The sequence below is a fragment of the Nelumbo lutea genome, chromosome 7 (assembly GCF_056320005.1).
Source record: "Nelumbo lutea isolate HS-2025 chromosome 7, American lotus-T2T, whole genome shotgun sequence".
Taxonomy (NCBI): Eukaryota; Viridiplantae; Streptophyta; class Magnoliopsida; order Proteales; family Nelumbonaceae; genus Nelumbo; species Nelumbo lutea.
Window position 1 is genome coordinate 4,237,073 of NC_142690.1, and position 72,089 is coordinate 4,309,161.

A 72,089-nucleotide genomic window follows, 5' to 3' on the forward strand; every position below is an offset into this window, starting at 1 on the left:
GAATACAAATACAAATATATAAAATGCAAAACTTTACATTTTGTATGTATTTGTATTGTACACAATTCCAAATTGAGCCTAAAAGTTTCATTTGTTTGCAATATAATATACATTTTCAGTTGCACTAGTGCAAAATTAATGGGAGTATAAATGAATTGAGAGTGAATTCAAGTTTGTTTTTGTACGAGACTTTATATGTTATTTTCAGTGCAGATGAGGTAAAATAAAACAGGTGAAATCTGAAGCAAATTAAATTAGAATTTGCACTTTTATATAGATTTGTACCGGTAAAGATGAAATTACACTGCAAATAAATGTAAGGAGGCACTTTTAGTACAAAACAAGAAGGTCTGAGTCCCCCCATAAATCATAAATTTTAAAGAAGGAAAGTAGGGTTTTATTGGGAGTTGGTAAATATATTGACCAATTAATCATAATAAAATAAAAAGTTACGTATACTTCACTCTAGGTGGATGTATAGACTTTTTTTTTATTAATTTAATAAACAAGAGATTGTATTATGTACGATGGATTGTTATGTTTACTCAATTAATCAGATGACTCTTCTCCTCAGGCTGTCTTTGGGATGTTTCAAAAAGTCAAATCTATATCCAGAAAACTCTAATTGGAACAATAATAATTTACGACTTAGACTAACCTAGGAAGAGAAAACCACATCTTAACACATTCAATTCAACTCTTTAGGCTCCGTTTGAATAAACTTTTACTTTTTAGCTTTGGGCTGTGAGGAAAATGAGTAAAAAAAGTCTAAAGAGCGTTAACACTATTAAGGCTCAATGTACAATGCTTAAAATTGGGGGTCTTTGTTCTTTTGGGCTTTATAAAGACAGAAATCTTGAATTTTTTTTTTTTTTTATCTAAGCAGGGTGTAAACGACACTAAGCGCAATTAATTAAAACAATAGATACGATTAGTGTAGCTTTCCTAGCAGCTTCTATTCAACCCTAACCCAACTTTAGTTGAACCCGACCAGCTTCTACGGAATCAATTGTAAATTGAAACCAATCGAACCTACGAGAAGTAAATCACATATGAAATGTAAGGCTATGATTGAACTGAGAGTTTGTTAAATTTTCAATGGATCCAAACCCTAATCGGAGTCCGATGAAACTTTAGCCAATCAAAAGCCCCTTAAATTTTAATTAATACCACCTGATTGTTGATTGATTATAAACTTTTCTCAGGTATCATGTTTTTCGAGTATCATAATCTTAATCCTTTTTTTTAAATGATTTTTTTCTTGGAAAAACGAATATCTTGATCTCGATGGACCTTTGATTAAAAAAAAAATGTAGGCCCACTATATAACTTAAAAGTGGGGCACATAACATGTCTGTCGGACAAATACTAGTGGTTCGGGTCAACCCGATAGACCCAACATTACTTATTACGTATAGGTTCTGGGTTTCTATTTTGAGTCCTGATTATAATAGGGTTGTGATTAGTTTTATTCACTTTGATTAACCTCGATTCTATAAACATATGCACATATGTACTTTAAACTTTTTTATGGTCGTATTATTTATTTATTTCCTTCTTTTGATGTACAGTCTTGGAATTCATCAAATCCTACCACCCTTGTTCTCGTGTCTGTGGGCCTGTAGTTTCTTGCATATATCTCAACTTGTACTTCAATCATGGTGGTTTTCTGCCGGTTCGGCCGGTTCCCTACAAAAGTATAAGTAGGGCTGTAATTGAGTCGAATTTGGATCAAAATTTTATTGAAACTTTAAATCTAAAACTTATTGGATTGGATTGAAGTCAGATTTAATTTAAATTCATTTTTGTTATTTTCAAAATAAAAAATTTAAAAGTTAAATTATAAATTTAATTTTAATAATTATAAAATGTATGTAATTATATAATATTCATACATATACAAAATTATGTTATATATTTATAAAATAAATTTTAATCAGATTTGATTCTTAACTTCGCCAAGCTATCTGATTAAATGGATGCAGATTTTAAGATCCAAATATCAGGTTTGGGATTTTGGAGTACATTAACAGTCCCAAATACAACACTAAACATCATCATAATAACGTGGACATGCAGACCAGGTGTACCGTGTAGTATTGTATCAGTGACCTCTCAAAATAGTTTTAAAGGTATTTTAAGAAAATATTTTTTAAAGGTTAAATAATATTGAAAAGATCTATTCTGAATTTAAAAAAAATTAAAAATATGATGTATTAGATGCAAAGTACTGATACGCCCCTTTTGGGGGGTGTATTAATGACAATTCGTACTCTGATAGGATCCATTTGATAATAACTGAAGAAGCTTATTGTTTTATATTTCAGTGAATAAGTTTTTAAATAGGTTGTGGATTCAAATGATGAAGTTGAAGTTCCATATCCCTGATTATTTTATTATTTTATTATTTTATACATTAAAAGATAAAGTAACAACCATTCGGACCCAAATAGTCCCTTAGATAAAAATAGAAAAAGGCAAAGACCATGACGTGGGAAAATAAAAGAGAATCACGAGTGAATGATTTCAGCCACTAATGGAATATGTATCAACCTCACTATTTCGAACCCAAAAAACAACAGGAAAAAAAATCAATATCAAATGTATTCACCAAATTCCAGTTGGATGGCGACTATTTAGATATCTTAGATAAAAAATGAAGGCATGGTTACTTGGTTAGGGTTCTAATGGAGCCATTTAGAGAGCTCCAAGCATGCTCAAATATCCAATATTGGGGGCCCAGAAGCCTCAATATAGTTTTTAGAGAAGAATTTTCAACTCAAAGATTCAAACAGGAAAGAGTTTGAACAGTTCACGCTTCACAGTTCATATAGTTTTTATAGGAGAATTTTCAACTCAAAGACTCAAACAGGAAATATGATGGGTTGAACATTTACTTGGTTAGGGTTCTAACGGAGCCATTTAGAGAGCTCCAAACATGCTCAAATATCCAATACTGGGGGCCCAGAAGCCTCAATATAGTTTTTAGGGAAGAATTTTCAACTCAAAGACTCAAACAGGAAAGAGTTTGAGCAGTTCACGCTTCACAGTTCATATAGCTTTTATAGGAGAATTTTCAACTCAAAGACTCGAACAGGAAAGAGTTTGAGCAGTTCACGCTTCACAGTTCACATAGATATGATAGGGTTGAACATTTGAACCAATATTCGGTCCATTGACACCCCTACCTTTCTTAGCTGGTGTTTGGCATCGATGCCATTGTTTCAGAGTCGTCTTTTGAGAAAATGGTGCTGTATGGATGAGGGTCTGTTGTACCATTTTTTGACAAAATAAATCCTTTTTTGTTTGGCATCAATGCTGTCACATAGGATGTTTTCTGAGGAAATGACACTTGCTTTGTTTGATATTGATGTTGTATAATCGTTTTTGCCATTGGTCTACATTATCCAATGCTTGCTCAGATAACGCCTTCCCCATTTCCAAGGCATGGTCTGAGGCAACATTTTTTTCTGAAAAACAGAACCAAACATCTCATTGTTTTCTGGGGCAACATTTTTTCTGATGTGGCGCTGATGTGGTGCCATTTTCTGGGTCAATGGCATCAATGACAAACAGCTCCTTAATTAGTCTCTCAAACCAAAATCTTATTTACTCACTGGCTATCAAACTATCAAGTACTTTACGAATGATACAAATTCGCAATTTACACATTCTTTCGTGTTGTTAATTGCAAATCTGAACTGAATGCAACTTCTGCACTTGGTTCATGTTTGATCAAGTTTGTTTTTACCTATTATATGCAATTTCACTTGGTGCAGGTTTTACATTTTCTTTATCTTATTTGCAGGCAATGCAAATTGTGCTCCCCAAAAAAATAATGCTCAATTTGGAAGGAATATAAATACAAATATGTACAATGCAAATACATACAAAATACAAGTTTTGTACTCTACAAATTTGTATTTGTACTCCTTCATAACTAAGTCTAATGTAAAATTTGCACCACATTCTGGTTACATTAATTTACTGTCATACAAGGTGGGGATAACTAGGGATGCAATTTGGCAGGCTCAGTTTGGGTTTTTGTCAAAAATTTGAAGTGTAAAATGCTAACTCGGGCCAACACAAGTTTCACCCCTAGAGATAACACCATTTTACTTATTATATTTTGCTCCTCCAAGCAAATAAACTTTCTCTGTTTTTCTTTTATTTGAAGTGGTGACTTCATCATTTTACCTTCCATTTTTACTTCTTGCAAACAAGGCTGCATTTGGTTGCAGTGCAATTTTATTTGTACTAATACAAATGCAAAGGAGTGCAAATGAAAAAAAAAAAAAACTTAAATTCTTGTTTAATTTTGTTTTGGGTTTTACTTTATTTTGCTTCATGTCCTAATTTACTCCACTTGTAGTGCAAGCAGACAAAATAAGCTAAAATTTGAAACAAGAATATGCCAGAATTTACACTGAAATCATTTGCACTGCCACAGTTTCGCATCAGTGCAAATTTATTTGCATTGCAACCAAACACAGCCTTTAAGACTCATTTTGGTAGGAGTACAAACACAAATGTATAGAGTGCAAAACCTTATATTTTGAATGTATTTGCTCTGTACATATTTGTATTTGTGCTCTTACCAAACTAAGCCTAAACAAAAATAAAATCAAAACTAAACCAATGTTTACATTTAACCCATTTGTGTCCTCATGCATTCATATACCAGTGTAAATTTCATTTGCATTGCAAACGGCTGGAGCTTAACCAACAATCTTTGATCATAAGTGTAAATAAAAGGAGTTCATTCAACCTTTGATGGAGAAGATGGTGAATGAGTACTGGCCAAACTGTATGAAAGGGAGGAAAAGGACATATTTACATCTTTGAATTGCAAACTGGGTTTTGCTTTGAAGTTTGCCAAGAAATGAAAACTTTCACAGTGTTAGTTTTAACTTTCAAACCAATATATACATACATACTTATATAGTAGAGGAGAGGGAAATACAGTCTCATAAAAATTCAAAACTGATGGAACATTATAACAATCTAAAAGTATATAGGACATTAAAAACAATACAAATATGAAAGAAAGATGTGCTCTTATTTTATGGCAGATTTGGAAGAATAAAAATAATAAAATCTTTGCTGGTACTTCGGCGCCCCCCAAATGATTATTGATGAAGGGTGATTTGGCCCAACCTCGTAGTCCAGGGACACGTGTGTGTGACTCAGCCCAATGAACAGCTCAGCCTGACAACACGATTGCGATTCGACGGGAGAGACACGCCAAATCCAACGCTGGCCACTCGACGAGTTAAGCAACTCACTGGGGACTGACACCTGGCCAATTTTGACTCCCACAAAGTGTGGAAGGTCCCGAGCTCTCCCTTCCCAAGGAGAGAGCACCTCGATTTTTGGCTAAGTGTCCCGAGGGAGGAGCACCTCGGGGCAGCACCGCCCCCAGCGCAAGCACTTTGGCACCTCGGTATCGGGACAAACCTATCCCAGGAAGTCCGACGCACGGTAACTCGATAGGCTGTGGGGAGGCCTATCTGGCATCCGTACCCACCAAACCCGGTGGCAGGGCTCTGATCCCTTGCCAGGTGGCGTTCTGTTCATCGTCTCTGGAAAGCATGACACGTTTGTCGAGTCCGTACCTGGCAATGGTAGTCTGTAGCAGCAACCTACGCCTGCCACACCTGCCCTGGCAGTAACGGCTTGGGTGGTGGCAGTTATGCCAAGTATGACCGAGCTCCAACATAAAAGAGCTCTAACTCTCACAAGGAAAATGATTTGAAGCTTAAGCATTTTCAACACTCTTACTCTCTACTCTCTCTTTGAAATTTTCTCCAGTTCTAACTTAGCCACCGGGAGTGTTCCCACCGGGATAATTCCCCGAGAACCCTTCACCTTCTCCTTCCTCTCAGGTGTCGTTCATTCTAGTCAAAAGCCAGGTCATAGCCAGTTAGGAATGCCTATATCGTGCAGCATCAATTATTGATAGAGCAATTTTGACTTTCAAAGAATTTAGAGAGTTGAGAAATGACCAAATTTCAATAATTAGAAAAAAGAATTGGAAGAACATTAAGTGGACCCCTCCTGAAGTTGGGCCGATTAAAATTAACTTTGATGCTTCCCGCTGTACCAATGGTGTATGTACTATTTAGTGCGATGGCTAAGAACCATGGGGATGAGATTCTGGATTTCAAAGGCTACTCTCTTGGTGTTTCTACAATCAACAATTCTAAAGCTTGGTCTGAGTGGGAGGCTCATAATATAGCGACAAACTGTAGAGATGTGGTGGTGGTGGTGATTATTGAAGGGGACTGAAAGCTGATTATCTCTTGTTTCAAGAATCAGACCCATCCTCCTTGAAACCTAAGGAATATCATCCAAGACTGCTTAAAGTTGAAGGATCAGTTGGAGGGTCGAATAAGTTACAGACACGTGTTCAGAGAGGCGAGTCAAACAGCTGATTGGATTGCTAATGAAGCTCATTCTAGGTTTGGTTCCTTGCATCCTGATCCTTGTAATCTTCTGAGTGATTTAGTAGCTATTTGTAAGGGAGACTTTTGGGGACGTACTACCCCAGGCTTGTGTAGCACATCTTGATTTCTATAAAAAATTAATAAACAAAAATATAGAGTAGCTCTCTGTCACTAGTGGAAGTGTAGGGACTTGATTGCCACTACCTCCAAAGTACAAGTTAGTTTTCTGTATTTTAATTCACATTCACAAACACCCCTTTATATCATTAAGGAATAGACCAAGCTTTGCAACAATGTTATTAATTTATCCTTGTCACTGTTGGCTATTAAAGATAATCCATGTCATTAGCATGGAATAAGAGAAGTCATTTCAGACCTAGGAAAAGATAATCCAGGATTCCAGATCATGAGCATCGAATAAGAATAAATTAATAATAGTCATGAAGCGAAAAATAATAATAATAAAAAGCATGGGTTAAGAAAAGATTGTCATCTGATTTCACAATTTTCACTAGTCTAAATAGGTATTCACTCACAATCTCAAAAAAAAAAAAAAAACGCAACATTAACCACCACCACTAATGAACAAGTCTTCCTTTAAACCCTTTTTATCATGTTGGTATAGTGACCTAATTACTAATTAAATTAGCAAAGGAGCCCACCTACGTCCCTTAGTTCCTTTAATTACTTAGATTCATTTTAAATTTTAATGACTCAATTCTCCTTGTTTATTATTTTGTCAGATGGATATCAATGGATCAGTTCTTTGGAAGATTTTGAGTTGGATTGAACCAATAGCTTCGCTTGATTGGTAGATGATGTTAACAAATTTCAACCTTTTGATGGAAAAATCTGGTGTAGACACCATTAAAAATTTGGAAAAGAGAAGGTGTATTATGAAGTCAGCTTCGCACTTATCCAATATTACCATCATTAGAGATGAGGCCCGCACTTATTCCGGATTCCCTGCAAGCAAAAACTCTATATACACTCTGAAATCATGAGAATTTAGTCACACATTGAGAATATCTTTATGTACCACTCGATGCTGTCCAAAGATTTTGCTTTGAGGAGATCTGGGCTCATTTTTAAATATACTAATATAAGATCAAAAAAAAAATAAGGCCAACTTTGTAGGTAGGTATATGTACATCCTAACGACTCAAGATCTCTTATACTTGAAACTAAAATGATTTATGCTAAGTTGTACACTAACCAATGAGAATTCATCAAAAAAAAATCTCAATTGTGATTATGTGGGAGAGGGTGGGTATGATATGGAAAGATCTTGCATTTTAGAGTTTCACCAATCAAAACCACCCCATGAATAATGACTTATGGTTTAAACCTATTAAAGTAATTTTTATTTAAATTTTGCTTCAAAAAATCACCGGTTGAAAAATGCCTTTTTCAGACCAAAAATATTTCTTTCCTTCAAGTTGGATATTTTTTTACTCCAAACAATCAATTTTTATAGTGGGTTTTAAGCCCAAAAAGAAAACTAGTTAGAATCATTTTCATACATTTAAACTTAAAAATGATTCCTAAAATCACAAAATTAATCAGAATTAATTAATTCATTGAAAGACAGCCCAACCAAACCAATAAGCTTTTAGTAAGACTCTTAAACAACAGTGGAGCAAGAAGGCCAGAAGGTCTATACAATTATTTAATAGCTAATGTATTTTTTGTGTTAAAAGTTGATAAGTACATATTAATCCCGGTCAAGGTCAACTAGGTAATTAGCTAGGCAACAACTCACCTTGGCAGGGCAAAACACTTTTGTACTTATGCCTTTATTATAATATAGTTTAAGAAATAGAGACATGAGCACAAAAATAATATGTTAATTACTTTTCTAAAACCAGAAGAGCTTTAATGAAAGTTCGTACATTTATATACATCATAATTTAACAGCTCAATGTGTTTATTGTTCATAACTAAATTAAATAATGTATTATAATCCTGGACAAGGAACAAGGACAACTAAGCCATGATCACTTAGGCAACAACCAGAAAAGCACATTTCTCCTAATGATTGTATTATCAACTAACATCTCTCTCTAGCAATTTGATTAAGGGGGTGGTAGAAATATATGAAAAATATCAAATTTGACTTTCAGGTAGAAATAGTAGTTTATATTGATTACTTCAAAATGTTTTGAAGGCATTTCAAGTAGAAAAATCTCTCTCATATAAATTTATATTTATCAACCTAAAACATAATAACAACACAATATCATAGTAAGATGATTGAACTGAGCCACTTCTGGAGAACAGAAGGATTGCTTATGTATATTACGAAAAGAGGGGATTTTAATTTGTGCGGAATAAAACCTATCACAGTTTTGGTTTTGAAATGACAAAGGGAAATTAATCAATGTTGATTTTAAGCGTTTGTTTTGTTTTGTGGATGTTTTGTAATAATTGTTTATTAAAATGCCATCATGTTATTGTTAAATTATCATTTTTTTTTCATTATGTTCGTTTGTATGTATTGATATTCATAAAAGTGGGTTTTGATTTATGTGTATACCAACCGTAGGTGAAGCTTCATTTTAATGCCTCCCTCAATAGTTGAGCGTTTATTCACTCAACTGTTGATATGGCTCTCAATGGCGCTTTAGTTTAATGGTTTATCAAATACTTTTTTCGGTTTTGAAGACAAATCAAGTACAAACTTTTATTTAATAAACTGAATCTATACCTGATGAAGGAAGTTTTGGCCCGACCTCTTTATTATGAGACACGTGGCAGAAACGACAGCTCGGCAAAAGGGGCCAAGCCTAGGCGGGAACAAGGGGACACACTTCGCCGAACTAACCCACCTTGTAACAGCTCGGGATAGACTTCGCCGAACTGCCTTGTAACAGCTCGGGATAGACTTCGCCGAACTACCTTGTAACAGCTCGGGATACACTTCGCCGAACTGACCCACCTTGTAACAGCTCGGGATAGACTTCGCCGAACTGCCACCTTGTAACAGCTCGGGATAGACTTTGCCGAACTGACCCACCTTGTAACAGTTCGGGATACCTCCGAGCTCAAGGCCGCCTCGCTCAGCACTTCGCATAATCTTCTGGGCACCAAAGCCAAACAAGTCGTACCATGCCTGACACCAGGGAAGTCCGTGCCCGAGGGCGCCACGCCTGACTGACTTGGGATCTGACGTTTGGCAGCAACACTCTAAATGGCCACCTGCCACCGCCACTGACGCCGCCATCTCCAGTTAGACGGTTAGGCAGTGACGGTTCTATCTCAGCAAAAGGGACGACGGCCGAGTTGACAAGCGCAAGGGTAATCATACCCGATCTGACAAGGGCCTCGGGACGAGTACACGAAGTGACTATAAGAGCCCCCTGCCCCCCGACAACGGAGGTATGCAAACTTTGCGCTATCTGGTATTACCTTGCTTTTGAAGGATTCTAACTTGAGCTTTGAAGCCTCTACACCGGGTTCCCCCCGGAGCTTTCCCATCTCTTCCGTTTCAGGATCCCTGCTACCCCGTTCGGAAGCAAGGCAGCGGACAGCTAAGACCAGCCGGATCGCGCTCCATCAATTGGCGTCGTCTGTGGGAAAACGCTTCAAAAAGCCTCCCTCCAAACTTCGATACCCCCTTTCTTCTTCAAAAAACCCAACACTCATGGCCTCCTCCAACAACACTGGACGCGGCACGGAGACAAACGCCACCGGGGAGCAACTTCAGGTCCCCGTAGTGTGCGTTGGACAGTTCACCATCCCCCTTTCGGCGGATGGGATCCCCATCCTGAACACGCCACAAGCAGTGGCACCCGTAAACCCTCCTACCACAAACGTCCCCTTTCCACTCCCCATTGAGACAACTTTCACTGAACCAACTGCCGTCCCCCTGGATGCTAGCCAAGACTGATTGGAGGAATTGATGCAGTGCATGCGGGCAATGCAAGCACAAATGCAACAGTTCCAGCAACACCAGCTTCACCAGCACCAAGTGTTGCACAACATCTCCTAGTATCACTATCAATAGCAGTTCCCCCAACTGCCACTGAACCAACCACTACTTCCACCTCGCCACCCCGCTCCGAGGCCTGTCAAGGCCTCCCCGCAGGATGGGCGCCCCCGCCAGGCGAAGGCCTCCCGGCCCCAAAACCACCCCAACAGCCAGGCCTCGTCCCCAGGCCGAAGAGAGAAAAATGTCATCCCCGCCTCGAAACCCGCGGGTGGGTCGGGAACCTCGCCCGCGAGGTCGGCACCCCGACGCTCCAAGCCCGAGCTCCCGCTCACCGAAAATCGATTCAGCGCCCTGGCGGCGGACTACCAGCATTCCGGGCCCATCGAGCTCGGTAACACGGAGGCCAGCAGCACCAGCACAAGGCCCGCTCAACGGCGAAGGCGTCGGCGAAGTCGCCGAACCGCCACCCGCGCCTTGTCGGAATTCAGAGGCAAAGCCACGAGCTCGGACGAGGTAGGGGCTACCCCGGCTCTCTCCGTTCCTTCCCCCCTCGCATCGGAACTCCTGGCGGTCCCCTTACCCAGAGACTTCAAACTCCCACCTCTGGACAAGTACGACGGGTCCTTCGACCCCAACGACCACGTTGACGCCTTTCAGTCGCAAATGCACCTTGCTAGGGCTAGCGAATCGTGCATGTGCGTGGCCTTTACCACCACCCTCAGGGGGGTAACCCGCACTTGGTACAGGAACTTGGCCCCCAGGTCGATAAAGTGCTGGGCCCAGTTCGTGCAAGTCTTCACCACACACTTCGTCACCAGCCGACGGTGCCCCAGAACAGAGGAAAGCATCTTCGGAGTGGTCCAAAGAGAAGGAGAATCTATTCGGGGCTACATCAAGTGGTTCAACGAGGCATGCTTGCAAATACCGCGGTTGGACCCCGCAGTGCAGCTTGCGGCGGCCAAAAGAGGGGTGACGCACAAAGAGTTCAAATGGCACATGGTGGCCAACCAGCCCGCGACCGTGGCCGAATTCCTCAAACTCGCGGATAAGTTCATGAGGACAGAGGAAGAGATCAACCAACGAACCGAAGGCGGGAACGAGAAAAGAAAGAGAGAAAACGAGCTCTCCAACCCGGTGAGTAGAAAAAACCCGACCCGGGAGCCGAAGCCGAACCAATCCTTCCGTGCCCCCCTAGCAGTTTGGACGGACTACACGCCGTTGAACACGAGGCGGACAGAGATCTTAATGACGATCAAAGACGCTCCGTACGTTAAGTGGCCACCTCGCCTGAAGGGAAATCCGAACGATAGAAACAAGAATTTGTATTGTAGTTTCCATAGAGACCATGGTCATAGCACCGAACAGTGTAATAACCTCCGAGACGAGATAGAGGGACTCATCCATCGCGGATACTTGAGAAACTTTATACAGCACAACATAAATAAAGCAGGTCGGCAAGGGGAGCACGAAAGGTATGCACCCGAGTCTAGCAACAGACCTGCCGAACCGTTGCAGAAGTAGCCTCTGGAAGAGAGGCCAGTTCGGGGAACCATCCATGTAATAGTGGGAGGATCGGTGGTAGCGGAGTGTACCTCGGCAGCAGCCCGGACTTCAGTTCGCGAAGCGGCCCTCGAAGAAAGGAACCCCCCATAGAGACCAAAGACCGAAGAGCCAATCTTTTTCACGGAGGACGATGCACGAGGAGTCCACTACCCCCATGATGACGCGCTTGTCATTAAGCTAAGGATCAGCGATTTCGAGGTCAGGCGCGTACTCGTAGATTCGAGCAACTCAGCGGACATCCTCTTCAAATCGGCATTTGACCAGCTGCAGTTAAAGAGGAGCGAGCTGAAGCCCACGAACACTCCCCTGGTAGGATTTAGCGGAGAGGAAGTTAGGCCCCTCGGGAAAATAACTATCCCTGTGGAAGTCGGCACATGGCCTTGTGCGGTCAGACTCAACCATGATTTCCTGGTAGTCGCGACCCCCTCCCCATACAATGCCATAATAGGGCGGCCGATCACGCATGTCCTACGGGTGGCGGTCTCCACCTACTATTTGGCCATGAAGTTCCCCAAGGCGGCAGACGACCTCGAGCTGGAGCGGACGGCGGAGCAAGGTGAGGAGCGAGCTTCGCCCACGGAGGAAACAGTCACAATCCAAACTTCAGCTACGGACCCAGCTCGCATACTAAGCATCGGAGCTTCCATCGAAGACCCCCTACGAGCCGAACTGGTGAGTTTTTTACTTCAAAATTTAGATATTTTTGCCTGGTCCGCGGCCGACATGCCTGGCATTAGCCCCAGACTGATAACTCACAAACTTAATACTGACCCTGTAGTCAGACCCGTTAGACAGAAGAAACGCAACTTAGCCCCAGAATGCTGGAGAGCGATCGACGAGGAGGTCGAGAAGCTCCTCGCAGCAAACTTCATAAGGGAAGTCCATTACCCGAGCTGGGTGGCCAACCCGGTGTTGGTAAAAAAGGCAAGCGGCCGACATGCCCGGCATTAGCCCCGTACTGATAACTCACAAACTTAATACTGACCCTGTAGTTAGACCCGTTAGACAGAAGAAACGCAACTTAGCCCCAAAACGCTGGAGAGCGGTCGACGAGGAGGTTGAGAAGCTCCTCGCAGCAAATTTCATAAGGGAAGTCCACTACCCGAGCTGGGTGGCCAACCCGGTGTTGGTAAAAAAGGCAAGCGGCAAGTGGCGCATTTGCGTCGACTATACCGACCTGAATCGAGCCTGCCCGAAAGATTGCTTCCCCCTCCCCAGAATTGACCGCCTAGTGGACGCGACCACGGGAAACGAGTTGCTAAGCTTCCTGGACGCCTACTCGGGCTACAACCAAGTTAGGATGGACCCATCCGATGAGGAAAAACCAGCTTCATAACCGAGTTCGGCCTGTATTGCTACAAAGTCAGGCCCTTCGGACTAAAAAACGCCGGGGCAACTTTCCAAAGACTTGTAAATAAGCTATTTCGGCCCCTGATTGGTATGAAGATAGAATGCTATGTAGACGACATGGTCGTCAAGACTCAGTTTTCACAAGAGTTAATACAAGACTTAGATTCTGTTTTCCAAATCCTGCATCACTTTAGCAAGAAGTTGAATCCCAACAAGTGTGTCTTCGGCGTCACCTCGGGCAAGTTCCTAGGCTACATTGTCAATCGGCGCGGTATTGAGGCCAACCCGGACAAAATAAAAGCCTTTCTAGAGATGAAACCACCTCGGAAAGTAAAAGAGGTTCAGAGGCTAAACGGCCGCATAGCCGCTCTAAGCCGCTTCTTGTCCAAATCAGCAGACCGCTGCCTACCCTTCTTCAAGGCAGTCAAAGGCAAAGGGTTCGAATGGACCCAGGACTGCCAGTTCACGTTCGACGAACTAAAAGGTTACCTCGCTAGTATACCAACCTTAGCCTAGCCCGAGGTGGGCGAGGTCTTACAACTGTACCTCTCGGCGAGCGACGAGGCGGTCAGTTCGGTACTAATAAAGGAAACAGACCGGGTCCAACGACCCATATATTATGTTAGTAAAAATTTTGCAGGAAGCAGAGGCAAGGTACCCGGAGATAGAAAAACTAGCATACGCCCTAGTAATAGCAGCTCGGAAACTCCGCCCGTACTTCTAGGCTCACACCGTCATCGTCCTAACCGACAAACCTCTTAGACAAGTTTTACTCAAACCCGAAGTCTCCGGTCGACTGACGAAATGGGCCATCGAACTCAGCGAGTACGACCTCCAGTACAAACCGAGAACCGCTATCAAGGCCCAAGCTTTGGCAGATTTTATCGCCGAGTGCACTTTCAGTCACGAAGCTCCACAGGTCGAGACCGAGGTCCCCATTTGCGGCGAACCCGGAGCTCCTGAGCCCATAGAGTTCGAACCCCGTGAAGTAGCACCCAGTGTGGCATCTCTCCTGATCAGGCGAAGAGCGAATTGGGATGAGAAGCCCTGGATCCTTCACGTGGATGGTTCCTCAAACCGGCAAGGCAGCGGAGCTGGAATAGTCTTGTGCGGCCCGAGTGACACAAAAGTAGAGTACGCGCTACGCTTTGAGTTCACGGCATCCAACAACGAGGCAGAGTACGAAGCACTAATCGCCGGGCTGGACCTAGCGCGAAAGGTTAAGGCAAAACACTTGGTCATCTGCAGCGATTCTCAGCTCGTGGTAAACCAAGTTACTGGCGAATACGAAGCACGCGATCTCTCCATGATCGCATATTTGGCCAAAGTAAAAGAAGCCCTGCTCAACTTTCAGTCACACATCATCAGGCAAATCCCGAGGTCCGAAAACACTGAGGCCGACACCCTGTCCCGGTTAGCCAGCACGAGCCACAACAATATGAGAACTGTGTACATAGAGGACTTACCTCGGCCTAATATTCTCGGGGGGACAGAGGAGGTCGCTCCCATCTTAGAAGCAGAGCCGAGTTGGATCGATCCACTCGCGAGCTTCCTGATAGACGGAACCCTCCCTGCAGAACGCAGTGCGGCCAAGAGGGTACAGCGCCAGGCGGCCAAATATGTCATAATAGATGAACGGTTATACCGACGGTCGTACACGCTCCCCTATTTGCGGTGCCTGCGACCTATCGAAGCCGAGTTTGTACTCCGTGACACTCATGAAGGCCTGTGCGGCGGACACTTGGGGGGCAGAGCACTCTTCCAAAAGGCACTTCGACAAGGATACTACTGGCCAACGATGAAGGCAGAAGCTGTCGAGCTCGTCAGAAAATGCGACAAGTGTCAGAAGCACGCTAACATCCACCATCAACCTGCCTCCGACCTCAAATACCTCGCCAGCCCGTGGCCCTTTGCACAATGGGGCATCGACCTCCTAGGGCCATTCCCACCAGCAACAGGCGGAAGAAAATTCTTAGTTGTTGCGGTGGATTACTTTACGAAGTGGATAGAAGCCGAACCTCTGGCAACTGTCACGGCTCGAAACATACAGAACTTCTTTTGGAAGAACATAGTATGTCGGTTCGGGTTACCTCGGGTTCTAATCTCCGACAACGGCAAACAGTTCGAGGATATCAAGTTCCAAGAGTGGTGCCAGAACATGGGGATTCGGCAAAATTTCACATCAGTCGCACACCCACAGGCAAAAGGTCAGACGAAAGTAATGAACAGAGCCATCCTGTACGGACTGAAAGCACGTCTGGATCGAGCTAAGGGATTGTGGGCCAAAGAGCTACCAAGTGTCTTGTGGGCTCACCGAACGACCGAAAAAGCAGCCACGGGAGAAACCCCCTTCAACCTCACCTACGGCACTGAAGCGGTGATCCCGGCGGAAATCGAAATACCAACGTTGCGATTAGAAACATACGACGATCAGACAAACGGAGACGAATTACGCACCAACCTCGACCTACTGGACGAGGTAAGGGACCTCGCGCACATCCGAACAGCGGCATACCAGCAGCAGGTAGCTCGCTACTACAATAGCAGAGTAAAGCGACGAAGCTTCCGAGTTGGCGACCTGGTCCTCCGAAAGATTATGGTGCCCGAACCCGGCGTCGGCAAGCTTGGACCTAATTGGGAAGGGCCCTATAAAATAAAAACAGCGCTCGGGGGCGCATACGAACTCGAAACCTTGGAAGGCAAACGAGTACCCCGAACGTGGAACATCGTGAACTTGAGGCGATACTACCTATAAACCACCTAGCGAAGTGGACGAAATCAGGCCATGTGCCACAAGGCAAGCTGAGGAACCTCAGCACATTATCAGCTCGGCAAAAATCAGTTCGCGGCATAAAAGGCCACGGAAATTTAAAAACCCGGCAAAGAAATACCTCGAGGAAGATGAGCAAGGGGAAAAAGACTCCATTGCAAGAAACAGTACACTGGCAAAAAAAAAATAAAAAAATAAAAAAAAATAAAAAATAAAATAAAATAATAAAAATAAAAAAATTTACATGCCCGGAGCCACTTCTTCGCCATTGAAGGCACTTCAACAACACCCGAAGGCCCTGCCTCTCCTTCAGAGTCCGGCTTGCCATCAGCAGCATTGGCCATCTCCTGAGTTATGCGCGAAGTGGTTATGGCACTTACATCGAGGTCGGGGTATGTATTCCGGATCATCCACCGGTTCAACTTGAACCCCCTCCTGTAAGAGTCCACCATCAGATCGTCAAAACGCGGGGAGGCAATGTAGTCTTCAACTGCCTTCTTCTTGGCGTCTTCAATGCCTTGGGAAAAAATCTGTGTTCTCTCCCTAATGTCCTCCTGAAGATACTCGACTTGATGCTGCAAATTCAACTTCAAGTCTGCCATATGCTTGACAACTACCCCCATGGCCTCGGTGTCACGCTGAGACCTCGTCTGTCTGGCCATCGCGACGCGAGAAGCCTTTTCAGTGGCATAAGCAGCCGCCTCAGCAGCCCGGGTATTTGCCTCTGCAGCACGGAAGGCTTCTTCAGCAGCATGAGCAGCAGCCTCAGTAGCTCGCGCCAGTCGCGAGCTCCTCTCCACTTGGGCCGTCAAGGCATGAATCGAAGAATTCACCTACCAAAAGAAACAAGTGAGCAAAAAGACAACAGAAGCAACGGAATTAAATAAGACAGAATCTTACCACCATGGCATGTGTTACGGCGCAACAAGCGACCTGATTCAAGGGAAGATCGGTCCACGCCGCGACCTCCTCGGGGAAAGTAGCGTCCCTACTCTTCTGAAGAGCGTAGTTCGGCGTCAACACGCTCCTAAACTCCCCTTGAGCTCCCGAGCCTGAGGGCCCAGCCCGCGTATGAGCAGACCCGGAGTTCGCCGGAGCACTTGAGTTCGCAGGAGCGCCCGTATGAGTGGTTTCAGCGTAAGGCGCCCCAACAGTCTCGTGCACCGGTGGAGTCACTTCGCGCTCCCTGGGCAAATCCTCTGGCGTATGGTCTGGGGCTTGGGGCTCCTCATCCAGGGGCAGCTCGTTACGAGTTCACTTGGCGACCCGCTTCCTCCTCTTCATACCTTGGAACAAACGCCCGCCATGAGTTCTCTCCGCATCCATCACACCTACAGAAATGAGTTCGACATCAAAAAAAAAAAAGCCGCATAGCCAGAGACCTACCCGAACTCAGGCCGGCTGCAAAATCTCTAAGTCCAAGGGGAAGTTCTGCTCGCAAAAAAGGGATATTGTCCCCACCAGGTTCCGAATAGAGTTCGGATGAAGCTGGCCAATGGTAACACCGAAGTGGTTTATGACTTCGACGAGAAGGGGATAGAAAGGAAGTCGCAACCCTGCAGCGAGCTGCTCTCGAAAAATCACGATCTCGTCGGGACTGTGTTCCCAAGGAAAGCTACCCGAAGGAATGAAATATGTGTACCCCCCAGGAAGATTGTAGGACAAAAGTATGGATTGAAGCCCCTCAGGCGTCATGGTCGAAGGACCAAACCTGTCTAGCATCCGACCTCGGCGGGAGGTAGACGCCAAACTGCCCGAAGCGACTCGGCCCACTGGTTCATAGTCTTCAAGCTCCACCTTAGGATCACTGAGGCAGTCTGGGGACACAGCTTGGTTGGTGGAACCTACGTCGGCCCTACTCGAAGAATCGTCTGAGCTATCAAAGCTAGACATTGGGGAAAAGATAGATTCAAGAAAGTACTCACCGGAAAGTTTGAAGAACAAACCAAAGAACCGTGAAGACTGTATAACCAGCCTTGACGCAAGTTGGAAAAGACTTAGACGCGAGTTGAAAGGTTGGACGCGAACTCAATAGACAAACCACAGAAGTGACAAACCAACCGGGGTCCCCCACTATTTATAGCTACAGTAACCAAGAATCGACCGTGCAGACTGAAGACGATCCGACGGCCCACGTTCTTACCGACCGCACAACCCTTAAAGTCGAGACGTGATTGGCGCACGTCTTTCTGAAAAAAGTGAAATGTCAGCACGTCTCTTTGAAACCGACGTCGCTTCGACACGCGTCTTTTCGAAACTGACGCGCCGCACGTCTCCTTGACAGTCGATCGCACACGTACAGCAGTGGTGTGCCTTTTTGAAATGACCCGCTGTCACGTCCCAATGACGCGAGTTGGTTTGAAATTTAAAACGCATGGTCACAACCACCAGCGTTCTTGAGTAAGCACGCTTTCAGCCTTCTCGAAAATCGAAAAAACCCTAGCAAAAGCGTCTCGTACAGTGAAGGTTTGAAGGACGGGACAAATCTACTACCTCGTGAAAACTCCCCGCACCATGGCAAGACCCTCGGCGCAAGGAGTTGGGGGCAATTGATGAAGGAAGATTTGGCCCGACCTCTTTATTATGAGACACGTGGCAGAAACGACATCTCGACAAAAGGGGCCAAGCCTAGGCGGGAACAAGGGGACACACTTGGCCGAACTAACCCACCTTGTAACAGCTCGGGATAGACTTCGCCGAACTGCCACCTTGTAACAGCTCGGGATAGACTTCATCGAACTGCCTTGTAACAGCTCGGGATAGACTTCGCCGAACTACCTTGTAACAGCTCGGGATACACTTCACCGAACTGACCCACCTTGTAACAGCTCGGGATAGACTTCGCCGAACTGCCACCTTGTAACAGCTCGGGATAGACTTCATCGAACTGCCTTGTAACAGCTCGGGATAGACTTCGCCGAACTACCTTGTAACAGCTCGGGATACACTTCGCCGAACTGACCCACCTTGTAACAGCTCGGGATAGACTTCGCCGAACTGACCCACCTTGTAACAGTTCGGGATACCTTCGAGCTCAAGACCGCCTCGCTCAGCACTTTGCATCATCTTCTGGGCACCAAAGCCAAACAAGTCGTACCATGCCTGACACCAGGGAAGTCCGTGCCCGAGGGCGCCACGCCTGACTGACTTGGGATCTGACATTTGGCAGCAACACTCTAAACGGCCACCTGCCACCGCCACTGACGCCACCATCTCCAGTTAGACGGTTAGGCAGTGACGGTTCTGTCTCAGCAGAAGGGACGACGGCCGAGTTGACAAGCGCAAGGGTAATCATACCCGATCTGACAAGGGCCTCGGGACAAGTACACGAAGTGACTATAAGAGCCCCCTGCCCCCCGACAATGGAGGTATGCAAACTTTGCGCTATCTGGTATTACCTTGCTTTTGAAGGATTCTAACTTGAGCTTCGGAGCCTCTACACTGGGTTCCCCCCGGAGCTTTCCCATCTCTTCCGTTTCAGGATCCCTGCTACCCCGTTCGGAAGCAAGGCAGCGGACAGCTAAGACTAGCCGGATCGCGCTCCATCAATACCAAATAGGGGTGTCCATGAAAATTCAAAAAACCGAACCACATAATGTAGTTAACCGAATCGATCGATTCGGGATTTTTGAAAAATCAAAGGACCGGTTCAATTTTCGGTTAATCTACAAAAAACCAACGGTTAACCGAATCGACCAGTATATATATTTTATATATATCTTTAATATATGCCACATATTTTCTATGTATTATATATAAATAAATAAATATATATATATATATATATATATTATATAAAAATATATATGTATATTATATTAATAATGATCTATTTATAAATATATTATATATTATATAATTTTCAAATATTTATAATATAATATTATACATATATTTGTATAATATATATTATAAATATAAAATACCAAAAAACTGAAGAATCAAAACGGTCCAAAACCGAAATTGATGGACCGGTTAACCGATAGTACTGATTCGATTTTGGTTTGAAGAATTGGAAAAACCGATACCACAGGTTCAGTTTATAAAAAAATGCCATAGTTTGGTTAACCGAACCGTGGACACCCCTAATACCAAAAACATACTAGATCTGCTGCTAATCAAATATTAGTGTGATGAAGAAGGCTGTCTAGCCTGTCTTTATTTAGGGATGGAAGACGGGTGGGCTAGGAAAGGTCAACGAACACATTGAAATTTGACAATAGACGTACTCATGTTGGTTAGATGGGTTCAAATGGTACTGTTAGTATAAAGAACTTATGCCCCATTTGGTTCATGGGAATAGGGGTCTGGAATTGGAATCAGAATGGGTTATTTTAATTTCAACTGTTTGGTTGAGTGGAATCTGAACTCCGTTCTCATTTCTGCTGAAATGGTATTCCCCCATTTGAGGGAATGGTCATTCCCTGCCCCTCCCTTGAAAATAAAATCTCATTCTTTCTGATTCCAATTCTCATTCCCATTTTCATTCCTGTCCGGACCAAACAGATTATAGAAATAGACCATTCTGATTCAATTCCGACTGTGAATCAAGCATCTCCTCAAAAATTTTTATGTAGCTATTTAGTATTACTAATTTAAACTTTAAAATAAAATATTTGCATATTTTACGTACAAACATGTATGTATATGTGAATGTATGCACATAGTTATGCTTGGGTTAGGCCAGGCTCAGTTCCAGCACCAGAAAAAAACAAATAATAAAACATGGGTAAAGCTTGGGGTTTGGGGTCCAAGTTCAGCCCATACAAAAAATGCAGGTTTGGTCGGTCCAGGCACTGGTTGGGCCAATCCAATAATGGTACAACTTGGAAGGCCCAACTGCCCCAGCCCGTAATTTATACAGCTGGGCTTGGATTTTTGTTCCTCTATTTGGGCCTGGGATTGAAAGCTCATGCTTTTTTTTATTATTTTTTAGAGATGGACCTAGACTTGTCCCTTAGGTAGCTCGAACCCTGCCTAAGATCGGCCATTCGGCCCTACTATATACATACATGTATATTGATATGTAAAAGCATACTTATAAACATACATATTTTTATCCACAAATTTAATGAGGACTGATTTAGCCGACCTCAACCTGATTACATCAAATTTTAGTGCAAAATGGGTCCGGGTTACGATTTTATCATTTTCTGTTAGTTCTGTTATCAGAAAAAACCCGGACAGTTTGCAAAGTAGAGCAACACAATCGGCACTGTGTTTACTTATTATTTTCTTTACTTTCTCCGTCCTTTCACGCCAAAAAGGACGTCTATTTCTTCCTTGTTAACAGACACCAACACTCTTTCTAATCTGCTTCAGGCATCACCTACCGATGGCCTTCTGGTATCTTCAACTGTTCTTTCTTCTTTCTGTTTCAGGTAATTAGAACCAGAAGTAATGACCTTAACATTTCCAAATTAGAACGGATCTCCGTAACATTTGTTTTGACAGTGTTCTAACTTCTAAGTAAGCATTAATTTCGCAGGTGCAAAGGCGACTGTGTTTACACTGAATAACAACTGCCGGAAAACGATATGGCCTGGTATCCAACCAAGTGCCGGCAAACCAGACTTAAGCAGTAAGCATCTCGGCACCGGCTGGGTGGTCAGGCCGTTTCTGGGGTCGACGAGGTTGCTCCTTCGATCCTTCCGGCAAAGGTAGCTGCATCGCAGGCGATTGTGGGGGCTTGTTAGCATGCTCAGGGATGGGCGGTGCACCACAAGTGACGCTGGCCGAGTTCACGCTCAACAGCCCGGACGACTACTACGATATTAGCCTCGTTGATGGCTACAACATGGCCGTCTCTATTACACCATCGGGTGGCTCCGGCGAGTGCAAGCCGGCAAGATGTGTGTCAGATTTGAACCAGATCTGCCCTACGAACCTGCAAGTTAAGAGGAAGAAGCGGGTGGTAGCATGCGAGAGCGCGTGCATGGCGTTCAACCGCCCGGAGTATTGTTGCACTGGGGCTTATAGCAGTCCGGATAAGTGCAAACCAACGAATTACTCGCGAGTGTTCAAGGCTGCTTGCCCTAGCGCGTACAGCTACGCCTATGATGATCAGTCGAGCCTTCGTACATGCAATGGAGCCAATTATCTGATTAAATTTTGTAAAATTTTCATATTTTCAGGTTTTCACATTAAACTAAAATTAGACCCGAAGACCTGTTCAAGAAGTGAGAATTAGAAGTCTAATGAAAATATATGACAAACTTGATTCTAAACTTATGGTGTCAAAATCATCTTCTCCTCTGATATTTCTTACACAATAGTCTGTTCAAGATTCTGATGGAATGGATTTTTAGTTCACCTTTTTTGTTTTCATATTTTATTTGAAATGTGGAACCTTGCCCCACTTAAATGTGGGTTGGTTACCGCTTAATCCATCAGAACTGTAAAGCAGCATTTTAAGAGGGTAGGGTAGCAACTTGGGCTGGTCCAACCTGAGACCAACTTGACCCATGCAAAACTTTCTGCATGGTTGGATATTTGGGTTTAGATTGTTTATCTATAGTGGGCCTAGTCCAAAAGTTTGGGTCAGACCATAACTCAGGATGATGCCACAATTAGCCGGAGGATCAACCTAATGCAAGCCCGACATATCCAATTTGATTGACCATGTTGATCCTTCCACTTCTAATTTGTACCCCTAATCGAAGGAAAAAGTGTAAACGAGAGAGAGAGAGAGGGAACATTCCAAACCCAATCAACGCGGCCTTAGTTGTATTGCGTTTAACTTGGACTGGGCTTTGCTTTGCTAGCATGTATTTTGACATTGGGTTAGGCCCATCACCCTAGCTCGAGGATTAGCTAATCAGCTTCAACTGGAGTACAGAACCCTCCATGCCACTACAAGAAAAAAAAGGGTTGTAGTGACAGACCAAATTCGTCACTATAAGATCTATAGTGACGAACAAATGACGAAATTTCATCCGTCAATTCAAAATCCATCACTAATATTTGGCCTATAGTGGCAGATACTAGAAAGTTTTTCTATAGTAACAAACATCCTATGACTGTCACAATAGATATTTACCTATAGTGATGGATTTTAAAATTCGTCACTAATTTAATGCTTATAGTGACAGTTGTATTTGTCACTGTGGAGTCTTCCTATAGTGACAGATAATATATGACCATCATTATAGATATTTATAGTGACGGTTCTCTCCGTCACTGTATTCGATTGTGAATATCTATACTAACCATTTTATTTGTCACTGTATTCAATTTTAAGCATTTATAGTGTCAATTTTGTCTGTCACTATATTAGATTTAAAGCGTTTATAGTGACGCTTTATCAGTCACTATGTTAGGTTTTGAAACTCTATAATGACAATTTTATCTGTCACTATATTGGGCTTTGTATCTCTATAGTAACAATTTTGTCTGTCACTATATTAAGTTTTGAATCTCTAGATGATTTTGTTTGTTACTAAATTGGGTTTTGGTTATCTATAATGACAACTTTTATACCACTACAAGTTTTTAATTTCTCTAACATGTGACATATTTATATGAGAAATCATATGTTTTATTCATTTTCACAAGGCAGCAAGTTTACAAATAAATTTTCACAAAAATTTAATATATTAAATAAAAACTAAAAATACATGAAAATATAATATCCACACCTCAACATGTAAAAGTGTATCACAAGTGACACTCTGTATATATAATAAACCACAATAAAAATGAAAATTATTGATCTCACATCCCTTCATCCATGTATGTTGTAACTCCTTACAAATGCATTCAACCTGAAAAGCACAAAAAAAAAAAAAAAAAAAAAAAAAAAGATTGAATAGCTAGCATGAGATTAAGGCAAGTAAATAAATTAAAATAGAAGCTGGGATTGAATAGGTAAATCAAACCAAGAGATGGTAAACTTTGAGCAAATATAATTCTAAAATTCAAGGCTTCTAGAACTTGGTTCCATCACCATTCAATAAGAGAGAAAATGTCAAACCATAAGCTCCATTAATGTGAAGAATCTTCTGATTAAGTTTTATGCTAGTAGTAATATTTCCCCATTGATGACTTTCCTTAGTAGTGACCGGGACAAACCAAAGGATGTGAGTCCATTGCAACTACAACAAAGCTATTGAATTTTTAAAAGCAGCTCTTAACTTGTGACTAGGAAGGTTGAATCACGCAATTTTAATTGCACAAACAAAATAAACCCTTCCATGAACGTTCAGGAAGAAGGTAAGGAACTTTTCCATTGTAATAAAAGACAAAACAGAGTCATCAAGTACGTTAGAATAACAATAACCTTGAGGTAAATATGCAAGTGAATTATTTTCAACTTATTCAAAAATAGAAAAGATAAAAAAAAAATGATACCTTAGATGTGACTAAAGAACCAATGGCTCCTTCACCAGAGAAGAGATGATGCAGCTGCAACGGCAAGGTTTGAGAAATTAAATAAAAATAAAAGTTATGATTAAATGGTTTTACAGAAAACAGGTATAGTAAAACAAGCTCATTGGAGTGAACAAGAATAATAAACATTTACAATAAAAGATTAACAACTGCTAGTATGAGAAAGACGTGCAAATGAGAGATTAACAGTTTTGTGTGATTAGCAGCTTCCATCTGTCAAAATCAGGCATTATTTTTTGGAAGATTAAGAACACGATCAAGAGATGGATTCCAATGGTGGCTTTTGGTGAATATTCTTGCTGGAGCACCATGCGACTTTCCAAGGACAAAGTTGAGGCTCTTGAGATTTCTTAAACTAATTTTCATAAATCAAGGATCTAATATATTGTTGGTTTTCAGATTTGCAAGGACAAAGTTGAGGCTGAGGTGTGGATTGCAGGTCTCAAAGCACTGATTTCTTCCGGTCAATGTGGACGTTCAAAAATTGATGGATGGAGTGATGGACTTTCTTTTGGTGTAACTACACATATTGGAACCTATTGTGGTCTTTAACTTTCAAAATTATTCTGTTATTTAAGTGATGTTTGGAACTGTGGCTGTTTAAAAAAAAAAAAAAAAATGATGTTACGTCGGATCCACATAAACGTTTGTGAACCATTTTCCCCAACAGTTGATTGATGTGTATCCTATGTGGTGTTTATCCGTCAGCACATATAAGAAAAATGGTGATGAAAATCACCTTACCAAACAGTATAGTATTGCTCACTGCCTATGTAGCATAAGCGTTTTTTTTTTTTTTGTGAAAAACGAGTCATAAAAACATGAACATTTTTTCTTGGAAATCGATCCCAAAAAGCACCTACACGCTTCCAAACACCATGTTAATCAGCATTAAGCTACCTCTTTCATATTTTCCAACCATTCACCATCTCAAATTGATAAATGATAAAACATTTAGATGCTGATTTTTCATGCCACAACCTTTCAAATCTTAGCATTTTCAGGTCTGATTGGGCCCAAGACAAATTTAGTTCAGGTGTGGTTGAGAATTTATTCAAAAAAAAAAAAAGAAGTGATTAAATTTTTAATGGGCCCAAGCCAAATGTGGTTCAAATTCTTCAAATTGGGAACCCTGAATTACACCTCTACTAAATTCTTGAAATTTAGATACATCTTGCAGATATTGTAATATTTCTCCAACCACTCACCATCTCAATTTGATAATGATAAAACAATTAGATGTTGATTTTCATGCCATAGCCTTTCAAATCTTAGCATTTTCAGGTTTGGTTGGGACCAAGCCAATTGTAGTTCAGACTAAATTTTGAATGGGCCCAAGCCAAATGTAGTTAGATTCTTCGAATTGGGAACCTTGACTTAGAAGTTGGAACATCAAATTCAAAGATATTGGATGTATCAGATTACTCAATGTAAAAAGCAAGTTTGCCCCCAACATCATCCCAAAAGGGTGAATACACACCATCAGTCTCCATAAACCTCAAATGGAAACACCCCAGAGAACATACTATTCACCTTGGTTAGTTGGTACCCACAAAGCAGTCAAAAAAGTTTCAAAATACAGGTTGGATAAAAAATCAGACATAGACAAAAAGAAAAAAAAATCTATATCTAAATCACTCCAAAATGAACAAATCTCATTAGACTTGTTTGATTCATTTACCGTATGGCCTGAAAGGAGGCAACCGAGATCAGAAAACTCACCTCCAATCAAAGATAACTGAAGAAAACCAAATCTGTAAATTCCACAAGATGAGTTTTGAAAAAAAAAATAGTAAATGGATCTAAACCAGTCTATAACCAGTAATTAAAATACTGCATAAATGAATCTCTATCAGGTAGTAGGGTTTCCCTTTCTCCTACAGGGACTAGGTGTAAACCTTCTGACATTATCAAGCTATACACAGATTTTTCCTTTCTATAGGGGCCACCAAGGTTTTAAATTTCTCAATGACCCATATCAGCCATACATATAAGAGACATCACTAAATGCTAATATTATTTAATTAAATGCTCATTTGAATTATCTTTAATTACGACATTTAATATGTCATTAAATTTTATTTAGATCAAAAAACTTGTTAAAAATCATAAACCGAAGGTAACAAGTTTCAAAGTCAAGTCATTTGACTACAATAATAATTAATTAATCATTATGCCAACCTTAATTGTTTAATAAAATATATTTTTTTATACTTAAAGTAATCTTTCTTGCCTTGGTGGATGTTTCCTGATAAATGCTAAAATTTTATTATTAATATTTGTATAATAATAAGATAAATACAAATTATAAGGTATATATTAAGTTGTATACATAATAAATAATATCTAAATCTATATATAATAAATATTAACTAATAAATGAATTCAAAAAATATTAATTAATAAATATTAGTATATACACACATACATTTTAGTTCTTTTATTATTTTTCAATGGTTACTAATTATATCCAATACTTTATATAAATCATTAAAGAATGGTTTTATGTTTAAATAAATTAGTTATAATCACATAAAACTCATTTGTATTGTTGTTCATATTTTTTAAGGATTTGTTTTTGGATTTTTAGTGTATCTATGCATATCTTGATTTTTTGTTCATATTTATGCATTTCTAAAATGTATCTTGATACGTCTCTTAAAATTACCTTTTCGATACACCTTGCGTTTACGATACTTTGAACCTTGGGGGCCACTCTGTTTATCACCTTCATTACTAAAAATGAGATTCCATCATTCACTTATAGTGCCAATAAAGTTATTAGGAATCTAAACAGATTCTCTCATAATTAATCATACCTGCTTAGCTATTGGACCATTTATAAATATGTGATCTGTGTCTTCTTCTTCCCCACATAAAACAAGACCCATCAATATCCAGACCTCTCAAAATCAGTATTTTCTTAGAGGGGAGATTTTTGTTGAGAAGCAAGTATAGAAAATATTCATATTTTGGAGTGGTATTCATAGCCCATATTTTGTTGGTACCATTCAAAGGCCTCAAAGTATTTCTATGCATTAGGGAAGCCTCATTTTAGGCATTTTTAATGGGAAATTTACCTCTCCGGTTGGGTCTCCAGATTTTTTTTGTCCTCAGTAACAAGACTACTAATTCTTGTTACACCCCAAAGTGAGTCTCCCCGTATCAATCACCTCAATGACTTTGAGGTTTATGTTAGAAATTGTGTCTTTATTTGCCGCATTGATAAAGGGTTTTCCATCAACCCAATTATCCAACCAGAACCTATTTGAGTTACCATTTCCAAAAACAATTCTATTCCTCTTGTAATTAAATGTCTAGAGGAAATGATACCTTTCCATGCCCAAGAAAGACCTTTCCTATTAACCAACTCCCAAAAATTCTTATTTCTTAAATGTTTATATATCACTACTTAGACCCAAAGATTATCCTTTTCATTAAGAATTCTCCAATCAAGCTTAGTCAAATTACTTTATTTAGTCCACCAAAGATTTCTTGGACCCAAACATCCTTAGTGTTTGGAGCTACAAATTCTGCCCGAATTAACATGGTGTAAAGGTTTTTTGTATTTATGATTTGTCCACATAAAATCTCTTTGTTTTCTGTTCATTTCCTCTAGGGCATTTATATGTGATAAATGCCTGATGAGCAAGCCCAACAACTTTCCCCAAGACCGGAGAGTTCTTCAAGTTTTCTCTCAATCTTCCCATTTAAAAAATTAAATGTGTTTTTACAATACTTATTAGAGAAGATAGGGGCCCCTAAGTACAGATCACCTCTAGTACTTAGAGGAATTTTTAGGATTTTGGATAAAATCTTCTATAAGCTGGTGTGAATATTGATGGAGGACGATTTGACCCAACCTATGAAACAGTGACACATGGACACTAACTCAGCACGAGCGACAACTCAGCATTGTAGTCTGGTGCGACCAAGTGACGGGCCCATAAAGCAGCTTGCTACATTGTAGCTCACAAAAGGAGAAGCTCGCCACAATGCGAGCTCCGGGTTCTCCGAGCTACCTTTGAAGAGATACTCTGATGCAACTTTATTAGTTCGTCCGAGCTCCCAAGCAAACAAGTCATCCCAATGACCAATTTTACTAAGGATAATCCTGGAGTGTACCAAGCTCGCTACAAAATAGCTCGCGAATGAGTCGCATGAGCGCCCCTCAGGAAGCTTCTAACTGACTGACTGTACCGGTCAGACTGTGCCATATCCCTTACTAACGGCGTAGTCCTAGTCCTTTTGGCAGTCTGCGTCCACGTCTCTCAGCAAGCAAAGGTGTGTCTGCCACTTTGGAGACATGTCACTCACCCATGCGAGACGTACGCCACAACGGCCACCTGCGCAACCCTGGCAGGTAACGACTGTAGCAGGAGCCCAGTGGTGGTTATGCCCGACCTGACGTGAGTGCCCCTATAAAAGCCCTAAGGGCAGTAGAGAAACTTTTTCTTGAGACCTCTAATCTCTCGAGTATAGTGAGAACGCGTTATCTGCACTCTTAGCCTTCGTCTCCTTTTTGCTTCTCTTATAGAGTATTAACTTAAGCACTGGAGTATCCCCATTGAGAAAACTCACTGGGGATTCTTCTTCTTCTTCATCTCAGGTACCTTCTAGGAGCCACATGAATGCCAGATAGGAGTGACCGGATCGCACTACATCAAATATTTTTAGACAAAATAATGCTTGATTTGGTGAATGAGAAGCCTATGCAGAGGCCTTGGCAAATTTATTCGAAGTATCTTTTACTATACAACAGGCGTGGATGTTAGCTTTGGCAAACATGTTAGATGATCGAAATGTTAGGACCATGTCTTGAGACTTTAGGGTTTAGGGTGTATCCCATCAATTCTTATTAATTTTTTTTGGAAAATTAAATCTTAAATTATTTATTTTAAGTTTTATAATTTTAATTCTATTTTGGTTTTTATGTTTATAATTTTAAATTTTCATTAAAGTTCAAAAAATCCAAAAATGGTCAATAGTTTCATCAAACTAAACATTGATATGCTTCCATATCTATACGTACCAAATCATATCCACTTTACAACACAATAAGACCCAATGCTATGGTATATCATGTCAATATGCACAACTTACGGGATATGTACCGAGTCATGGTGTATCCCATCATGATATTCCTCGTATTGGGAAAATCGTAAGGAGAATGACCGAATCAGCCCAGGGTCAAAGTTGTGGACTCAAAATAGGTATCAGATCGAAATTGATGCCATTCATGAATGGACATTGATGCATAAGTATGAATTATTGACCTTTTGAATATTTATAGCTTTGTAGTGGAAATCGAAAATCTGCATTGGGCAAATCTATACTTCTCCCAAAATTGTATGGATACCTTAAATCTTGATTTATACGTACGGATGTTACTAAATCGGTTGGGACAGTTTTGCCTCGACTAGAAACCAATGGAATGAAAATGGGATACAAAACCCACTTTACCCCACCTCCTATGAATTACACTTTTACTCAATTGACAATATAATACATAAATTAATATTCAAAGGCTACAATGTCAATGGGCTAGGTTCAATTGACTTCACCCCATCTCAAACCTAACTTGACATTTTTCACTATCTGGCATGGGCTTAGTTCGAACCCAGCTCAATCATACTGATTTGACCCATCCCAACCTAATATTACATATAAGGGTGGACCCATCCTAATCTAATAATACATATAATGGTGGATTCGAGCCTATTCTAGCTAAATATTTAGTTATTTGAATTCGGTTCGTAGGAATAGTATTAGGTTCAAGATTCGAGTTCCAATTCGGTTCGGTTTATAGTTTGCAAAGTTGAGCTCAATTCAGCTCGAATTTGACTATAAGCCAAATCTTTTTTGAAAAATAAAAATCATATGTATAAAATTATTATTTTTTTTATTTTTTCAGATAAAAAATTAAGAATTATAAAAATGATTTATTATTATACATAAATAATAAAAAGGGTACATTACAAAGACTCCTGTAATTTGTTTTGCCACAAAGACCCCCTTCCTTCCGTTAAAATCTACCCTTTTAATCCCCATACTAGTGGCGAAAAACATTTTTCATCTACCAAGAACTCTGTTTTTCGTAATTCGAATGCCTCCATCAGAGATTCATTGACTACTTTGAATCTGCCATCATTTTTTCCTCCCAAGAACTCTGTTTTTCTCGTTCCAAAGGATTCATTGCGGGGATTATAGTGGCGGTTCTCTTTGTTCTTGCCTGTTATGCGGTGATATCTCTACTTTGGGTTAAGAGGAGGCGGAAAAGGTGAGGGAGAGAGTGGAGATGGAAGGTTGGGAGCTGGAGTATTAGCCCCATCGTTCTCGGAAGAAAATGTAATTGGGGTTGGAGGGAATGGAAAGGTCGGTTTCAGACAACCGGTGTGCCAAGCCAAACGCGGCTTCTAACTTACCGCGCTCGATTTTAGACAACCGGGACTCCGTGAGTCCGTCACACCTCACGCCTAAATGCGTAGTGAATGTCCTTGTAAGATCAGAGATTCGTCCACCGGATGCGTAGTGAATGTCAGTTTCAGACCCGTCGGAACCTCGACGAGTCAAGATTCGTTCCCGATCCAGTCACCCGGTTAGAAGGAAAACGAGAGAGCTTCCAGGCGACATATGTCAAAATATCCACCGAATTGGAAACTATCATCAATATCGAATCTGGCGAGTGTTGTGCTAGCGGTGGTATTATATTCCGGAAGAGTGCCACGTTTCGGTGAAGTAGACTCGGCCTCGACTCACCGGGTTTTGATGCGCTCCCGCCGTCACGATGCAGAGGTTCGATCCATGTGAGAAGTAGGCGGGCCTGGCGTCACGGAGTTTGTCGGGCTTGGCGTCGACGAGGGCGAGTTCGTCGGCAAGGTCCTGGGTTAGGATGGTCTGAGATGGTTTTGGATGGTCTGTCATGTGAGATGTAGGCGGGATGAAATTGGCTTTATTCTGATCAACTAGACTTCTCAGATCAATATTGCAATTGAAAACAGTGAAAGTTAAACCGTTGTTAACCTCAAAATAAATAAACTCGCAACCAAAGTCACGAAGAATTCACCGTTGAAATAAGAACATGAATAGACCAAATTAAAGAACAAAAAATGAGATGGGAAGATGGGGATGAAACCTAGTAGAGAAGAAATAGGCCCTAACAGGAATGGAAGGTTTCATCTCCTCCTCGTTTATGGTGCTGCTACCGCCATCGCCGATCTCCGAGCAAGAAATGGACTCGTTCCAGTCCAATGTGTGCGCCGAGGGGATTGAAGAAAGCCCTCGAATAACGATAGTCCGACAGCCGGAACCGAAATTGGAACCGGTCGGCCTTGAATTGAAAGACAAGAAGTTCCGCTGGAAGGTTGGGGATTTCGTGGTGGAGAAACAACGGGGCGGTGATGGAATAACAAGGCAATAATTTGAAAAGGCAGATATTTCTCTGAACGACGTAGCTGGTGACAAAGATAATGAAGGAGAAGACAGCAGAAGCATTTGTCTTCAAATGCTTGTCAATCGAACGACCTCGCCACATTTTCATCCCAACATCATATGCTTCGCTCTGCTCTTGTTGCAGTTGCTGCCACTGCCAGACGCTGAGAGACTTGCGAAATAAGCAAGAGATCAACGTGAGCCCAGACGGTGTTTATAGTTTATAGTTTCCACAGGAGAGTAAACACTGTTCTAATACCAGAGTACTCTGACAGTTTGACTTTTGCAGCCACAATGGAACGAAGACCTTGCCGACGAACTCGCCCTCGTTGAAGCCACAGTCTGGGCTATGTCAAGATCTAGATCTTGGCTTAGGAACCCAAATGAAGGACTCTTCTCCATGGGCGTCGAACAATAGAAGTGGAACTGCTCTGGAGTGTGGTCTGGTTGGATGGATCTTCTTCACTCTCGACGGGGCAAGTATTTAAAAAGGTCACTGGTACCGACGACGGTGATCTTTATGCCTCTTCTTTGTCGCCGCTGTTGTTCGTGAATGTGAGGTTGGGGAGATGAACAGTGTTCGAATACTTGTTACAATATGGGAATTAAAATGGCGGATTTCAAGGAAAAGCTTACGGAATGGGGTCTTTATCTCATGGTCATATTACAGGAGGCTCTTCGTCGCAAAACAAAGTACAGGGGGTATTCCTAATTTAACTTAATAAAAATATTATATTAAAAAATATTATTATTTATTATATATAAAATATAAATTATTTATTTAATATTAGACTCGCAAAGCTCATGAACTAAGTTTCATTGGACTCGAGATTAATTCAATTAGTAAATGAGCTTATATATCAAGCTCAAATTCGACTCAAAGTTCGTTTAAACTGAGCCAAACGAGCCGAATAAATTATGAAAGGCTCACCTCATGAACACTTCTAATTATATACATATAGATATACATACAAATGCAAATAAACAATTTTATAATATTTTTAGTAGCAGTTTTCTTATATAACAGTTTAGATTATTTTTAATATTTAAATAGGTTGTGGCCTTTTTTTAATACATTGGACCTAATAGTTTCACCTTGAGATTGATTGACCAACTTGAACTTGATCCCAACAAGAGTGTATCAACTAGATTGACCTGAGTTGGGAGATTGAGCTTGACCTAGGATTAATTTGAGCGAGTCTTATGTTTTATGCTTTGAATTGACCTTAATCTTGATCCATCCTGCTAAAGTCTTTCATATCCACAACAACTATACTTAAAAAAAAAAACCAAATCCACGCTTCATATATGGGGTTATTAGGTAGATAAATGTTGTGAGGTATTTGGGGGAGAAAGTAATGTATTGGCCTTCTTGAAAAGACAAATAAAAAGAGGTAAAAACAGGCTTTTGTTGGTTGGTATTTGAATACGCGGAGGTATTATCACACGTGTTGGTGTTATGATGGGTGAAACCTTCCTCAAAATTATATTACGGTACGTGATCATTTCGGCAAGTCGGCTTAGAACACTTCGTCCAGGCCGAGTTAATAGGTTTTCTATCATATATCAACCTACCTCAGAGATCGACCGAGTAGTAAGAAGTACCTGTGGCGACATGTAAGACGAGTTTGCTGATTTGTCTCATAGATCCGCTGAGATCTTTAGAATACTAATGAGTTGATCGTTAGGATCGTTTATTGCATCGCATATATCAAAGTTAATCGGACGGACCATAGCGCCCACGTGGATTTTGTAACCAATGTAATTACTCTCCCGAGTGAATACAAACAGCTCCGCGAGAACTTGAGACCTGTTGCAAGAGGATTAAGACCACTCACATATATTTAAATAAAGCCCTCATTTTTATCTGTGAAGGTACGTATGATTAAGCTCTCAAATTCTCTTATCTTCTAAAAACTCTCAAGACAACCCGTTGACTTAAGCATAAAAGATGATGAATATATCACATTTAAAATAAATGAGAGGCAAGGGATTTATATACAAGGAATATGTAAATCCCACATTGTGGTCTATTCATGTCATGGTTTTCAAAACCGGACCAGACTAGATGGTCAGACTGGAAAAACAGGGAACCGATTCCGTTTTACCCCATAACCATTATTTCCTCTAAAATCATTGATTTGGTCAACAAACCGCTGACCCAGGCGATCAAACTGTTTGAACCATTTGAACCATTAAATAGTTTGGCTGGTTTTTATTTTTTTGTTAGAACGAATCGTCCATTCGATTTGAACGGTGGAATCGTTCAACTCGGGACCAGACCCCTGACCGATTCGTTGTGTAGATCGATTTTAAACTGAAATTATAACCCAGAAATTGAACATCTTGTGTAACTTCAACTATGCTACAATCTAATTACCAAAAAATAAATAAATAAACTAAGCTACAATCTTTTGCAACCTCGACCAAGCTTTAATCTTCTACAACCTCAACGAAGCTGCAACATTATGCAACCTCAACGAATTTACCTAATAAAAACTTTAGCATTCTTCATACTGTTATTTTTGGCTAAATTTGACAATGGAACTAATGTTTTTTAGGCAACGATTTAAGGGCTGGGTTAAGGGAAGAATAGAGTAAAGCGATGATGATCTATTTATGTTCACAACATACCTAAATACCTGAATATGAAGGGATACCCACATACCCACCTTTATTTGTTTGTTTTCATTCACATGAGATACATGGTAAAGAATTGAAGATTATTTTGCCGGGTATGAACCTTTTTCTCGTGGAAGACCCATAGAATAAAAAAACTTCACTCTCTTTTGTTTTTGTTTTTTGGGTAAAAGAAATGGAGAATAAAAAAGCAAATCTTCCTTTCTAACCAATTCTTAAACCGGTCTGCAAAAGAGAGATACCAACCGAAAGAACTCGATCTACAATTTAAACACTATGAAATCAGGCTGTTTGAGCATGATCACATGGAAATAAGCAATGGATAATAGTTTCAGGCTCTTCACTGCAGATTGGACACAAACTGGAATCTCCCAAGTCCTATCCCTCTTTTTAACAGATTTTCTTTCACTGCTAACCCGTTTTGACAACACTTCCAAACGAAGTTTTTAAGTCCTAGAAGAACATTTTCAAGCTGGTTAAGGCATACTAATGTGCCCTGATCTTAAACATTTTCACTCTCTTTGCATTTGTGCTTCGTGCCTTGCAATTTTGGATTATAACGAAGCACAGCCTTCATACTATTATCGTTCAAGTTGGCTCGGTGAAATCAGCTCAATCAAAGCTTCAGTTCCTTCCAAACGGGCCCCTAAATAGCGAACAGCTAAAAAGTGATTTTCTCAGTCAAAACTTCACTGAAGTATAATTAAAAGGAATTGACGATGAGGATTAGACAGCCCAGTATTCCAATCCAACGGATTAAGGTATGGCAGGCAATTATGCTGCCCTATGCTAAATTCCTAATATCCTTCTCAAGTGGAGAGTGCACTGTGCTGTGTGCACCTGTGTTACAACACGGCAGATAAGACAGAAAATCCCCCGTACCTCCGACTCTCCGGGGTAACGTGGCAGACACGAAGGTATGAGATTGAGAGCAAAAGGTTGAGAGTTGTCTCGACCAAGAGAGTATGGCGTATGGGCACAGCCCCCATTCTGGTTGGAAAAAAAGATAATCTTAAATAAAATTAAATACACGTGGCAAAATACAATTGGCTTTCGTTTCGCGCTTTTCCTTCCTGTAAAAATTTGAAAATCGATACCGTTCAAATACCTGACAAATGCAGACAAAAACCCTCCAAAACTTCCATCGATTGTATACAACATTCGGCGCTGCTCTCGTCTTCTTACCATGGAAGACGATCAGGACCTCGACTTCATCGCGCCTTATCCGGCGCCTTCTATCGTCTCCCTGTCTCCCTTCTCGCCTTCTGTCACGCCTTCTCCTCGCAGACTCTCGTCCCATTTCAGCGCGCCTAGTCCCCCCATCCGCTCAGCTCGGCAGCTCTGTTGGGTATCCCTCCAGGGGCGTCTTGTTGGGGCGGAGGAATGCAGCTCGGCTAAAGTAGTTGGGGGAGACTTTAGCCGAGAAGAAGCTGTTGCATGGGACCTCTTTAGCCCCATTCATCGAATCTTAATCGTCGCCGTCGTTGCTGTCGCCACCGCGGACATGAAGAAATCTCGCCAGATATGGAAACTGAAAAGATCTGTAGATCTTCGGGTTCGTAAGACAAGCTTGTATTAATAATGGGTTGTTTTTATTTGCTTGTAATGCTGATTTAGTGATTATATAGACATATCTCTTTTAGATATCAGGGTCCATTTTAAAAAGTTTCTACTTTTTTCTCGATTCTCCACTTTGTTGAGTCCTTTTTATTTCCTTTTCTTTTGATAAGCATTTATTTGGTTCATTCAGGTCATGTTCGGGTCCCATTTAACAGATATTCTTCTTTAACAAGTTCAGTGCTTCTATTTTTCTGTCTTTCCATCTATATTTTTCTCCATTTATTTCTACCGTATGTTTTTTCCCCTTATTATTAGAAAAATAGAGTATAAACTAACTATAGATATCGTCTCTGTATATTCTTTCCCTTTTGCAAAAGTTGTATCACAGTTTTCCTTATGTTCCAGAAATGAAAAAGCTCATATGCTGTCCTTTGTTTTGGCTTTTTAGGATCAAATACTATCCAGCATGCAGCAGAAGCTCGACGACCTGTGTGAGCAGCTGAATGCCATCAAAGAACGCCCTGAAATTGGGTCTGACATGTTGTTCACAAACAGCAAGGATTTCCCATTTGGCGAAGACGACAAACTCGGTGAGGCCGTGTGTTCTACCTGTGGTTGTAAGGCTTGTAATCAGGTAAGTATCTAACTGAGTGGAATTCATTTATAGCATGACGGTGGGCTAACACTTTCCTTTTTCCGCACATGGCTCAGCGAAACTCCATTGACAAAGCATGTAGTCGAGATGATATGCTGAAATTTAAAGTGAGTCTCGCAAATGGGGCAGAACCAGAGGAGCGCCGGATGTCTGATTTATCAGATTGGGCTTCGAGTGTTACTTCTTCGGTAGATACTCAAGTAAGGAAACATCTGGGGACAATTTGTGATTTTGGGTTTTCTGTTTGTATTAGGAAGTTATTTCAAATGAATTTTGCATTGTTGTGGTTAGAAAGAAGGACCTCTGCAATGCTGGTCCATGAAAATGTATAAGCATGGTTACCACGGTCGAAGTCGAGTCTTAGACATGGAGTTCTGTTTTACTTCTGAATGGCTGAAATTCTTTCACCATTTTCCTTTATGACGAATTCCCTGTGTTCTCATGGCTATTTGAGTTTTGCAACGGTCCCTGTTGGTGTTTTGGCAGCACAGCTAAAGAAAGAGTGATTGTTTTATTGCTTTCTTTTTGTAAAGAAGTTGCAAGTGGCAGAATGGTTTCCTTCTAGTCAGATTGAGTTTTGGTAGCATGTTGGGGATGATTAGCCCTACAACTTTGCTTTTAGGATCCAAACCAAATCATATTCATACACACCAACTAGAACAATACATTTGAGAAGAATATTGGTTTCAATCTTTTTATTGGTGTTAGTGGCACCTTTGGTATCTAGTTTCGTTCTTATTTTTCCTGGTTGTGATTGTTTGGGCCTTGTTGACATGATTTCTAGAGTGAACGAGGCATTCCTTTGGTTACAACTTACAACCTAAAGCTTAATTAGGATAAAAATGGTAAAATAGCTATTTGGTTGATTTGCATTTATAATGCCACATGACCTACACTCCTTGCAGCTTAACACATTAGTGATAGAGCAAGATATATACAACCTCCAGAGGAAATGTGAAGAAAAGGAGGGTACTATAAGGGATCTTGAAACTATTATCTATGATTCTAACGTTGCTGCTTTGAAGGTAATTGATATATTTCATGATCATCTTTTTGTGCATGTCTGTTCATAGTCAATAATAGACCATCCATTGTTTAACATCATTCTTTCTTCTCAACTACAGCGAATTGCAGAGTTGGAAGATGTTATCCGAAGGAAAAGCATGATAATTACAAAATTGAAGAAGGATATGGTAGTTCTAGAACAGAAGGTGAATATAAGTTTAATTTTAAAACTTTCAAACTTGGGTGTTTTTTGTAATTCATATATTAGAATTTTCTTTTAATTCAAGTACTAAAGTTAAAAATATAACATAGGTGGTGCATCTAACGAGGATTCGGCGGCCATCCTTCTCTACACCAACACCGGATTTTACACAACTGCCAGTAATGTCAGATAATATTCTCTATGGCATGGACAACAGCACCAGTCCATCATCCTCAGATTCTGATTCTCCTGTTGAGAACCAATTACATTCTCCAGTTCATGAAGATAAGAACTTTGTTCTTCAGGAGGATATTGCTGCGACAAGGATTCAGAAATCAGCATCAGAAAAGATTCTGGACTCCTTTCCACAACCAACAGAGAAGTCTATGGATACACAACATGTGAACCTTCTTAAGGAGAGCTCCAGGAATCAGAAACCTAATTCTTCAGTGACACTGAGGCCTATTCAATTAGCATCAGGTGGTGAAGATGTAAAAAGGAGGAGACGTAGTCAAAGTGCTTCAAAAGACGTGACTCAGTAAAAGAGATGGGTTTAGTAGGTACTATTTCACTAATAGCACACATCTCAAATGGACAAACTTAGGCATTAAAAAGGTTTTTGTGACTTCATAGGTTTAATGGTTCTATTTTATATTACAGGGTAAATACTAGATGCTTGGGAAGCTGATTACTAAACTCTAACACCATGGACCCAAAGTTGATTTGGTTGCAAGGCATCCCTCCCATAGTGGAGGCATAAGATCAAATCTAACTATTACCATATCCCCTTAAGAAAAGAAGAGAAGAAAGATCTATAACTTAACATATTTTAACATAGTGTAGTGATCAGGGCCAGTTTAGATGTGCAGGTTCAAATGCCACAAAATGAGTGGAAAATGTTGATGGCACACTCAGATACAAACTGGTGGGGGGGGGATTTTCCCATAATGCCAACTGTAGTTGGCTGCCTTGTGATCTGTTTTGTGTCATGGTTTTGAGTCACTAGTTCTTTTTACATTTCTTACGATAATGCCTTCAAGGTTTTTGTTGAACTTATTTCCATCTTCCTGTTCAGGTTATAGAGAAGAGAATGACATGGTGGAAACTCCTGTGCCAAAAATTGGCAGTTCCAATATGACATTCTATGCACATCCAAAGGCTTGGAGTTTCTTGGTTTGGTGAACATATTTTGATCTGGAAAAAGTATAGTATCGAAGGGCTAAAGCAGTTTTGCACTTTTATTTATGTTTCTTTAATGTACTCAAATTTGAAAAAAAAAAACATTTAGAATGCAAAAACAATGAAAAAAATTACTTTCATTTTTAGTCCAAAAAACACATTCTTACTGAACACCTGCAAAACTGACATAGGCTACAGTAATCTTAAAAAATTAGTATAACTGGGCATGTATCTTTCTCTGCCATATGGTTGTTTTTTCCCTCTTTTGCATGGGAGATGGTGGTTTTTCATTTTAATTGTGAAAAACTTTTTGAAACTGCATTAGATGATCCATTGAGTTCTTCACCATAAGGGTTAAGTATAGAAGTTTGGAACACATGAAGAGTATCAAGTTTGTCATTGATCTTTTATTTACTTATTTTTCGATTATATAAGCATCACCGATTCTTTGTATATTCCATGTTATTGTGTGTTGCTTTACGACATATACTTTACCAGTAATGAAATTTGTATGTTATACCTATTTATGGTTGTGAGAGTGAATCTTCAATCAAGGGAACTTTTCTAATTTCTGTTGGATGTGTTAATTTCTGAAATTTCCTTTGCTAGTGTTTTTCTTATCCATTTTGGCACATTTTGGTCCTAGCAGTCCATATTCAATGAACATTTTATTTTCCAATTGCTTACAGTTTTCTTAAATGTTAACTAATAAGTAAATGCCTGATTTAAGTCTTCAATAAGCTATAACTTATCAAAAAGGAAAGTTGAATAACATGACAATTTGAATTTTAGTAAATGAATTTAACGTTAGTCTAGTAAGCTGAACTTTAAGTAACTTTTCATTGGAATATATGAGCATCTTGGTGAATTATTGATAACATAATAATTCCATTGGACATTTGGTTCCTTCTGGCTTCCATCGGATAGTTGAGATATGCTAATGGGTTTGGGGTAAAGAGCGTCTTATAGTATGTCTAAAGGTTCAAAATTTTGTCACGTATTGGCTCGCATTGGTTGATATATATCGTATTGGTGGGTCATTGATACATGAAATATTAGGAGTTTGAGGGTAAGACTTGTTTTAGGGCATAACTAGGCCTTTAATTGACTCCTTGAATATAGTTCGAAAAAAAGAAACTAAACAAAATACAAAGGAGTGTTGACACAAGGTCCCATATACCCAATTTGTTGTATCGGACTGTATCGATGCTTCGAACCTTGATATGTTTAGTTTAGTTGTAGATAGATTTGTAGGAAAATACATGGTAGTTTATTTACAAGTAGTAGTTCTAAATTTGCATTTTGTATGACTGTTGATTCCTGATTTTTGCTCATTAGACCGCTTGAACTCCCAAACTACCTCAAACACTCGATCATGCATTTTCGATCTTTTTGTAACATCCCGAACTCAAAGAACTTGAATTTTAGCCCATGAGACCCTACATTCATCGTTAAATATGCTTGATACCAATCTGTTGAGCTTGATTAAGCCTTGTTTACACCTTGACCCTTAAATAAGACACCACCATTAAACCTTAGACATCCTAAAACACTTACAAATGTCAACCCAAGATTCTTTCATTTATCCCTTTGTCAAACCAAGATTAAGTTTTGAGCCATCTTGTAATCCTAAACACTTGGAACTTAAATACCTTTGGTTCTAAGACCTTTGAATCAATTGCGCCACATTCTTAGATTCTGAGCACGCCAAAACACTTACTCATAAAGTTTTAACCTAAAACACCTCATAAACACTTGTAACCCAAATACCATGGTTTGAACTGTTTGATCCAGTTGGTCAAATTAGTGACCCACAACCTAAAGGTAAAAATGGTTCGGCCTTCGAATAGGTTGTTTAAACACTTATATTATAATTAAATAATAAAAAATAAAAAAGATAAAAATATAAAATATGAAAAATAATACATATTTTGTACGATCTTTAATATTATAGGGAAAATTCTTGATTAATACCCTATACTTTGGTTTAAGCGACAATTTGGTCCTTGAGCTTAAAATGCGACAATTCAGTACCCAAACTTTCAAAATGTGACAACCTAATACTTTGACTTTCAAAATGTGACAATCCGATACCTATAGTTAACCAGTCTGTTAAGTGACATTTGAAAAGTCAAAAATGCCCTGAGAATGCCATCTAATTCTCTTTATCAACCATCCAAATGTTGACAAAAAAATGAATCATCCCAAATCCTAGATTCTTTTAAATAATCACCAACTTTTTTGAATCGTCCCAAAGTCACTATTCATTTTTTTTATATCAATGGTTGGATGATTGATAAAGAAAATTAGATGACATTCGAAGGGTATTTTTGACTTTTTAAATGTCACTTAAGGCAGGTATTGGATTATCACATTTTGAAAATCAAAATACTAAATTGTGGGATTTTAAAATTTGGAGACTAAATTGTCACTCGAGCCAAAGTATTACTGTTTGGGAATTTTCCCAGTATTATATATATATAACGTATATATGATAAACAAAAAAATATTTTTATATACATAATAAATTTAAAAAATCTAACACATTATTATTATCGTGATCGGATCTGTTACGCGCTCACAGATACACCGTCCATTGAGAACATCTTCTTAAGTACGGGAAAATTGAAATCCTCCTCTGAAATTGAAATCGCTACATGTGCACATTTGGCCGCGAGTAACAAGAGGCTGGTGATGTTTTAGACAAGCGTAAACAATTTTAATATACAGGTATAAAAGTGAAATTTAACTGCCACTTGATGTTTGATTCCTGTCATTATCTCTTGTTATATACCTGTTTCTTTTCAGGTTTACACAACCGAAGACAAAATCGAGAATCGAGAAATCTCCTGAACCATGGGAACTCAGTGTCTTCCTCATCGTGGTGAAGCGGTGAGGCTATCCGTTCTCCTCATCTGAGTTCTGAGGGTCTAATAATGGTGAAGCGCTAAAGATTTCAGACCGTCAGACCCGTAGTTAGGATCGTCTGAAAGTCTAAGGGCGAAATGGAATCTCATCAGTTAGTTCCATTCAAGACTAGATAAATGAAATTTTAATGTGCTCGTATCGTTAAATTGGCATTCATCATTCTACGCTGGTTTCTGATTTGTTAAGAATAGAGGAACTGATGTTGCCTTCCAATAAATTGCATGAATCATCGGTTTCTGGAGGGAGATAATCGTTGACACATCTTTGATTTCAAAGTATTTCGAATTAAAATAATGCTTTCCTTTTTATCTTCTACTGTGTAAGACAGTTTCTTTTTCATTTCTGTTTCTTTTTGGTGATTATTAATGTTGATTTGATTTGGACGTGTAGGATTCAGATTGTGGAGTATTTTTCTAATCCTCTTGATTGGAAGGATCGGCTTCTGAACCTTGGATGCATTATCAATCTTTCTCCAAAAGAAGCAGGGGCGCTTTGCAAAATTGGAAAAAGTATGCTTCACCTTGTCAGCGATACTCTGTTTTTTCCTGCATACGGTGACCATTGAAAAAAACATTTCTGAAATTTTGGTTGCTTTAATTGGAGTCGGATGAAATCTGATAATCCCATATATCCGACGAAGTTGAATTCAATTTAGACTGATAGATACGATCGGAGTTCAGTTCGAGTTCGGATGTTAGATATTTTTAATCGAATCGAACTCGGATGGAGGTACATCCGATCAGATTATAGCCATAAGGACAAGACGTTGACGGTTCTTCCTTGCAACTTCTCTCTCTACGACTCTACACGCACACCGCCCTTTCAACAATACCGCAATTGAAACTACATCCCACGTCTTCTTCATTATTTACCTCAAATCCTAACTCTCTCCTTTCCTCTCTTCTTCGCCTTTATCCATCACTATTGTCTCCGTTTCCATTCAGTTCTCTAAGAGAGAAACCCAAATGAAAGCTCTTCATGTATCCCGATTTCTTCTCTTTTTTTCTTTCCAACACAATTGGAGCTGCGGATCATTTTCTGTTTCCCCGCCTGATCCGTTTCTAGCTTGATTGACTTGAGGTTTCTGGTTTTGTTCATTGTTAAATTGGGAGATTGAGGAGGAATTTAATTGGAGTTAGGATGTCGAATTTGTATGGAGAATTCAATCAAAAGATTGATTACGTGTTCAAGGTCGTCTTAATTGGAGATTCGGCTGTTGGGAAATCTCAGCTTCTGGCGCGGTATGCTAGGAATGAGTTCAGTTTGGATTCAAAAGCAACAATTGGTGTTGAGTTCCAGACGAGAACGCTTGTTATTGATCACAAGACTGTCAAGGCACAGATATGGGATACGGCTGGTCAAGAAAGGTGAGCTTTTATCTTCTGATATCTCATCTTAGAGTGTGAAGTTGGTTGATAAACTAAAGGATTTGTACAAAATTTCTTTTGTTTTATTGATTATAAGGTGTTCTCTCTCTCTCTCTCTCTTTCTTATTGTACCTGCTAAAATATTTCATACTCTGCTAAAAATAAGTTATAATTGAACTTCAATATCATGTTTCCTACATCTACTTCTCGATTATCATTCATGGAACCGTATAAGATGATTTGAATAATTTAAGCTTGGCCACGGTTGGAGAATGGAGACTTAAGAGTAACCACTAATTTGTTTCCCACTTTATTGCTTATTAAATTAAAGTTCCCACCTTTCATTTATTTTGGACATTTCGACTTGGTTATAAATCGGAGATCAAGGAGTGCATAGGTTTTATTGTTTTAACATTATTTAGAGCACATGCAACTTTCTGATTTGGTATATTTATGCATTGTGTTTAAACATGCTTCTACACGTGGTTAGGTTAGGCAACATGCCAAAGAGATAAACTTGTGCTTCTACCCTGATTCCTTTACCTTCTCATTGTTGGATGGTATAACTAAAGAAAAGTAGGTCTTGTTCACCTCCTTGACATCTCTTGATGCGAGACCCCATTGAAACTGTGTGGAGTGAAGAAAATTCACATCATGAAGAATATCAATAAGAAGGAGGGAAGTTCTCACTATAGGTTTTTACAAGATAACTAGGGTCTAGTCATTGGTTGAGGTCAACAGTTATTCCAATACATATTTTTTCTAAGATCACCAGGAAGGGGTAAGCTCAAGAATCTCTGATGCATCTTGGAAATAGAAATGGTTTAGGGGGGAACTTCTCTTTGGTGTCCTCTCCTTATATTTTATTTCATTCTTTGACACTTTTTTTTTTCTTAATCTTGAAAACTTGGGTCTCTTTTTCATTTGTCTTATTTTTCTTTCTCACCTTTGACATGGTTGCCCATAGACTATAGTTAAATTCAATGTTTAGATTATTTCCTTTTATTATTTTAAAAGAACAACCTAAAATTGCATCGCTTTCCTATTAAACGTTAAAACAATGTAAGACCTCAACCCTAGGGGAATTTGTATCACCTGGGGTCAAATCAAGTTTTGATTCAATATAATTTGTCAAGTTTGTAATTAATATTGACCATCTTTTGGACATGTTACAATATGGGATAGATAATTTACAAGATTAGAAATCAAAACCAAATTTCAGCAGTCTGTTAAGTGCTAAGTTTCAGTCATCAAAGCAGTCCTCTCTAATTAAGTCTCAAATCTTTATAAAAGCTTTGACTTAATTGACACATATAAGTTACAAACTTGGTTCTAGATGTACTGCATATATATATAAGCAGCTTAGTGGGGGCAAATGACTAACTTTGCTTGTTTTATATATTGATACGAGTGTCTTTTTACCCATTTTAAGTTGGTAGGATTGTATGAAGAGCTAAAAATGAGGCTTTTAATCCTTGTGCATATGTGGTTTTCCTTTGAATCAAGGAAGTTCATAGAAAAATCTTATCATTATTTCTAAAAACTTAAGTGTAAATTGCCATTTCATCATTTATTAGTTTAATTTGTGGCTTAGTAGTTTATAGCTAATGTAAAATACTGGAATGCTTGCGTATTGTTATCCATATTACATATGTATGCTTAGATGATTTTTGTTTGGCAGGCTTTCCATCTTTCCCAACCACCTCAATTTTTTCATGTTTGGAATTAAAAAATAGAAAAAGTGATAATGAGAAATCTCACCCCTACATAACTTTTCGTGTTTTACCATATCCAGTTAAAACAGCGTGGTTTCCATTTTTGTTTTTTACTACAAATTTCTACTCACTACATGTCCTTTTAATTGTTCTTTTGATGTAGACTGATGTGATCCAAGGCTGGATTGGTAAAAATTTGAGAGAAACTCAAAAGTAAATAATGATAACGGGAGGTTAATTCCAAGGTTTGGGTTTGAGGGGCTAGGGGAAGGTGGATGAGAGTTTGTCTAAGGTTATATCACTGTATGGTATGATTAGAAAAAAGTCAATATCTTAGATTGGATCGATGATATACAAAGTTATGATAATTATTGTGGGGTTAAACTCTTGAGCTGCAAAATGAAACTTTTGGGGAGAGTAATCAAGTAGAGGTTATGACATGAAACAAGTATATCAGAAAACCAAGATGGCAAGAGTATCAATGTTTCTTGTCATTAACTCAAAATCTAGTGGCAGATAAAGGTGGGCCAAGTTTGGTTGGTCCTCTTGGATAAAGGGATAACACAGACTTTTGTACATTTCACTGGTAATTTAAATACATTATAATATGTGCATATATTTATTTAATCATTTTGATTACCTAGGCATTGAATTGCCTTGCTTTCCAGTGATACCTGGAGACCTGTACATGTCTAGTGTATCTTTAAAACATGGATGTGTTGGTTAAGAACATAAGAGGTGTAAGCCTCTTGAGCACAAGGAGGCATTAGTGTTGTGTAGATGATAATATTTTTCAGTTATGGCCTTATATGGCTGGGTTCATATTAGTGCACTATGATTAGTTTTTTTGGGGTCCATACAAGAGCATTTTGATAATATTACAATAAACAAATTTGTAGGGTTTTCATCATCTGCAATATGTTAATGTATAATGGGAGACATTGATGAAATGGTCCCCCACTTTATCTATAACATTTTTATTATAAAAAATGGCTTAAATATCAAAGTATATGAGGCATAAGCTTTTTGTATAAAGTATAATAGAGGTATACACCTCTATGTTGGAGGTGTACGCCTTAGGTTGTGCCTCCAGACATTTTCTTAGCATTTCACCTGAAGGCGCACCTCTAGGCATATACCTTCAGCACTTTCTAAAACGTGGGTACTGGTATTGCATCCAATACTAATCAAATACAATCAAATACTGTGTGGATACTTCTAAATGTGCTTCGCAGCATTAGCATTTTTAGATAGTGATTTAAAAGACGCGCCTAGGCGCATAGGCAAGGCACATTTTAGGGTAGACACCTTGCCTAGGTCCTAGGCACATGCCTTGGCACGCCTTTTGAAAATTTGACACTTTTTTTTTTTTTTAACCTAGCGGCTGGGAGCCTTAAGACCCCCGTCCATGCCCCTTGAGGCAAGCCCAAACAAATCCATGTTAGAAATTTAAATATTTGCAGATGTTAGATATTTAAATTTGGCAAGGCACAAGCCATGGGAAATAACATTTAACTTCAAAAGCTAGACATATATGCATGATATAAGCATATTACATGAGATACTTGTACCTATATCCATTATAGATTATTGTACAAGTATAAGCATGAATGGTGAGTCACTACAAAAAGAGTTTATCCATCATTGGACAACCAATTTTCTTTGGACATTTTCTCAAGAAAACAACGTTTCGAAAATTAAAAAATGCAGTATGGAAATCCCTTGAACTACTGCCTCCTATATAGACAACTAAAAATTAAATTTTCCATAAGCCTTCTAATCAGCTCTTTAGTTGAATAATTCTTGGTCTTCAAAAATCCTAGGGTTTCTCTCCTTCCAAATGCGTTAAGTTCCAACTGCAGGTGTGGTACTCCATTACTTTCTTCCTCTCCTATTGCAAGCACATGGATTTGGCACCTTCAGTCAATTTTGAAAGTCTGAGGGAAATGGATTAGGGAAATTGAGAATTGGTTGGACCCCCGTAGGGGCTGCACTACATACCCTTCGGTGAGGGATCATGCCATTGTAGTTCACTGCATAGAGAAGAGAGAAAAACTAAGAGAAAGGAGAGAACATGGTTTTGTGAGGACTGTTCAGAATCCAAATTAAGAAATTTGAAGGACCTAGTTGATCATTTCCAGAGTCTCAAGTTTAAAAGTCAATTGGGAAAAGAACTGTGTGGCAGAAATGAGCTTGGGAGAGGAAGAAACTAGCTTGCTTGCGAGAATACTAGGTTGTGAGGTAAAAAATTGGCCTCTAGATTATCTTGGAATGCCTTGTTATGGGCCCGGGCGTAGGATCTCGTCATGGGGCGGTGTGTGGGGAAAACTCCTTGCCTTCCCTTGCCCTTGGCTTTGCAAGTTGACCCTATGGTGGCGGATTGAGGGGTGATTTGTTCAAGATCACCTAACTCTCCTTGCTCTCTTTCTTGATTGAAAAATTCGATTCCTTTATTGAATAAAATTGGCTCCTTAAATAGGAGATTACAAGAGGGTTTCCTTCTTGTATTCGGCTAGGGTAGTCCCTCTCTTATCACTTAAACTTCTATCGAAACTCAAACTCCTACTTCTAAGGGAAACACAAAAGTAGGGGATAAGGGAAAGGTACAACTGGCATTGGCGCACAGGGTTGCTGTGGCCGGATAAGTGTGGGCCCACCCGGATGAGCTGTCATGTGGGCCCGCTCTACCACTGGCGCGTGCGTCTCATTTTGCTGCTGCTGTGAGGTGCATGCTTATGCCGTGTGGTGTGTGTCGCTGTCGTGTGGTGTGTCTCGCTGCTGGGTGTTGTTGCCGGGCGGTGCGTGCCGCTCGGCGTGCGGCTTGCAACCTGTACCGCGGTGCGCTGCCGGGCGGTGTGTGCCGCTAGGTGCGTCGCTGTGCGCGCTGCAGCCTGTTCCGCGGCGCGTGCCGCTAGGCGCGTTGCTGTGTGCGCCGCTGCCTGCGGTTGCGACGCAGCGTGTTGCCGGGTGTCGTGTCCGTAACATTACACCCCTCCTGGACAACGAGCTTGTCCTCAAGCTCGAGGTCGGGGTAGGCGTTGTCCTCAACCTCGAAGATGCCCTGTTTGATGCGTGATCGGACAAGCACTCTAGGTTGGAGGATGGGTCTACCGTCCTTGAGAGGGGGTAGAGGATGCACTTGTGTTGGGGGAGTTCCTGTAAAAGGCTTGAGTAGGGACACATGGAAGACGTCATGAATTTTGTTGTGCTTTGGCAGTTCAAGTTGATAGGCAACCTTCCCGATCTGTCGAAGAACATTGAAAGGCCCGTAGAACCTTGGGGTCAGCTTTTGGGGGCTCCGTCGCCTGAGGGAGAGCTGCCGGTAGGGCTGGAGCTTTAGCCAAACGAACTGTCCTGGCTGGAAGGTGACCTCGCGGCGGTGCTGATCGTAGGTTATCTTCATGTGTGCCTGTGCCTGCTGCAAACGTAAGGAGACTTCAGCCAGTAAGGCATCGCGGTCTTGGAAGCTGCGGTCTACTTCTTCCAACCGTATTGATCCCGGTTCGTAGGAGAGGAGACAAGGAGGGTCTCGCCCATACACCACGTGGAAGGGAGTCATGCCAAGGGACGAGTGGTAGGATGTGCTATAGTAGTATTCGGCCCAAGGGAGGCAGTCCACCCAGCGTCGTGGTTGGTCCCCTACAAAGCAACAGAGGTACATTTCTATGGTGCGATTGACAACCTCCGTTTGCCTGTCCGTCTGTGGATGATAGGCGGAGGAAAAGGCTAGGGTTGTGCCCTGTAATCTGAACAGCTCCTTCCAGAAGATGCTGGTGAAGACTGCATCCTTGTCACTGACGATGGACTCGGGCAGCCCATGTAGGCGGAAGATGTGTGTGAAAAAGGTGTGGGCCATAGAAACTGTGCTGTAGGGGTGGGACAATGGAATGAAATGAGCATATTTGGAGAAGCGGTCCACCACTATGAATAAGATGGATTTCCCACCGACTTTAGGCAAGCCTTCAACGAAGTCCATAGAGATATCGACCCAGATCTGCATTGGGAGTGAAAGGGGCTGTAGGAGTCCTACTGGGTGTAAGCTCGCCCACTTTTGTTGCTGACATACGGAGCAGTTCTGGATGAAATCCCTAACCGAGCCTCGCATACCATGCTAATGAAAGTCTGCACGGACGCGGTGTAACGTCTTTTGCACCCTTTCATGGGTGGCATTGTGGATATTGGTGAGGATAGTTGGAATTAAGGGACAATCTGTCAGGAGATATACCCTTCCTTTGTACAACACAAGTCCCTCGTGGATGGTCTAGTTTGGTTGGGTCGTGCCAGACTGCAATTCTTGCACCAGGTCTCTCCACGTTGGTGATTGGGGCAACACGTTTCTTAGGTTCTCCAGTAGGGTCAGGCGGGGCTGGGAGACCGCGCAGAGGTGTGCCGTGTCCTCTTCACGCCTGGACAGCGCAAAGGCGGCCTGGTTAGAGGCTCCCGCCTTGTGGTCTACGCGGAAGTCAAACCCTAGCAGTTTGCTTGCCCAGTGCTGTTGAGGTGGAGTAGTGAGCCGCTGCTCTAGAAGATATTTGAGGCTGTAGTGATTTGTCTTGACAACGAAGGGCCTGCCCCACAAATACGACCTCCAATGCTGGATGGCCTTGGCCAGTCCGATCAATTTGTGCTCGTTGGCCGGTAGCTTCAGGTGCCGATCTGCTAGTTTGTGGCTAAAGAAGGCGATGGGGTGCTCTTTCTGTTGTAGTACTGCGGCAATGCCTATGCCAGACGCATCACACTCCACCGTAAATTCTTGGTCAAAGTTTGGTAGTTGTAGCACGAGGGTAGTGGAGAGTGTGTCCCTTAGGTTTGTGAAGGCGGTGTTAGCTGCTTCATCCCAATGAAATGCATTCTTCTTCAACATCTTGGTCAATGGGGCCGCTAGGAGTCCATAGTCCCTTACAAACTTGTGGTAGTATCCCGTGAGGCCCAAGAACCCGCGGAGAGCCCTAATGGTTTGAGGCTTGGGCCACTCCCGGATGGATTGAATCTTGGAGTTATCTACCGAGACTCCTTCCCTGCTGACTCTATGGCCTAGGTAAAGGACCTGCGACTCTCCGAAGGAGCACTTGGTTCGTTTTAGGAAGAGCTTGTGCTCTCGTAGCAGCTCCAGAACTATCCTCAGGTGACAAACGTTCTCCACCCACGAAGTACTGTAAATTAAGATGTCGTCGAAAAATACTAGGACGAATCTGCGGAGGTGGGGCTGAAATACCTCGTTCATCAGGGCCTGGAATGTAGATGGGGCATTGGTGAGGCCAAAAGGCATGACCAGGAATTCAAAGTGGCCGTGATGCGTTCGAAAGGCTGTTTTCTCCACATCTTTAGGGGCCATTCGGACCCGGAAATAACCTGACATGAGATTCAGCTTAGAAAAGTATTGAGATCCGTGGAGCTCATCTAGCAATTTGTCTACCACCGGGATCGGGAACTTGTTCTTGACGGTTCTACTGTTGAGCTCCCTGTAGTCCACACAAAATCTCCAGGTGCCGTCTTGCTTTGGCACCAACAAGACTGGTGAAGAGAATGGAGAGCGGCTGGGACGTATGATTCCTTGTTCCAGCATCTCTGTACACTATCTCTCTATCTCGTCCTTTTGTAGGTTCGGGTAACGGTACGACCTCACGACAATGGGTCCTGCCCCTGGTATTAAGGGGATCTGATGGTCACACGACTGGCCAGGCGGAAGGCCCTTCGGCTCTGAGAACACATCTGAAAAATCGGCAAGAAGCCTCTCCATCTCTGCAGTGTGCAAGGCGTCTCCATGGAGAGTATGCAACTGTGGTTTTCTTGCTCTCATCTTGGTCCCTTTCTAGGTGACCCGTTTCCCATGTAAGTCAAACGTCATGGTTAAGGCACTGAAATCCCATAGGATGGGGCCGAGGGTGATGAGCCACTTAATCCCCAACATATGTCGAACTCGTCTATGGTCAGAACAAATAGATCTGCAAGGAATGGTTCAGAATCCACCTGGATTTGGACGCTTCGGCAGATCCCTGGACTGTGACTCTCTCCCCATTTGCTACAGCCACCAGGAGCCGTGGTCTGTCTTCCATTGGTAGCTTCAGTTGGAGCGCAGCCTGCTTGCTGATGAAGTTGTGGGTGCTCCCTGAGTCAACCAGAATCCGTACCTGTTTTCTTGCAACCTGGGCCTGCAGCTACATTGTTTGGGAGTTTTGGACTCCAGTGATGGCATGGAGGGAGATCTCGGGTTCTAGTGCCACCTATTCCTCTTCTTCCTCCTCTAGCTCGTCTACCAGGAGGCAGAATAACCGCTTGCAACGGTGGCCGGCTGAGTACAACTCGTCACAGTTGAAGCATTGGCCCTTGGCTCGGCGCTCTGCCATCTCAGCCCTGGATAAGCGTCTGATGGGAGGTGCTGTCGTGCTGCTACCCATGCTAGTTGCAGCTTGGGTAGTGTTGTTGGTGAAAGGGCGTTGTTCCCTATTGGCAGCCATCGAAGGCCCTCATGTGGTAGTCCTTGGGTTCGCCCAAGTCGTTGCGGAACGCCCCATGCTGGACGGCCCTCGGCTGATCTGCAGCTTGCGCTTGAAGGCTCGGGCCAGATTCATTGCTGTGACCAAGTTGGGTGGGCTCTGCATCTCCACATCGACTCTCAGGGGTTCAGATAGGCCGACTGTGAAAATATCCACCTGCTGGTCTGGCCGAACCGAAGAGGCTCTGGCGAGAAGAGTCTGAAACTGCCGCTGATACTCCGCGACGGTCCTGGTTTGTTTGAGATTAATGAGCTCCCCCAAGGGGTTGCTCATTAATGGGGGCCCGAATCGGAGGAGGCAATACGACTTGAATTGGCCCCAACTAAGGCTTGGTTCTTCCTGCTCCACTCGGTAGAACCAGAGCTGTGCTTCATCGGTCAAGTGAAATGCTGCCAGGCTGACCTTGTCCTTCTCTTCTGTAAGCTGATTGTGGAAGAATTGCTCACAGCCGTACAACCATCCCAGTGGGTCACCGCTGCCGCTGTATGAGGGAAACTCCAGACGACTGTATTTGGGTATGATTGCTGCTGTCGGTGCGTTGTTCTGTCGCTCACCGGAGCCCTCTGTCTGATCTGGGCGGCTGTGGTTAGTGGCTGCCCCTTCAGGGCTCCCTTCCTTGGTGGAGAAGTATAACTCTAGTAGACGCCGAAGTTCCCTGACGTCCTCTTTAACTTCTCTTACCTCCGCATGATTTTCCACGAGACGGTGTTCCAGCTCGTGAACCTTGGACGATAGCTGCTCCATGTCGCCCATGACGCTTGGCTCTGATACCAAAATGTTATGGGCCCGGGCATAGGATCTCGTCACGGGGCGGTCTGTGGGGAAAACTCCTTGCCCTTGGCTTTGCGAGTTGACCCTATGGTGGCAGATTGAGGGGTGATTTGTTCAAGAGATCACCTAACTCTCCTTGCTCTCTTTCTTGACTGAAAAATTCGATGCCTTTATTGAATAAAATCGGCTCCCTAAATAGGAGATTACAAGAGGGTTTCCTTCTTGCATTCGGCTAAGGTAGTCCCTCTCTTATCACAACTTAAACTTCTATCGAAACTCAAACTCCTACTTCTAAGGGAAACACAAAAATAGGGGTTAAGGGAAAGGTACAACTGGGTTGGCACGCAGGGCTGCTGTGGCCAGATAAGTGTAGGCCCACCCGGATGAGCTGTCGTGTGGGCCTGCTCTACCGCTGGCGTGTGCATCTCATTTTTCTGCTGCTGTGAGGTGCGTGCTGCTGCTGTGTGGTGCGTGCTGCTGCCGGGTGGTGCGTGCTGCTCGGCGTGCGGCTGGCAGCCTGTACCGCGGCGCGCAGCCGGGCGGTGCGTGCCGCTAGGCGCGCCGCTGTGCGCGCTGCTGCCTGCGGTTGCAACGCAGCGTGTTGCCGGGTGTCGTGTCCGTAACATGCCTTTTGGGGGGACCCGAGAATGAACGGCTTTTGGAAACCCATAATAGAAAGATTTTCTAGGAAGCTAGCCATGTGGAAAAGGAACTACATTTCTATGGGGGGAAGAATTATGTTGATTAGATCCACTCTAGCCAACCTACCCACTTATTACCTGTCCACCTTTAGAATTCTGGTAAAAATTGCAAGGCAATTGGAAAAGAATAATGAGAGATTTCTTGTGGGAACTGGGAGATGAAAAGAAAGGCCATTTGGTTAAGTGGGAACAAGTATGTAAAGGAAAGGACAAAGGAGGACTTGGATTAGGAAATCTGGTTAAGAGTAATACAACCCTCTTGGGAAAATGGCTTTGGAGATTTCCCCTAGAAGGTGAAAGGTTTGGCACAAGGTCATTGGAAGCATCCATGGTGTAGTGGACAATGGCTGGGATGCAAAACTAGCACCTAAGGCAGCTTCATTTTTCTTTTGGAAAGCAATTTTTGAGGTACTCCCTCCATTCCTTAATTATATCCGATGTGATGTGGGGTGTGGCAACAAAGTCCTTTTTGGAAGACCTTTGGTTGGGGGAATCACCCCTTAAACAACAATTCCTTATGCTCTATGCTTTGTTAGACTATAAGGCTGAGCCTGTTGCCAAGTTTGGTTTACTCTCAGAGCTTGGTTTGAACTGGAACTTTGGCTTTAGAAGGGGCTTGAGGGACAATGAATGTGATTCCCTAGTTCTTCTGCTTTCAAAATTGGAACAAGTCTTTTTGGATCAAAATTCCATGGACAGGAGAGTTTGGTCTTTTCTCTCGTGCCTCCTTGTCAACACCCTTACCCATCCAGAACATTTGGGGGAGAATTTCCCAGTAAAAGAAATTTGGTGTAAGCCAATCCCTCCTAAAGTGTAAACTCTTTGTTGGGAAGTGTTACTTGGAAAGGTTAATACCTGTGACTTGCTACAGAAAAGAAGGCCAGTTAAGTGCCTCTCTCCTCATGTTTGTATCATCTGTTTGGCTAGTGGTGAGACCCTAACTCAATTACTAACCTCTTTCTCTTTTGTGTCTTGTATTTGGGATTACTTTCTTCACTCTTTGGTTGCAGATCAGAACCCCCCAAGATGTGGTTAGCTTATTCAGTTCTAATTCTTTGCGGCTACAGAAAAAAAGGGCAAAATGCTTATGGAAGGTAACAAGAGCAGCTGTAGTTTGGACCATTTGGGAAGTAAAAAATCAAAGGATTTTCAATGAGAGGAGCAGATCTAAAGAGGCAGTAATTGAAACAATTAAAATCAGATCTGCACATTGGGGAAAAACTATTGACATATTCAAAGATATTTCTATAAATGATATAATGAGGAATTGGAAGGAAGTGACACAAATGGGAACACATAAAGTGATTATTAAGATGGATTGGAAACCTCCAGAACCACATAAATTGAAGCTGAATTTTGATGGAAGCTCCCTTGGAAACCCTGGGAGAGCAGGAATAGGGGGAGTATTTCAAAATCATAATGGGGAAGTTGTGGCTCTGAGGACCAATTGGGTATTGAGACTCGGTTCAGGCAGAGACAATGGCACTTTTACTAGGCCTGAAACTAGCAGAACAATTAGAAGCTAGAGAATTGGAAGTGGAGGGGGGACTCACTTCTGGTCATTACTTGGGCTAAGCAAGTAAACTCGACACCATGGAAGTACAGATTTGCATTCAGGGAGATTAACTTTCTTGCTAAGATGCCCTTAGCCGGGTCTATGGTGGTTTGCAAGTATATGTTCTTACACTTTTTAAGACCTCCTAACTTCCAACCTTTCAAATAGCCTCATAGTCATCAACTTAATGGATTCTGCAAAAAAGATTTCACATCCCATTTTCTATCAGCCAGTCAAGGAACAGGTGATTCATGTGCATAACTTCAAGAAATGGAGAGTGGTATCCCTGTTTCCCATATCCATGCCTGTATTCGTATCCATATCTGGGCATTACAGTTGCTTTCTTTATAGAATGCTGGATGTTGTCATTAAAATTGCCATCTGTTTCCCTTTCTCTCAAGGATTTTTTTTTTTTACCTTTCAATTGTCCCTCAACACTTTGCTCATTGCCCTATTCTGGAGATCTTGGGTGTTTGGATTCTCACATTTGGAAGGAGAGATTTAAATTCACTATGATGGATATTTTTTTGCCCTTCAATTTTCCAAATATTAGTGATTTTGTTTTATATGCCTACGGATTATTTTCACTCTTTTGATTCAAGCACAGTGGATGCAATTGGCTGTTACTGAGGGTGGAATCATATTAAGGTTAGGGATTCTTATATTTGTTTTTATTTTTTTAATATCCAGGGGTTTACTGCATGCTTGTTGGAGAGTTCAAAAGTACTATAGGCTTAGACAATGCAATTTTTGTAGAGATTAGAATAAGTTGTGATTTGTAAGTTAAGGGAAAATAGGATTTATTAGGGGTTTATGGGCTGCATTTGGAATGGCAGGGATAAAGTTCCTAATTCAATGTTTGATGCTCTAGCTAGGTTTGGGGTAAGGAAGGACACTGTTCTTGGGTTGTTGTTACCTTGACAATTTTCAATGCTTTTTCACTATTTGTTACTTCCCATTTCATGAACCTTTTTGATGTATTGTGTTTTCTTTTAGCTGTTTCTTTTTTTAAACTAGTGAAAAAGTCTTAAAACCTTCTAGCTTTTGGAATTTATATCAAATATGACCATGAAAAAGCTTGCAATTTAAAGTGCAGCAGAAAAAACTATGTTAGAGCGACAAACAATGTAGAAGGTATGGCATGGATCCAGAACTGTTAAAGATTCACCTTGCTGACACTCCACAAAGGAAGGCATAGGCAGGGTTGCATTAGAATGGGGAGCTCCAGGACCAGTGGCTCAGCTATGAAGCTCACTTGTATCTTCCAGAATTTTTGTGATGCTAGGAGATGTGCTATGTTAGGTTACCAATCTTGTTCTTCCCAAGAGAAGGGGGTTTTGGGATTTTTGGTTTCATTATATCCCTGTTCATCGCTAGTAAAACTCCATCACTTTTTTCCCAAAAAGATATTATTTCTTATTGTGTTTAACCTGAATGATGAGGAAGACTTGTAGAAATGTCTATGCTGTTAAAAGAGCATAAACTTCATGCAAGCTACATTCCTGGACTTTAAGTTTTCACCTCAACCTAACATTCCTAGGCTTGATTCTGTAGAATATACCTATAAATATGGACTGAAGGTTGTAGAGAAAATTTTGCCTATTGTGTTGAAAATGAGTCACTAAAGCCTTTTTGCTACTTTTATCTATTTATTTATTTGTTATTTACTTGCAATCAAATGATACAATTAGTTTGCATCAACTTTGGAATAGAATAAGACCCCATGACAAGCTTGTTGCGACATATCAAACATGCATTTCAATTAGAGTATTGGAAAGCATTAGTCTTTGCTTGACAAGAAACATGCATATGCAACAATGCTATTTCTTGTTTGCAGTGCTCTTTGTATTTGGTACTCATTGGAATATTTGATTCAGGTCTGCAATGTCACCCTCAGCTTGTCCATGATCTACATTTACCAACAGGGAGTGATAATGCCATGCTCATCATAGAATCCTCCTTTGTTTGATCCTTAGTTGCTCTATACCCTTTTTCTCACATTTGGTAAAACCGGCATTCTTATAGAAAGCTCTTTGGACATTTGAAGGACTAATTCCTGGATCAATGGCATTAATAGAAAATGTTATTGCTTGACTTTCTTATGTGGGTTCTATCCAATAATCCTTCTTCCCAGATTGAGTTCATAGTTAGTATTTTCAAGGTTATGAACACATGGAACCGGGTTGCATCTATTAGCTCCAATCGTATACTTTTTGCACAAAATCTATTTACAGATTTGGGATGTAGTATTATTGATGAGATCTATCCATAAATTACTGATTTAATGGGAATAATATTGAATAAAACTTAAAAGATAAAGAAAAGAAGAGAGAATTATAAGAATAGTTGAATTAAAATAACAGAGTAACCACTTTTTCTTTTAATTTACAGACATGACCAAAGCAAATCGGATGAATATTAGTGAGCATAATATCTTCTAGTAAGAAACCAAAAGTAGTTAAAGGTAAAGATAAAAAATAGAGTATCATAAAAGGTGTTGGTTGGGTGTGGTTTTGCCATTTTTTTTTTCACTCCAGGAACTTAAAGCAGATTGTACTTGCTATGAATTTATTGCTACTAGTGGTCTTCTTGAATGTTATTTGTCATTTTACCATTAGATTTTCTTGGTTTCTTTCAATTCAACTATTTTGGCAAAATTTGTGTATAAAATAAATGTTCTAGCCCTTTACATCTTGAGTCATGATTTATCTCTAGGGTTCAAGGGTGGAAAAGTGGGCACCCCTAAAGGAAGAATCTTTCCTATCCAAGTCAGTACTATTTGTTAGTTAGAGTACATTTTAGATACGCACAAATTATACCTAGTATATATTATTATTCATTATTGTAAATGGTGTTTCTTTTAGCTTTTCACCAGGGATGCAATTCCCCATCTATCAAAATGGGATGTGCGGGGTTCAGCACCGGAGAAAAGTTAAAAAAGATAGTAAATTGAATGCAAGTATGTAGAACAATTGTGACGATAAACTAACATTCGTGGTTCTGCATCAATAAGAATATGTGGATTAATCTATTGCATGCCAAATTTCTTGCCTTGTTTGGTTGAACCCACACAAAAATCACATTCAGATTTAGATGATTACTTGTACGTTTTCTCCTTTTATATAATATAATTATAATTTATAACTAGTGATTTAATCTTTTAAATAAGTTGATGGATGCTCAGGTATAGAGCCGTGACAAGTGCATACTACCGAGGAGCAGTTGGGGCAATGCTTGTGTATGACATGACCAAACGTCAATCATTTGACCACGTGGCAAAATGGCTGGATGAACTCAAGAGTCATGCAGATAAGAACATCGTTATCATGCTCGTTGGCAACAAGTCTGATCTAAGCACCCTTCGAACAGTCCCCATAGAAGATGCCAAGGATTTTGCGCAGAGCGAAAGCCTCTTCTTTATGGAGACATCAGCCCTAGAGGCCACCAATGTTGAGAGTGCCTTCTTGACAATTTTGACAGAGATTTATCGGGTAGTCAGCAAGAAGACCCTCACTGCCAATGATGATATGGATTCAGGAGGAAAGTCAGCACTTCTGAAAGGAACCAAGATTGTCGTTCCTGGCAAGGAGGGGAGTTCTGAAGGAAAGAAGGCCACGTGTTGTTCATAGTTCTACTCCCCTTTTGCTAAGTTAAAAGAGAACTATCCATTAAACCTCTTGATGTTTGTACTCTTATTTGGGATGTTGTTTAGCTTTGCTCATCCCCTTTTTGTTTGTCTAGAGGTGAAACATTATCATTTTTTTTTCTCTTTTTCAGACAATAATAAATTACAACATTTGGTATGTAACTATTCGTCTTCCTTTTTTTACTTTTGTTGAGGGGAAAGAGGACTTGCCAAAAACAAATATGTAAAAGCACAGCTCTCTTTTTTTTTTTTTTCGAGTTTACCGGTGGTGAGGTACATGCAAGTTTGTCATTCTAAATGAAATCCATAAGGGCAGAGATTTCTCCAATTGATGAAGCACATTTGGAGACATCTCATTTATAATTTACCATAATTTACCGTTCTTGACTTTATTAGACATAATTCTTTCGTATTACTGACGAAGTAAATATGCCTAATCAATTCGTCCCACAATTTGTAGCTTGCAATCCTTCGTAAAATAAATACATAACAAAACCAATTTTGAACAACATACATGGAAAAGATTAAGGAACAAAAAAAGAAAGAACAATAAACCCAATGAATGCCTTCTATTGTTATAAATTGCTCTGCGGTGCCCCTGCTTTTGCATGCAAAAAGAAATTGTATAAAGCAACGTTTTCGAATCACCGTTGACCCGGACGGTTGGACTGTTCAGCCCGGGAATTGTTCAGGCAACCGATTTTGTTTTATCCCAAACTCGAAATTTGGTTAAAAAACGTTGAAAAAGTCAACAAATCATTCACTCGGGTGGTCAATTCATTGACCCGTTAATGGTTTTTAATTTTTTATTATTTTTTAATTTTTTTTAATTTTACTGTTAAAACGGGCCATTCATTTGAATCGGACGGTCGAACCATCAACCAAAAAACCGGTGACTAGAACGATTCCATTTCTGGATCATTTTTTAAACCGTTGATATAAAGTAATATATATCTTGCTATACAAAAATTGATTTTTATGTTCGTGACAAAAAATGGCTCTCTTGAGTGAGATAAATCTAATAGTAAATAGCGAGGGAAGCCCCACTATGTATAAGTTAAGGGGATGCAATGTATTCTAAGATGGCAAAATTGGGTCCACTGTGTGAATATCAGTTTTATTATATAACAATTCGAATCTTAAACTCTAGTGGAACCAAACCAAATTTGAGAAGCAAAAGGACAAAAGATGCACCATAGGCTCAATTTTGAGGCCACATCATTCCACAAAAATGCACACTTGATCCAAAAAAAATTTCTTACAAAATCACAGAAGAAAAGAACTTAAAAGTAAAGATGGGACTTTCATCTTCCAACCAAGGTTCAAAGTATCGACACATGCCGATACGCTAATACATTGATAGGGTGTATTGGCCTGTATCAGTAATTTTTTTAGCTTTTATTTTTTTTTCAAAACTGGTTCAGAGGGATCAATTTAAGGCCCGACTACCCTCTAAACCAGCGTCTGACCCGATACAACCCCTGGAGGGGTGTATCGGGAAGTCATCGGCATGATATGTATAGGCCGATACATATTGATACTTTGAACCTTGCTTCCAATGAAAATTAATAAGATTTTCAACACTTAACGGGACAATAAGGATAACAAATTTCCCCATCCTGGCCAGTAAAAATAGAAGCAAACTTAAATTATGATCTTTTTGTTTCAATCCAATCTTGACATTGATTACTAGGAATGGCAACCAGGCGGGTTCGGGGCAGGGGTCATATTCCCTGTCCCTGACTCCGATTATGAAACTAACCCCCATCCCCGTCCCCGATCTCCACCGGGGATAAAATTTGTCTTCCATCCCCGATCCCCGACGGGGATGGATTCCCCATAGGGATCCGAATCCCCAATTTTTTTTAAATAACAGTATTTATTTGAAGAAAATTACTTAAAATAAATGAAAATTTTAAATTATAAATAATTTTTTAAATATGTTCTGATATATATATATATATATATATATATATATATATATATAGTATAAAAAATATAATAATATATACATAATCGGGGGCAGGGCGGGGACCTCAATCCCCATCCCCGACCCCAACCCCAATCGGGGATTCCTATTAATCCCCATCCCTGTCCCCAACCCACCAAAACAATCCCCATCCCCGACGGGTCAGGGAAGTCCGGTCCCCGTCGGGGATGGGGAACATTGCCATCCCTATTGATTACCAAAAAAATTCCAATCTCGACATACTGTTTCTGTAGAGAAGAGAAATGCTGATACTTGTTCCAATCCTAACCTACTATAAAATAAAAAAATAAAATAAAGACTTGCAAGGAAATGAAAGGGGCGGTGTTTTTGTACCTGCATGAGGATGTTTAAGAGGGACTGATCAATGCTGGTTGAAGCCAAAGGAGAGACCAGATCTTGCAGTCCTATGGATTAGAGCCACCTATGCCATGACAGCATTGCTGGTGGGGTCATCCAACTGGTGTTGTGAGAGACATTGTGGATGGGATCAAGGTTCAAAATATTGTTATGTATCGGTCCATATCGACTGATATGTATTGTATCGGGGCCTTTTTGATACGCCTGTACAGGAGGTATCAGGTCAGGTTATGATTCAGAGGGTAGTCGGGACTTAAACCAAGCCCTTTGAACCGGTTTAAAAAAAATAAATAAATAAAACACAAAAAACCATCAATACAGCAAAGCCTAAGAAAAGGGAAAAAGCAGAATGTCAGAGGGTTAACTTTGGCTGTTGGGGCCCAACAGCATAGGCTGTTGAGAGTTTCTGGAAACAAAGCACAATACCAGAAAATAGTAGACACTGTGAAGCAATGCACAATTTGCGAAGAGTAAGACCAATGGAAAATTGTTAGTAAGCTAACCATACTGTAAAAAATAGGAGGATACAAAATTTACCATATAAACACAAGTAATAAGAGGAAAAATAGGAGACAAATGAATAAACTTGCTGAGGAAAATTAGGAGAGTAAAGACATAGTTGAGATCGATATTTCCAGGTCAGACAACCTAAAAACCAGTTTAGAGGTCAGAGTTTCTTCTCCAAAGCAGATAGCAAAAAATAGGAAAAAACGCCACGTTTAGGGTTTCGTGTGGAAACCCAGGTTGTCTGCAAAATGTTTGTGATATGCTTCTCCTTTGATTTGGTGTCTGCAAAACTGCAACAAAAAATGGTAAATCAACCATAAAAAAAATAAAAGAAAAGAAGAAATCAATGAACCCAAAAGAAAAGAAGGAATTGATTAGTACCATCATCTCTTTCCAGAACTTTGCTGCTATTTCTTTTAGGCAAAAACATCAAACCAATCCCTGCAAACACAATGGCCATGGAAAATCCCGTATATTGACTAGGGGTGCTCATGGTTCAGTTAACCGAACTGTGGTTTTATTATTATATTTTTGAAACCAAAGCAATCCTTCAGTTTCTGTAAAATCCCAAACTGAAACCAATTGATTAACCAGTTGATCAGTTCGGTTTTTGACTGGTCCAATTCTTTGGCTTTTTTATAATATATATCATAAATAAATATATAAATATAACTATAATATATATATACCGATCAGTTCGATTAACTACAGTTTTTATTTGATTTTCTTGGTTTGGTTGGGTTTTTCAATTTTCGTTGAGCACCCGTAATATTGACATGTTCATACAATTGACTGATGCATTAAAGAACACATTATATGCATGTTGCTTATGACAGTTTGAATATAGCAACTATATGGTCAGCAGGCATGTAGTTTTAATTTTATTAAGCAAGTTGGGGTGTGAATATGTTGAGGTATCTCTGACATGATAAGATAATAAAAAAATGGAATATTGTTTATAAAATAGATTGATGATCTATGCTGCCCAAATACAATCATATAACAAGTATATGATAAACAGAATTTACACTTAGAATTGGAGTACTGGAAACGTATGTAACTTGCACCCAAAACATGTGGTAATACTGGTAGGAATTAATAGAGACTACAAAATTTACATCCTCATGTACAAAAGCTTTAAAGAAGTTTCATATGCACCTTACAGATAGATTCAAGTCAACTTGGTTACTAGGATCTTCCGAAACCTTCGTGAATTACAATGCAACCAGAGAAAAGGTGAGTGCATCCCCATAAGATGGTAGCTGACAAGTTGAATAACCAATGTAACTTTAGATATGCACTGTCATTGTCAAACTAAACCAGAGATTCATCATCATCATCATCATCTAAGTCTTGTCCCAGCTAAATGTGGTTGGCTATATCAGACCTATTTTGCCATTCCATTCTGTCCAGTGCCATATCCATTGCCCTGCTTAAATCATTTCTTACTACTTCCATCTAAGTCCTTTCCGGTTTGCCCCTAGCTCTTCTATCCCCTTCAACTTGTAACATATCACTGCTAGGAGTGCTGTAGATGGTCTTCTACAAAGCTGGAGATTATTATCGAGAATTTTAATTAGGTTAATATGTCCCCACAAAAAGCCAAGGTTGAGAAAATTTTAGTAGACTATGTGATATATAATAGAAAAAAAGACTAATGTCAAAACAATAACTAGCCTTGGAAGAAAAATCAAATAATCCAGAATGATATAATAGGAGGTGAAATGAAATTATACATAAGGTGTGGTATTTGGTGTCCTTCAAACATAGAGTTGAAGTTTAAAATAAAGGAAAATGGAATTGTACAGTACCTTGAAGATGTCAAGATTGATTAGGAAGCTGTGCAAATGTTCCTGTAATGGGAATGCAACCTCCAACCACCATTTGCTTATATACTGCATATGCAAGGTCAGGATTGCCAAGACATGCTATACCCCCAAATGAGGGCATTATATGTAAAGACATTAGGTTCAAGCCCCTTAAGTTGGAGTTCTTCATACATCTTTCCTTCTTCATCCACCATTCCAACCTTCCCAAGATGGAGTATCAAGGAGTTGTTGGTATAAAGGTCGGGATTGGTCCCTCCACTCTGCATCTCTTTAAACAGACAGATAGCCTACTCTGTTCTCTGTGATCTTCCAAGGCCATCAATTATTAGGTTGTAAGAAACCAAGTTAGGCACGAGGCCATTTAACTTTGTCTCCTCAAAGTAATGCAGGGAATCAGCCACTCTACCCACCATACAAAGGCAATCTACAAGAATAGTAACAGGACTTCAAATCTGCTCTGATGCCTTCTTTACCCATCCTACCAAACAACTTACAAGCAGTTAGCACATCACCCACCTTCCCGAAGCCATTTATAAGAATATTATAAATGGCACAGTAAGGCTTGCATCCATAGTCCACCATTTCCCCAAAGAACTGCTTTGCTTCCTCCACCCTCCCAGCCTTTGAAAGGCAATCTATAAGAGGACCATATGTACAAGGGCTTGGAACGGAATCTCCACTCATAAGATCATAGTACAAGTCTCTAGCCTTATCTAAACTCTTGGACTTAACAAAGCCAGATATAAGAATGTTGTAAGTTATGGTGTTTGGTTTGCGTTCCCTAGACAACATCTCTTCATGCAGCTCAAAAAGTTGATCAATCCTTCCAGACTTCCCAAGAGCATCGAGTAAAAGATTGTAGGTGAAAATATCAGGATTACAACCATCCTTCTTCATCTCTTCAAATAGCCCCCAAGCTATTTCAGTAAGATTGGCTTCAAGGAGTGCATCAATTAAAGCATTATATGATTCAAGGGTCGGTTGGATTCCATAGCCCATAGTAAATCTCTCAAATAGATGGTAAGCATCATGGACTTTCTTATGCTTGCACATAGACTTTATCACAGGGCATAGTATGGAGTCATTCTGGCACATCCTACTAGATAACTATTTTTCAGCAAATATAATGCATTGATCTATTTCAACTTCAATTAAGATCCCTTCCATTAGGACCTTCATAGAGGTTCTATTTGTATGTTCCTGGGGATGATTAAAGAAGTCCTCAGCAACCCTGAAAGCATCCTCAATCCGGTTAACCTTCACAACAACAGGACGAAGGGTGCACAAAGTTACCAAATCAGGAAACAATATTTTTCTCATCTGATTGAATATCCAAAATGCATCATTAACTCTATTTTCTTTAGCTAAACCATATATGATAGTGTTGTAAGTTGGAATATCCGGCACACAGTCCATTTCTGTCATTTTATAGAACATTTCCAAAGCCAAGTCAACCTCCCCATTCTTGTAAAGGCAATCTAGAAATGTATTGAATGTTACTGTGTTAGGAGGACAACCCACTTCTTTCATACTGCTAAATAAATCCATAGCCTTTTCCACTCTACCCTCTTTTCCTAGCCCAGCTAACAATGTATTGTAGGTCACAACTGTAGGAATAAACTTCACTTCCTTCATTCTATGAAACACTTTCCATGCCTCATCTATCTGACCAGCCTTGTAAAAGTGTATCTATTAAAGAATTGATCGTTATCTCATCAGGATCACATCCAATTTCCATCATCTCTGAGAGTAATTTGACGGCTTCATCTACTTTCCTTGCGTTATTGTAGCACTTCATCATCATATTATAGGTTATAGCATCTGGAAAAAGGCCACTGTTTTTAAGTCCATGAAAGATATTTTTTGCCTCGCCAAGGCTACCCAATTCTGCAAGGCTATATAGAGATGCATTGCAGGCAACAACATTAGGAACAATTCCCCTACTCTTCATCTTCTTAAAGGTACTAAGAGCTTTGTCAAGCTCCCTACTCTTTCATCTGGAAAAGAATGTATGTGTAAGCAGTTGGCTAAGGACCTTGAGATTCCATAAAATCGAGGAGTCCTAATGCTTCATTCAATCTATTAACTCTTAGAAGCCAACAAATCAAAGAATTATAAGTGTATAGCTTTGGTAAGATAACTTTCTTTCTCATAACATCCAATGTGGCAAATGCTTCATCAATCTTGTCTCCTTTGCATGATGCATCAACAAGTATTGTGAAGGTAACGACATCAGGAACATAACCATCAGCTTCCATTTCCCTCCAAAATTCTCTTATGGAGTCTAAATCTCCACAATCAGTGAACTTGTCCAACAAGGTGATGTATGCTACTCGATCAGGCTTATGACTATTGGATTTCATCTTCAAAAACAACTCCTTGGCTTTAGCAAGCCTCCCAGCATTACAAAGAGCATCAATTAAGACTATGTAAGTAACCACATCTGATCCGCATCCCTCCTCCATTCTCTTTAGCAGTCCATATGCTTCATCAATTTTTCCAGCACACCCAAGTACCCTAATATTGTGAAGGTGTATATATTCGGCCTCAATCCCAAACTTTCCATCTCTTTTAATAGACCCCTTACAGTTTCAGTGTCCTTTGTCTTCCTTACTGCTACCGTAAGTGCAGAGTAGGTCTTCAGACTAGGCCTAATTCCTTCCTATACCATCCTTCTATATACCACCAAAGCCTCCCTACGAAACCCAGATCGAAGAAGTAGATGAATCAACCCATTGTACGAGAAGGCATTAAAAAAAACCCAACTTTTCTCATTTGCTCAAGAGCGTAAGGAGCTTGCTGAATCCTTCCCCGTATATATAGAGCCTCGAAAATAGTTAAGTAGGTTTCCAAATTCCTCTTTATGATTTGTTTCTGCATTAAATCAAGCATAACAACCATCTCTTCCATCTTCCCATGGATTCTCAAGAATTCAAGCATATAATTGCAGGATTCAGTATTATGGACAAGATTTGGCTGTTGGGCAGTTTTGAAGAACACCAGAGCCTGATCAGGGTCAAACATGGTCTTGAGAACCTCGATAACCTTATCAGAAGAAAACCACTTCTCGGGTTTCTCCTTCACTCTCATCCCACAAGATGCTCCCATAACAAAAACACAAAAGCTCACTTTATTTTTCCTGTGTTTCTTCCAATTCCCGATAAAACCGCATTTTAAAACCTTCAAATTTCCAGTTTTTCTCCTTCCAATGGAGGCACAATGGTTTAAGACAGTTGGCTTACTCTCAGTCTGACCAGTACACCTTAAATTACCATCAGAAATCCTCACATAACAGAGTTCCATCACACCCGCAAGAATTTCTGAGGAAAGAAAGAGAATAAATATACGAGGAGAAATCAAAGATGGACGGGCATATGCATGGTTGTTGTTCTCTGAGTCACTACAATGAATCAAGAGAAAGGCTTTTGTTTACCTATCTGTTATGCACCGATAGAAAAGCAAACGGAGAAGAAGCCAAAGTGTTTTTTGTCCGATAAACACCGATAATGGCCATAATCGGCGTTCGGTAAATATTTGAGTTTGCCGGGTTTATCTATTTAGTCGGGGGCACATTTGCATTTGTATGGTTATCCTCGATTCATCGGGTTGTGGTAAATTACAATAACCACCCCTGAGGGAGCTTAACCCTAAATCTTAGGGGGCGTTTTTTTTTTAGATTTTGAAAGGGGGGATTGGAGAAAGTTGGTTAATATGATTTTGGTTCTCATTGACAAAAAAAATTCATGTTCTATTTTTGAGATTTATGTGAAAAAATAATTTTCTCACTTAGTAGGAAAGTTGTCGATACTTGAACAACAAAAATGCCCCTTTTAATAATGAATTTGTATGGTTAAAACAGTCATTGTATTATTTGCCTAGAAAATAAAAGAACATGAATAAATAAGGTAGGTTTCATAAATCTGAAATCTAAAAAGTTAAAAAGATATTATTTGTATTTGATCCAAAGAAAAGTATATATGATTTTTTACTTTTTAAAGGCTTTAAATAGACGAGTTTGTATTGGATCAAACCTTCAGCATATAAAATTCCATGAATTTACTATTTTACCCCTATAATAGGCTATTTGGTAAAATGATAAAAAATAAAAAATAATTTATTAAAATCAAAATAATATTGAAATTTTTGAATAAATTCCAATGAAAAAGTAATAAATAAAATATGTAACCGGTCTTGGCAATCTTTCCATTAAAAAGTTCCCGTCAACTGAAATTCCCTTCGGTCGATCTTTCTAGCATACAGCGACCATGACCATTACAGATACAATTCAGTTTTTTTTCAATAAAAAATAATGAACATAAACTCTGTTCCACTTAATTAGAGTAGAATCATCAGACCTTCAGGGAAAAAAAAAAGAAAATCAAAACATTATCAGAACAATTTACAAGTCCAGACACCACCAAAGTTCAAACCAAGCAAAAATTAGAAGAAAGATAATAAATCAAAAAAAGAAAATCAAAACTACTGTTGTTGTTGTTGTTCTAATTTTCATCTCAATCTGATTCTCCAGGCTCCTCTTGGAAGCAGGTCAAATCAGCTTGGAGACCATCATCCTCTCTCGATCTGGGCGAGTTGACGTTGAAGCTCTTGGGAAGGTCGGAGATTGGTACAACAGGGCCACACATGATGTTGCCATAACTGTTGGCGTAAGTGGTCATGCTACGGACATAGAAGTCTTTGGCCTAACAAAGAATTTTAAAGGGTGCCTTATGTGTGGTCTCTGAAGGGCTACACCTTGCAAACCCAGCATGATGTAACTTATATTTGAATCCAACATCAAATGTTTTTTTCTTGAATACAAATTTTGTATCCACTTCATTTTTTTATTTATTTGATTGTTACCATGTTTTGCATTCTTATCTAATACACCACCCGTGATGGGATTTTCTACCAGCAAAAATTATGTACACACTCTGAAAACATTGGAATCGAGTCATACATTGTAAACATCTTCCAATGAATTTAGCTTACATGTATGAGAGATATTCTCAATTTATGATTGGATGGTATGTATGTAGAGTTTTTGCTTGCAAGAGATCCATACTCACAAAATCTACACCTTTTTTGCTTCATTTGCATTTATTGGCAAGGCAAACTTTGCATCTGAAAAGCTGATGCAAATTTTGAACAACCTTCTTTCTAATTCAATTCTTTCTCTTATAAAGTCAAGTACCTCACTGGCACTCTCCCAAATAAATAATTCTCATCCTATCTCCATTCTCTTTCTTATATAAATGGAGACTATCTCAATTCCTATTTTACTAATAAATAAATAAAACAAAGTAAATCTGAAGCAAAAGTAAATCAGAATTTACACTCAACCCATTTGTACTTCCATGCATGCACAGACACCACAAGCTGAGTTTTGTTTTTTATTATTTTTATCTTTTGCACATACCTATTTATAGAGATTACTGGATTATGGTTTTTGGGCAAGCTCCGTCTGAAAATTTCTGACCGGACCTGGACTGGACGACCCATACCATACATTTAAGTGCTAAAAGCCCGGCCCCTGATCAGCTCTAGCTATTTGATTACGAAGATTGATTTAGGGGTGTGAATGACTTTGGTGGGAATGGTTGACGATGATGTTCATTTGCACTTAAACAAGGGTGATATTCCTTTGTCCACGAAGCAACAAGGCATTCAGTTCAGCCACTTGAGCTATAACCAAACAGCCCTTAATTGTCTTAAGCTGTATTTTTTATATAGATGTGATATTTACATAAAAAAATTCCTCGCATTCTTTATCAACAAGATCAGTGGGGCTTCGGGATCAACTTTATACTATTTTGGACTTGATCCATTTAAATTTGGGAGAATGACAGTTCAACCCAGGGTCAGAATTTATAGGTCAAAGTACATTTATGGTAGGTGTCAGCTCGGAATTGATGCCAATTCACAGGTAGATATAAATGAATAGAGTGTAAAATTTTAACACAATATTATCAATTTTACCATCAACCAGTAATTTATTTATCTAATTCTCAATTATTCCCAAATCTATTTGTCCTCCACTCTTTTTTAGACATTTTACACAATATTTCTAATAACGTGTTGTTTCAATTTTCAAGAGCAACTTCATGCTCTATAAATGGAATATTTGTATCACCTAGCTTAAAACAATGGGATTCAGAACCCCATTAATCCACCAACTCCCAAAGTAATGCAATCACCACAACTACATAAGACACGTTCATGAAATGCCCAACTAGAGTCAAAGCGATTTTGTAGATTAATCTTCTCCAAAGATGTTTCAGCCTTGTTGTATTTTCAATATATTAATTAAAAAAATCTGATGTGGCACCAGTTATTCAAAACACTAGAGCAGAGACTAAATAGATTTTTTCAGTAGGAGTAAGAAGTACATGCACTGGACGTGGGCACACACATGGTATAAACTTTTAAAGTTTGTATTAGTTGTTGAAATTTGTAAAAAAAATTTGAAGTTCGGAAATGTACACGTTCAAAAAAAGGTTTAAATATATATAAAAGTAGGCTACTAAAATCATCATTTAATAAGCTTTTTGTTCAAATTTGATATTTTTATTTAAAAAATTTTAAGTATATAAAAATACGCCATCATCTAATAATCTTTTTGTTCAATTATAATTTTTTTTTTCAGAAGCTTTGTGGAATGCAAGGTGCCGACTAGCTGATTGGTAAGGATTCTTGCTGGTTATAGTAGAGACTTGGAGTCGAATCCCGCATGCACCTAGGTTGGGGGGTGGGATACCCCCCGTTGTGTAGCCCTTCAAAAGAAATAAAGAAAATAAGCTTCGTGAAAAGGGCTAAGGGCAAGAAGTTTAACATAGGGGAGAGTGAAGAAGAAAACAATAGGTGGGAGGGTTGTTTGGGTTTGGTTGTTGAAAAATAAATCAAAGCTACTGAACATATAAGAATGAAGCATATAGAGGAAAGGATGAAGAGGAAAAAGAGGAGTGATTGTTTGCGCTTGGCGATGTAGCGAGAACTAACCTTCACCATAATTTCCTCCCTCACCAAGTGGCTTGTTGGGCAAGCGTAGAACTAACCTATACAAACAGGGAACAAGTCTTGCCATATTAGACACCAGTCAACTTAGCATATAAGTACATCTTATTTCCATCTCATCTCTTCTCGTCCCTTCTTTCTCTATTAGTTTTTTCTAAGTTGGTTGCAATAATAGTGTTGAATCACAAAGATCCTGCATCACTAATAAAGTATTAAAAAATAAAAATCCAAAATTAAGACATAGATATTGCTACTACCCAAAAAGACCACAAGAAACATTAAGAAACATATTTTCCAAGGTGATTCCTAGGTGACAAAGTACCCTTGGAGGCTTGCCTTGCCTAATCGTCAAGTAGTTTTGTACATTATGTTAATAATTTTATATTCTTAATTTTTGATACTATAATTACAAAATAGATATGGTTATCCTAAAATATTTATTTTGTGAGTTTATAGATTAATTTATTTTTATTAATTTCTTATTTGTTAAGGTTTAATCAACACAAACATTGCTAGAAGTTGTATTGAATCTTCAAAGACTTCAAAACTTGAACCAATAAGTAAGGAAAAACTTAAAATTTTGTCTAGTCTATACATTTTCTTCATTTTGATGAGAACATTTTCTTCTTCCACATCTTTTTCTTTTCTTTTTTTCTTACAACAAATAACAAAAATATGGAATCAACCCCTATATATTTTTTATTTTTTTTCTTCTTTTTCTTCTCATGAATGTGTCAATTTTATATACTTAAACATGAAGTTTATACTTTTTCTTATAAAAATTATAGATAATTATTAAGGAAATACATTTATGGAACCAAGGAAAATGCCATAGGATATATGTTTTGTACTTAAAAAATCCATCACCTAAGCCCCTAGGTGACTAGGCGATAAGGCACCTCCTTACTGAAAAGTGTAATCAATTTGTCAGATTCTACTATGTAATCAATTGTGTACCCCTCCTGCATTCCTTAAAGACCAAATTGTTTCTTCCTCGCATCAAGGTCTTCATGCAACCTAATATTTAATTATAATTCCAACAAAAAACTATTTGATATATATGATTTCTTATTCTTACTATGGCTAAAAATTTAAAAATGTTCCATAAATAGGGAGGCCAAATGATAATTTTACACATCTGATATTTAAAACATGGAAAAAAAGAGAACAAAAAATATGCATATCAGACATTTTTCATGAATAAGGCAAAAAACCAATTACTTAAACCAAACCCAATTTGATGAACCTAAAAAACTACACCAATATACCTAAGGGCCTATTTGATAACAACTGAAGTGGTTGAATCAAATGACTTATTACTTTGTCCTTTGGTGGATAAAATCACCTTATACCACAAGATGCTGAAAAAAATAATAATAACTACTCATTAATCATGTACAATAAATTAACTCATCTAAAGATCAAGGATAAACATTTGGTCATTACCAATATTTGGATTTTGCAATGGTGATTTGTAAGAAAATTATTAATCTTTTTATTCTATCCCATTGTGAGTTATATGCTTTTTCTTATGTATGCTTAAGTCTCTTTAATAAATGCTTATAAATCTTCTTCTTTTTAATAAAGTTTCTTCTACTTACATCCTTACAATAAATAATTATTTCAAAAGCTCATTATTTATATTATTTTCAATCACTGTGATTATCAGATATTACATTGAAATTAAGTAAAATAGATACAATTATAGATATGTTACATGAAAAGAATGAGACTTTTTAACATTATATCAATACAAACCTTATTGAAAGCATTTTGTTTCAGGTCTAACCATTAGATAATACTTATTTAAGAAATTGTCAGTGCAATCTAGACTCAAAATAAGGCTAAGACCTCTCTATTCATTTAAAGAAAAACTAGGACCCATCCATGGATTTGACCATAATACAAAGATGAGAAATTAAATTTAAACTTTGGTATGAGGATCAAGAACTAATTACTTGCTTTAAATAACTCCTCTAAAGAAGGAAATGAAAAAGGGTAAGCATCAGTTACTAGAGTCATTCTATAACCCTTCTTCTTATTTTTTTAACTCATTTGTTTGTTCATAAAACATGTTGCTTAAAAGCCCACCATG

At 39.9% G+C, this 72,089-nt stretch overlaps 2 protein-coding genes and 2 pseudogenes across 7 annotated transcripts; 3 read left to right on the forward strand and 1 right to left on the reverse strand.

The window, feature by feature from the left end:
• The first annotated feature begins 21,541 nt into the window (after positions 1–21,541).
• On the forward strand, positions 21,542–22,250 carry LOC148844737 (thaumatin-like protein pseudogene; annotated as a pseudogene).
• Positions 22,251–35,597: 13,347 nt separating this feature from the next.
• LOC148844738 (inactive rhomboid protein) lies at positions 35,598–39,643 on the forward strand. 3 transcript variants are annotated; one of them, XM_088954913.1, is made up of 8 exons: positions 35,598–36,074; positions 36,528–36,713; positions 36,791–36,934; positions 37,640–37,759; positions 37,859–37,945; positions 38,052–38,120; positions 38,247–38,501; positions 39,017–39,643. In XM_088954913.1, the coding sequence occupies exons 1-7, from the start codon at positions 35,706–35,708 to the stop codon at positions 38,481–38,483; spliced, it is 1,212 nt and encodes a 403-aa protein (XP_088811039.1). In that variant the 5' UTR covers positions 35,598–35,705; the 3' UTR covers positions 38,484–38,501; positions 39,017–39,643. The 3 variants fall into 3 exon arrangements, with proteins under 3 accessions (XP_088811039.1, XP_088811038.1, XP_088811036.1); XM_088954912.1 differs by having other exon boundaries at positions 35,632–36,074; positions 38,052–38,501; positions 38,602–39,337; XM_088954910.1 differs by having other exon boundaries at positions 35,656–36,074; positions 38,052–38,501.
• Positions 39,644–41,781: 2,138 nt separating this feature from the next.
• LOC148844739 (ras-related protein RABA4d-like) lies at positions 41,782–58,462 on the forward strand. Of its 4 annotated transcripts, none has more exons than XM_088954917.1 (3): positions 41,782–41,850; positions 42,439–43,415; positions 57,839–58,462. In XM_088954917.1, the coding sequence occupies exons 2-3, from the start codon at positions 43,189–43,191 to the stop codon at positions 58,281–58,283; spliced, it is 672 nt and encodes a 223-aa protein (XP_088811043.1). In that variant the 5' UTR covers positions 41,782–41,850; positions 42,439–43,188; the 3' UTR covers positions 58,284–58,462. The 4 variants fall into 4 exon arrangements, with proteins under 4 accessions (XP_088811043.1, XP_088811040.1, XP_088811042.1 ...); XM_088954914.1 differs by having other exon boundaries at positions 41,847–42,323; XM_088954916.1 differs by lacking the exon at positions 41,782–41,850 and adding an exon at positions 41,883–42,012.
• Positions 58,463–62,975: 4,513 nt separating this feature from the next.
• Positions 62,976–66,425, reverse strand: LOC148844740 (uncharacterized; annotated as a pseudogene).
• Between the last annotated feature and the right edge of the window lie 5,664 nt (positions 66,426–72,089).

What these genes read in the sequence shown, in the direction of transcription:
- LOC148844738 (XM_088954912.1), top strand. Translation starts at nt 35,706, where the DNA reads ATGGAAGACGATCAGGACCTCGACTTCATCGCGCCTTATCCGGCGCCT. An exon ending in GTTGTAAGGCTTGTAATCAG is followed by an intron (nt 36,714 to 36,790) that starts GTAAGTATCTAA and finishes CACATGGCTCAG; the next exon opens with CGAAACTCCATTGACAAAGC. An exon ending in CTAACGTTGCTGCTTTGAAG is followed by an intron (nt 37,760 to 37,858) that starts GTAATTGATATA and finishes TCTCAACTACAG; the next exon opens with CGAATTGCAGAGTTGGAAGA.
- LOC148844739 (XM_088954917.1), top strand. Translation starts at nt 43,189, where the DNA reads ATGTCGAATTTGTATGGAGAATTCAATCAAAAGATTGATTACGTGTTC. An exon ending in GATACGGCTGGTCAAGAAAG is followed by an intron (nt 43,416 to 57,838) that starts GTGAGCTTTTAT and finishes ATGGATGCTCAG; the next exon opens with GTATAGAGCCGTGACAAGTG.